Genomic DNA, 72,089 nt, shown 5'->3' on the forward strand with positions numbered 1-72,089 from the left:
TCTGGCATCAGGGTGAGAGCTGTCAATCTCTCCCAGACAGAAAGGCAGGCAGAGAGCACTGTACCTTCTCTGAGCCCTCCTGGCACAGAGCAACAGAACTGGCAGGCAGGAACCATATCTGAGACGTCATCCACCTGGTTTACACTGTTTGCCCCACCCTGGGGTTTCCCTGAGGCTCTACCCCATCCAACTTACAGGCCTACTCCCAACCCCATACCTCTGGCTAAGTGGCCTCAGGCCCAGCACTAGCAATAGCCAGCTTTGGATTACAGTTTGGCTCCACCTGGGAATATCCAAACTCAGCACAAATAGCAACCATCTGTAGGTTGCTTTGTAGGTGGCTGATTCTTTCTGCACTACCTGGGAAACTCCAGAACCTGTGCTCCCTATAGTGGATAGCTACAGACCACATTGGAGTACCACCACCATACCCTGGCATAGCTGATCCTCTGTGGAGGGCAGAGGTTGGTGGTGGTAAGGTGTCACAGCCAGTCCTTGTAGATGGTTGGCCTGGATAAATCCCTCCCATAGACCTGCCAACAGCAAATAAGGCTCAACTACAAGAGGAAGGTGTACTCAGCACAGATGGATGACACAGCCTGTTTGGGTGATAGAGAAGGTTATGCCACTGGACCCTGCAGGTCATGCTCCCAAGACAGGTAGTCATAGCAGCTCTACCTAATACAAAGAAACAAACACAGGGAGGCTGCCAAAATGAGGAGACAAAGAGACATGGCTCAAATGAAAGATCAGACTAAGAATCCAGAAAAAATCTAAACAAAATGGAAATAAGCAATCTATCAGATGCAGAATTCAAAATACTGGTTGTAAGAATACTCAAGGAACTTAGTGAGTAGTTCAACAGGATAAAAAAGAGCCAGGCAGAAATGAAGAATGTACTCATGGCAATGAGCAACTTACAGAGGATCAACAGTGTAGTGGATGAAGCTGAGAATCAAATCAATGATATGGAAGGTAAGGAAACAAAAAAACAACCAAGCACAGCAACGAGAAAAAAAAGAATCTGGAAAAGTCAAGGCCAGTGTAAGAAACTTCTGGGTCAACTTCAAACTTTCCAATATTCACATCATAGGGGTGTCAGAAGAAGAGGGAAAAGAACAAGATACTGAATACCTATTGAAAGAGAAAATAAAAGAAAACTCCCCTAATTTAGTAAAGAAAGTAGACATGCAAGTCCAGGAAGCAGAGAGAGTCCCAAACAAGATGGATACAAAGAGGCCCACACCAAGATACATCATAATTAAAACACCAAAGGTTAAAGATAAAGAGAATCTTAAAAGCAGCAAGAGAAAACCAGATAATTACCTACAGGGGAGTTCCCATAAGACTGTCAGCTGATTTCTCAAAAGAAACTTTGCGGGCTAGAGGGGATAGGCAAGAAATATTCAAAGTCATGAAAAGCAGGGACCTACAGTCAAGATTGCTCTACCCAGCAAAGCTATTATTTAGAAAGGAAGGGCAGATAAAGTGCTCCCCAGACAAGGTAAAACTAAAGGAGTTTGTCATCACCAAACCATTATTGTATGAAATGTTAAAGGGACTTATTGAAGAAAAAGAAGATCAAAACTATGAATAATAAAATGGCAATAAGCACATACCTATCAGCAATTAAATATAAAAAACAAACTAAGCAAACAAGAAGAACAGAGACAAAATCATGGATATACAGAGTGTTTTGATGGTTACCAGATGGGAGGGGTCTCTGGGGGAATGGGTGAAGAGGTGAGGGGATTAAGAAGTACAAATAGGTTGTTACTGAATAGCAGTGGGGATGTAAAGTACAGTATAGGAAATGGAGTAGCCAAAGAACTTATGTGCATGACCCATGGACATGAACAAAGGAGGGTAGATCACCAGAGGGAGTGTGGGATACTGGGCAGCTGGGGGCAAAGGTGGGAAAATTGGGACAACCGTAACAGAACGATCAATAAAATATTAAAAATAAATTAGTAAATAGATGTGCTAAGTCTGTATGGCAAATCAGTCATTAACACCAAATTCAGTGCAGTGTTCAACTCTGGAGGGAAAGGTGTAGAGCAGGGGCAGAGCAAAGGACACGGGAGGATGCAACACCAAGAATAAAGCTTTAGCATTAAGTTCATTAGTGTGTTCATAACGTTCATTTTATTATTTTATTCATAATTCATATATTTGTACAGACAGTAATTAGTATATATCAAGTATTACATAATTTTCAAAATTAGTGAAAAAGGAAAAAAGTGAAGAAAAAGACTGTGGATACTGACTCCTGCTTGCTTCCTTCCACCTCCAATTCCCCCTCGGAGGCTGGGCCCTTTGAAACTGTAAGTGGGAAACACCTGCGTGTGCCATATTTACTTGAGGGTGCCAGGTAAAGCACAGCCCAATTCTCCTGGCCTCTGGTGAAGTCTCCTTGTGCAGGCTCCTCACTCTGGCCTCTATTCTGTATGTGATATAAGTTAACTCATTGTTTATTTGAATGAAGTAAAGAATAGTAAATGAGTTGTTGCTGCAAAATATACATCAGATAGAACATGGTCTTGTATTGTGCCCAGCACCACATGCAGATAAATGTTAATAAATGTTTTTGAGGATAACAATGTTAAAGAAAGAATCCTTTTGATAGAAAGAGTTGGCTTTTGCTGTCAGGGTGACGGAACCTATAAATGAGAACAACTCTTTGGCCTTCAGATGGTCATAAGGCCTTGGCTGTGGCTCTCTTGATTTTTCAGATTTGAGGTCGGCCCTGGAAGCTGAGCAAGCAGTTTTGCCGTAAAGACCAGGCCTTTGAGTGCAGTTCTCCTCTGGACACAGGGATGTGGAGGAGCATCTGTGTGAGTGCCAAGTGCTTTTTCCCCTCACCTCCAGGTCCAGAGTCCAGTTGGGAAACAGAATGAGATAGAGGAAGTGAGGCAGTCAACACTGTTTTGCTGATTGCTTGGCCTCACAGTATTCTCGGCAGTGCTTTAAGAAGAAAGGAGAGCCTAAGGAAAATTGTGCATTCTCAGGCTAGCTTATGGAAGGAATAGGACTTTCTTGAAATTTATCTCTGCAGGTAAAACCATCAGGATGACGTGTCTGAACGCTGCTGCAGTTCCTTTGCCTGGGGAATGGCAAGACCAGCTGGTGCTTCTTTAGGATCAGTTGCTGCTGGGAGGGCTGGCTTTTTCTTCAAAGGAAGAAAAAGAAAATGTTCCCTGTCAAAGTGGGTATCGATTTGAATTTAACAAATATGAAATAGTGATCCTAAGCCTTATTTTTAAAGCGAAAACAAAATGAAACTTTAACAATGACTTTGAAGAGAATGCAGAAAGCTTGAATTGTTTTTAATTGCTCATGATTCATTTCTCTCTCTTTCCTGATCCTCATGGAAATTATAATTTTCCTATGAGATTATAATTTTAATTTTTCTTTCCTACTTTTACTAACTAAGTGGGAAGCACACCCTGCTCCTATTCTGCTTCTCTCAGGCTTCATTGGCCCCCTTGGCAGCCCACCGCTGTGTCCCTGAATCCATCAGAGCAAGAGTGAAAGGTCCCTTCTTTTGTGACTGTTTATGGCTTTTTGTTTTTGGTCTGAACAGTGTATTTGGCAGCAAATCTTGTTCTGCCTTTTAATTTCAATCATTGTTGAAACCAGTGATTTTATTGCAGGGCATGATACAACAGACAGAATATGAGCTTTGGAGTGAATTTAATTCAATTGGTCTATCCAGATCCTACTTCTTCCCAAAAAAGAATAATAAAAACATTAAAAAGGCAGTTGCAATTAAATGAACTACATACCAGAAATATGCCAATCATAAGCAATAAATAGAGCTTAACACCTGGCACTGAGCCGCCTGTCAGCTCTGTGAAGAGAAAGGACACCATTCAACTCTGTAAAAGCATTTTCTGACTTCAGATCCCAGATCCACCATGTACCAGCCATGTATACCCAATTCATTCTTTAAACATATCCAAGATTTGGTTTTTGTGAGTATGCAAAGTGGGTATAAACATCTAATTGAATTATTGTGAGGATTAATATTAAATAAATATAATAAAACTATCCATCAAAGTACAAGTCACATAATAGCTAGTATCTATCCATCCTTCTATCTGTCCATTTATCAACCAAGTTTCTTATATTAATTTATCTACCTACCTATCTACCTATAATCTACTCTCTTCTTTTATTATTGATATCGGCCTCTATCTCTGTCTATCTACCTATCTTCCTACCCATCCGTCTCTTACTTTTGCTCTCCCTATCATCATTCCTCCTGCTTCATAAGCCATCTACTGTTATTTCGTTTTCTATGGTTTTAGAAATTTTGTTATATGAGATTATAATTTTCAGTATAATATTTTTGAAGGCAGAGATGGCATCCTCTACTTTTTATTCCCTTTTTTCCCCCTATAGAATGCTGGTTATAAAGCTGGCATTCAGTAAGCAGTTATTGGTTTGGTTCTTCTAGCAAGAATGTCTTAGGTTCTCACTTGCTTTCATTTTCCCAGAATTTCTCATATCTGGTAGTCTTTCCTTTCTTCTTGGCTACAGTGATGCAGAAAATGTTCCATTTGTTTGGACTGGGCCCCTGGGCTAGCTCCTCTCATGGTAATGATTCTCTAGGATTTTTAGTTGTTTCTGAGAATGGAAGACACTGGCTACTGCTCTGCTGTATACTGCTCTGCTTCACTGATGGACAGTTCAACAGAAATGGGGAAATGGCAAGTGAGTTAATATAATTCAAATTCCAGGCAATCAGTGCTTCCGTCTGAGGGTGACCCCTCAGCAGGTGTGTGGGAAGACACCTCCCTGCAAGGAACTTAAAAACTTTTTGAATCTACTGGAGTGCCAGACTGTTACTGTACATAAAGGTGACCTTTTGTTGTCCTTATGAACTGTGAAAGCCTGTGCCTCTACTCCCTATTGTACCTCTGTATTCAGAGAAGGCACCACGCGCGATTATTTCAGTCTGGGTGTGTTGACATTCAGATCTTCCCACAAATCCAGGCAAGCTGTAATGAGATGATTCTCTCTAAGCTATGAAGGTCAACTCTCCTTTAAAAGCGTGATGCCATGGCCTCTCTCATCTTCTATGCCTTTGTTCCCAGAAGAGCTGTCATGGGAGCCATAGCCAACTGGCTCCCATGAGAGAAATAGAGACCCTCTTAAATTGTCCTAAACTGTGCTATTAAAGAAGGCTCACTTCACACACTTCTCTGTGGCATTCTAATGTAAGCTTTCAGAGCTGTGCTAACAGTTTACATTCCCTATTATCATTTAACATTCACGACAACTCCTTCAAGCAGGCATGACCACCCTGATTTTATAGAAAAGAGATTCAAGGCGAGCAAATACTGGTGCCAACACCATCTTTCTCACTTCAGAGCCAATGGTTTTTTCCAGTGGGCTGGGTTGCCTTTTCTTCAGAATGTAGAAATTAAATGTTTATTAAAAATCATTTAATATTGTAACTCCTACACTTAATTAGCACCCCATTTTGGGTTTGCATTTTGTATTTGGGGTGCCATATGACAACTAAATCCAAAGATTTTTTGGAAAGCCAGAAGTTGGAAGCATATTTAAAGAAGAAGTTGTATATTTAGAAATACAGTAACTTAGCAGTGAAAACTCAAAGGAGGGTGGCAGAAGGTTTGCGCATCGATGCCAGCTGTTGGGACCTACTGACTCATGCACACTCTTTCTTCCAGATGGCCCTCTCAGCTCCTTAGTAGATGAAAATTCATTACATGGGGAGCTTTTGTAAATAGGTCTAAGGTCTTAATGTGTAAAGCATACATTGTATTAATGAAAGGAAATAAGGAATAAAAGAGAATTAGAGCTTTTGTGTAAAGTATATCTAAGCATGTGTGTGTGTGTGCGTGTGTGCGGGTGTGTGTATTTTAATCTTTGTATTTAGTGAGTCAGGGATGGGGCCACCATTTGAGTTCCAGTAATTTCCAGGCCAGATCTCTGTCTTTTTCCCCTCTTAATTAGTTGTGTTTCTTGAGAAAGCAACTATTTTATCAGGGGAACTTTTTGAAGTATGGATGTTGTTATTCTCAAGTTCAAATAAAGTTGAACAAATAACTTGAATTATTGGGTGGTACATTACACTCTGTGGATGAACACAGTTCTTGCTAATTTGCTCAGCAAAAGCTGCCATGCTCAGACATAGTCTTAAAGATAAGCACAGTAAACCAAGGGCGAAATATTAAAAACATGATCACTAATGAACATGAAAGTATAAGTTTAAATAATTCTTACTAGAAATGCCATAAGTGAGATTTATTAATAAAATTTAAAAAATTAGTCATATATTGGAATAGCTAAAAGCTATGTCATCATTTTGATTATTAAATATTATTACAGTTAACTGTACTGGATTTCAGGGTGTGATTTTTTTCTTGCTCTCTTAGTGACATGCCTATTAAGTTGGTCTAGTTCACTGGTTAGTTAAGATAGCTTTTGAACAGTGAAGCCAGCCTTTTATTTAGGATCCTGTTTTTCCTTACAGACAGTCCTTGGAATAACACACCAACTGGTATTATTTTTCTAACTCTACCTGGTCATGAAGATGCAACTTTAGTCTTCATTTGAATTTAGTCTGCCGTAGAGTTTGAGGCTCAATATAAAGTCATTCAAATTGGTAGCTCCAACCAAAGAGTTGGGACTATATTACACTGAACAAGTATACTCAGGGCAAATTAATCAGGCAGAATTGTTGAAATTGCTACAGTTTTCAGACATACTCTCACCTCCCTGAAAATTTAAAAACTGTTGCTTAAGAAACTCATTATTTACGGTTAGTCTTCTTGAGTCTTAATTTATTTTTCTTATATTTTTATATACCCATTCATTCTTAGGGCCATTGAAAAAAACCCCACACACCTATTCTCAGCCATTACATGGATTCAACTCACAATCACATCTACTATTCTCTTTGCTCTCCACGTTCTTATAAAAAGAAAGCACCCACTTCATCAACTTCTTTTCATGACAGAGCTGTTTTCTAAAAAAAGTAAATAAAGCAACAAGGAGACTCATTGTGTTGACATTGGAATGAGTGTGTGATAGTGGATTTAGTGCATGTTATTCAACTCTGCAGGTGTACTGAAGTCAGCCGTACAAATCAGACTGTTTGTGTAGCCAGTACTAATCAGGGAACAGAGCTGAGCAAAAGCAAATATAGCAGCTTTTTTTTTCAGCTATTGTAACTTTTTATAAGATCTTTATAGGAATGTTATTCTGTTTGAGTGCTTTCAGCAGACCCATAGCTGATACCTACATACACGCACACATACACACTTCCCCTGTAGACAGCTGCTGAGATATTTTCAGATGCATGTAACTTCAGATCTGACTTCAGGCAATAGGGTCCAACCAGATCCCAGTCCATGGCAGTCTGGTCAGTCTGCCATGGGATTATGGGGCCATTTTGATGCAGAACTGGAATGAAGACTGACAGAGGCCTGATGTTTTGATTTGGGCTGCAGAGAGCCTCTCTCTCTTGTTGTCACAGCCAACACACCACCACAGATTGTGTCACATCAGAATAAGAAGCTTGGAGAGCCCTCATTAGATCCAGTAACATCACACACACATGTGTTTTAACTAGAACTCCATGGAATATTATGGGAGAGGGTAGAGTTTGACATGTGTAGGGGTACATGGGACACATAGGCTTTGAAAGGCTTTTGGGCTCCCTCTCTCTGCAGTACTGGTTTGTCCTGTAACTTACAGAATAACTTATTACTACCCTGATTATTAATATTTAATTTTTCACTTTGGATTGTGGATATATGTAGTCAAAATGTACCTATGTAAGCATTAAATCAATTGGTACCAAATATCAAATACACAATTGCATTAAGAAAAATCACCAGAATTAAATGATAGTTGTACACAGTTGACTATTTCCATTGACTGTTTTATGGCCATGTGGACCTAGGCTGAAATCAGTAGGCTGAAATCAGTAATCTCAGTTGCTTAAGGGGTTAAGCTTGTAAGTATATGAAGTAGGTTGAGGTCATTCCCCATCCAAAGGGACACCTTTCAGCGATTATGGCCATTTGCAGGAAGTTGGGCCTTGGTGTGGCCAAATCTTCTGATTTTCAAAGGGAATGCCTATGACTTACCTTACCCATTCATGTGTATGGCTTGTAGTCATCCTCTAGAGCAGGGTTGTCAACCTGTGGCCTGAGGGCCACAGGCTGCCCAGGACAGCTTTGAATGCAGCCTAACACAAAATCATGAACTTGCTAAAAACCTTTTCTTTGCTTATCAGTTTTTGTTAGTGTTTGTGCATTTAATGAGTGGCCCAAGACAACTCTTCTTCTTCCATGGTGGCCCAGAGACACCAAAATGTTGGACACCCCTGAAACGCCACACAACACCCCCTACTCCCTCTGATGATACCCTCTTTGTTCATGTCCATGGGTCATGCATATAACTTCTTTGGCAACTCCATTTCCAATACTTAGTTTTAACGTCTCCCTGCCTATTCTAAAACTTTCAATTTATACTTCTTGAACCCCTCACATTTTCTCCCATTCTTCCAGATGCCCCTCCCAAATGGCCACCATCCCATTGTTCTCCATAGATATGATTCTGTTTCTGTTCTGTTTGTTTGCTTAGTTTATTTTTTAGATTTGATTGTTGATAGTTATGTATTTATTGCCATTTTATTGTTAATAGTTTTGATATTTTTCTTTCTCTTAAATACGTTCCTTTAGCACTTCATGTAATAATTGTTTGGTGATGCTGAATGCCTTTAGCTTTACCTTGTCTGGCAAGCACTTTATCTACCCTTTGTTTCTAAATGATAGCTTTCCTGGGTAGAGCAATCTTAGCTGTAGGGTCCCCCTACTTTTCATGACTTTGAATATTTCTATCCAGTCCCTTCTAGCCTACAAAGTTTCTTTTGAGAAATCATCTGACAGTCTTATGGGAACTCCCCTGTAGGTAACTATCTACTTTTCTCTTGCTGCTTTTAATTATGGTGTGTCTTGGTGTGGTCCTCTTTACATCCATCTTCTTTGGGATTCTCTGTGCTTCCTGAACTTGCATGTCTATTTCCTTCACCAAATCAGGGAAGTTTTATTTTTTCTTCCAACAGGTATCCGATATCTTGCTCTTTCTCTTCTTCTTCTGACACCCCTGTGATGTGAACATTGAAATGTTTGAAGTCGTCCTAGAAGCTCCTTACAATAGCCTCAAATTTTTTGGATTCTTTTTTCTTCCTGCTGTACTGATTGGATGTCTTTTTTCCCCTTATGTCTTAAATCATTGATTTGATTCTTAGCTTCATTTATTCCACTGTTTATTCCCTGTAAATTGTTCTTTACTTCAGTTAGTATATCCTTCATTTCTGCCTGGGTCATTTTTATGCTGTTGAAATACTATAGTCCTTGAGCATCCTTATAACCAGTGTTTTGAACTCTGCATCTGATAGATTACTTATCTCCATTTTGTGTAGTTATTTTTCTAGAGTTTTGGTCTGTTCTTTCATTTGGGCCCTATTTTTTTGTTTCCTCATTTTGGCAGGCTCCCTGTGTTTGTTTCTATGTATCAGGTAGAGCTTCTTTGACTCTGTGTCTTGGTTGCATGGCCTAATGTAGTAGGTGTCCTGTAGTGTCAAGTGCACAGCCTTCTCTATCTCCCAAACTGTGTACTCAGGTGACCCTCATATGGGCTAAGTACTCTTTCCTCTTGTAGTTGAGTTTCGATTGCTGTCAGCAGGTCACTGGGAGGGATTTACCCAGTCCAGACAGCTGGTAGGACTGGCTGTCACTGCTGACCAGCAGCCATTTCCATTCCATGGCTTGTGGAGGTGGCTGGGTGGTGCTACAACGTGGTCTGTAACTGTCCACTGGATGTGCAGGCTCTGGGGTTTCCCAGGTTTTGCATGCAGGCCAAGGTCAGCTTCTACCTGTGTTCTATCTGGGACCCCTTGGTGTAAGCAATAAAGTGATCTACAGATGGCTGCTGCTACTGTCAGGCCTGGGGCTACTCAGCGAGAGATACAGGGGCTGGGCTCAGCTACGGAGTATTTGAGCAGATTTAGGAAGGTCTGAAACCTGTTCCTAGCCCAGTCCTTCCTATAGAAAAGTCATTTTTACCAGAGTGGAAGGGTTGCTTGTGTTGGTTCTTAAGTCAGATGAGGCGGGCCCTTAGATAATTGTCAGGGTGGGGCTTACTTTGTGAGCCACGATGATGGAGATTCAGATTTGGTGTGCACTGTGGCTCTTTGTGGGGGAGGGCTCAGAAAAGGTACAATGGCTGCTGTCTGCCGTTCTGTCTGGGAAGAAGCTGTTTCCCAGCTCTCACCCTGATGCCAGACAGTTTATTTCTTCCCCTTATGCCACTTGTGCCCTTCAAGCTGCTGCCTTGGTGCTGGAGCTCGAAGGGAGTGAGTCTGAGTAAGTCCATGTGTAGTGCAAGGCCCTGTAAGTGGGGAGGCTTGAGAATCCCACAGTTTCTTCCACCGACCCAACTCCCACTGGTTTTTACAGAAGAAGTTATAGGGACTTATCTTTCTGGCACTGTATCCCTGGGCTGGGTGGTCGCATGTGGGAGTGGGATCCCTCCCTCCTCAGATATCTCTCCATTTTATGTACACCACATGTGGGTTGGAATCAGCCAGTTCCATGCCTCCACGTCTTTGCCTCTGTGTCCCTCCTACCCATCTGTATGAATGTGGTTTCTTTAATTCCTTAGTTTTGGACTTCCATACAACTAGATTTTCTGACAATTCTGAGGGCCATTATTCTATATTTTAGTTGTAATTTTGCTGTGGTTGTGTGAGGAGGTGAGCTGTGTTTACCTATGCCTCCATCTTGACAGGAAGTAGTAACATTTCTTAACTCCCAACGATTCCTCTGCGCTCACTCTTATACTCATAGCATGTTTTGCAAACCACCAATATTAATTGTAGTTCAGTAATGATAGAGTAATACATGCTTAGTGACTATCTCCCCAGCTATGCAGCGAACTGCTTGAGGGCAGGCTCAATGTAGCATTCTGTAAGTACCTGACCCTAAGTAGGTGCCACATAATGCTGAATTGTCAAAAGCAGGTTATGGAGGCAGGATCTGAGTGCAAAGCTCTTAGGTTCTTAGTGTTGATTTGGTGGTTTGGCAAATAATGGAAGCCATGAACAAGTAGTGGGCAGGTCTTGACAAAATTTTTCATTAGTATTCTTTACCACCTTCTTAAATGCTCTTTGTATTTTTTTGTGTCACGACTACATTACTTTTCTCAGGTGGCTCTTCAATCTAACCCTTGTCCCCTGCTATAACTTATTAAATACAACATTAGACTATGAATTTTAAATGGCAGGATATTGATGTAATAATTCTTGAACCTTAAGAGTCTAGTGCAGTGCTTAGAACTTAGCTCAACAAATGCTTTTATGAATGAAAAAATATGAGCGAACAGTTAACACATTCATCAGATTGCTTTCTATCTGGGGAAACCATCTGAGAACCAGCTTGTAAGGCAATTAGAAAAACAGGCCATGGAATAGGGGGAAAGTGGAAGATCCCTAGATAAGGAAATTGTTCACTTTATAATTTACTTGGGGCTGGGCTTAACTGGGAGGATAACCTTCCCCCCAAATGGGACCACAGATAATGTTCTTGTTAGCTGCAAAATTTGACAGTTAAGCTTTAAGCTTCTAGACTCCTGCAACTTTATTGTGTAAGTTGCAGGTATTTGACCAACATACAAGCAACCCTGCATTGCTCTTTTTCAGTCACCCCATCTGTGAGACAGAGTCAGTGATACCTCTCACACAGCCGTTTGGGAGCTCATTTCAAGGTCTCTGGTGAGGAAGAGATATCAGGACCAGCTGGTGATTGTGCTGCCTCCTTGAGCTCTAATTTGATGATGTGGCTGGGATATCTTCCTTCCCAGCTGAATTAATGCAACATAGAGCATGTTTTCCTCTGAGGCAAAGCAGCTTGCTATTTGCTCACTCCATAGCATGAACCATAAACATATTTCTTGAGCCACATCACCCCCATTATGAAAGACATTATTGGATTTTCAGCATTGGGTAGGGGAAGAAAAACAGCCCGCAGCCAGAGAGCATAATAAAGTGTTGTTGTCATTTTGTGGTACTTGCATTATGGGTTGGTGTTCCTCACTCCTACTAAGAGTAGTAATTGCATTATAATATTGTCCCTTTTGTGCCCTAAAACAGAATCCTATGAGTAAAGGGCAGATGACTTAATGGTCTGTTATATACAGTCAGTTTGGGTTTTCATGGTTTTTAAGTTCCAGTAAGAGGAATTTAATTAGAATACAGTAAAGAAGTAATAATATTGCAGCAATAATTGTAACAATAGAAAGTCCAATTTTCCCCCAGTTTGCTGTATTTACAAATACATTTCTGTGAGCCTGCTTGTGGGAAATATATATCAATATCTATAGATCACCATGAAGCTCCAGTTTGGGCCACCTTTGCCAGGCATAGTCTTTTAAACTTGAATTTACATGTTTTCAACATAGGATAAAACTAGGAACTCAATAACTGTCATAGGAAGAGAGTTAAGTAGTCAAGAAATACTTGCATATTTGAATAGAGGTCCATGTTTATTGGTCGCTATTAACTTTATTACATCATTTTCTTATCTGAGATCTCCTTTATTTTTCTTCTCTCACCAGCTGAGTGTGCAGGGTAAGGCGAATATCAGTATTCTCTTACACATAGAAGAATCAAGCCATACACCAGTCAGTGATTTTGTTTCAGGTTACCCTGATTGCCACTAGCATAATCATGAGGACAACCCTGGATGGTATCCAGACTCCCAAGTGATGAAGGATGTGGTGAAGAGTTAGAAGAATAGAGTATAGAAATTTTTAAGCAGCACATTTACATGTGGAGTGGTCCAGGAATGCTACTACCTGGAAGCCAAAGGGTAGAAGTACGACCTAGATGCCCCTTGTGTATAAAAATCAAAGTCCTAGGTTATTCCATGTGGTAACAACTGTGCCCACATATTAACAATTAAAGGATGCTGATAGCCTTAGGTTTCCCGTGATACCAATTTCCAGGTGATTGAGAATAAGTATCGATACAAAGAGACAAAGACAAAGGTAACAGGGCTTTTACACCATTTCTGTTCCAGTGTGCATGCCTGCCCAGGTTAACTCACCTGTGTGGAGAAAGCCATGAATGCTCTCACTGAGCCCCCATTATTTTGAGTTACAGTCCAACTGGCTTCCCTGTGTTCTTCAAGAGAATCATAGGCCACTGTTGAGTAAATAGACCACCTTGTCTTTAGAGCTGGGACTATACTTCAGGGTGTGACCTGTTAGAAAAGTGCCTGGGGCAAATCACCACCTGTTATATAGAGTAACTGCTCTTTTAACTTTTGCTTTAAGGCTCATTTGAAACTGCTGTATGTTTTCTTGATCCATGGCATCTCTCTTCAGGTTGATAGTCATGTGACCTCTATGTGCACAGGGGGTGAGGGTGGTGGGGGGCTTCTCTGTACAGACTGTGGTCTCTTTAATGTGCCTCCCAGAACTTCCCAAAGAAGTAGATTTCATCAATGCCATGTAGCCTATAGTTCAAGTTAGAGGTGATAAGATCAAGGCCAGGTCTTTATTTACATATATTATTTACATTAATCATCTACACAATTTATTTACATAAATTATTTACATAAGCAAATCCACTTATCTAAATAGCAATAATGCCTTCCTTCTATGGGATCCTAGGTGTGCTTAGGTATTTAGTTGGTCAGACTCCATCTGCTTATCTGAATCTGCTTTCTTGAACTTTTAAGGTCAAGTTTGAGTTTCTTTTCATCCCTTTCTTATCCTATGGCCCCTTAAGTGAGTGTACCTCAGACAGGAGCCTGAAAAATGCTGGGGTATCTAAGGGCCACTTTTGCTGTGTCTGAGGATTCTTTACAATAATTTTAAAATTTTGTGTTTATATTTCCATAGTAATCTGAAACCTTAATACAAGTATGTTCTAGATTCTAGTGGATATTTATTATTGATTGTGTAGCACGCCTTTCTTGATAACAGTACCATTGATTTCCTTTAGAAACCACTTCTCTCTCAGGCACACAGCTTCGGAGAGTTATTCCATCTATGGCTCTTGACGTTAGCTCTGATTGTGATCAGTGCATCCCATTCCATTGGCCTCAGGATGAGATCGTAACCTGGTGGAGCTGATGGGAGTATTTGGCAAGGGTTCTCTCAGCTATGACCTAGTGTGAGTCAGATTCTTTAAATTTACAACTAAAAATTCCTGACAGGTACATAGATTGTTTTGGGTGAATTTAATACCCATGTTTGTGCTTATATTTCCAGTATCTTTTGTGCCAAGTAGTACTACTTTAATTATCTCAAGCTAATAAGCAAATAATAGAAGTCGATTTAATATATAAATGATTCAAGTACACATTTTGTAAACGAAGGCTTTGCAGTAATCTAATAGAAGGAAGTGGGTCACCAAATAGCATCTAGTCTTTTAAGCCTGCCAAGCCATAGGTATGGATTCTGGGTTCAGACTGCAAGTAGTGATGAACTCTCAGCAACCTACCATCATTTATCACATCAAATTAAGATTGCTAATTAAAAATTTATTGGCTCAAAGTTTTATCTGTGTTTAATTAAAAACTTTTTTAGTTGTCTATGAACTATGAGCACAAAGGCTTTTATAGCTATACGTTTCAGGTTGTATAGATTTGAGTAACTTTAAATAAAATTAACACCAGGGACTTAAGGGGAAATGTGTTTTTCCTTTACAGGGAATCTGTTCATTTCTTGAGGTTCCGAAGTGTTGCCATAAATGGTAAAAGGTGCCTTTATGTTAAAAAAGACAGGCTCTGGGATTGGATAAACATCCTCCTGTCTGGAACATTACTGAATTGTACCAAACTATATAAAAATCTATCTCTAAAATTCCAACCCTTAAAAAGTAGCTTCTCTCTTCTGAGGAGGATTAAATATTTTGCAAGTATAATTGCTCATTTTCAACTCACCAGTGTGTGAGTTCACTCAGCTAACTCCAGGAACAGATATGAAAACAAGCCAGAGCTCAGCAAGTTCGGTTTCCTTGGTTGCAGAAGTAGCTTTTGTCCCAAACTCTCTGCAAAATTTATTTCTAGAGAAAAGCCAAGCAGTGGCAGGCATTGGCAAGGATGTGGTGGGTTTGGGTTGTGGAGTGGAATCTGAGGAGCAGCTACTCCTTTTTCTGTAAGAGGGCTCTAAGTGCTTGACCCCTACTGGCTGGATCCCCAGAACCTGGAAGTCAAAAGTGGTCTCATGGAACAGGCTAAGCTATGATTTTGTGTCAGTTGCATTCTGTTTCACACAGGCAGCAACCTCTTTCTGGAAGGAGCCTCTGGGTGCATATAGTACTGGCCTGCGTTTACCTGTTTCAAGAACAAGTGCAGGTCAATTCAGGTCAAATCAACAAGTATTTACTTTCCAAGTTTCTATTACTTGCCCGGCATTGTTCTGTGTACTTGAGGGACACAAGGAGACACTAAGGCATGATTCTTTCTCTTAAGAAGTTTGTAGTGTGTGGAAAACACAGATTTTAATACAATGTGGTAATCAAATTAACAGGAGTTATCTCTGAATGCTATGGAAACTCACTACCCACCATCTGTCAATTCATAGAAAAAAGTCAGGTAAAACATTCTCTCTCTCTCCCTCCCTCCCTCTCTCTCTTTCTCTCCCTCCCTCTCTCTCTCTCTCTCTCTCTCTCTCTCACACACACACACACACACACACACACACACACACTCCACCAGTTGTTTGACTATGTTGGCTTTATAAGTGGTTGCGCTGGCATCACCTTAGGCAGGAGCAGATGAGGGATGGAGAGCCAGCTGTGCTACATAATGAATGAAGACTGCTGCTGATTTGTGATTCACATACACTGAACTTGTCAGCAATGTTTTTGGCTGGTTTCACTTTGCTGTTGAAGAAAAACATATTTGGCGAGACAGTTACAGCTTTTATTTCCACACCTGAAGGCAATGAAAAGTACTCTTTCTTGCCAATGAAGCTATAGTGCCATTATGCTGATGGTGCCCTGGCAGCCAAAGCCAGACTGAGCTTTGAGTGTTCATTAGACTCCAGCCTTCCTTGCTCACTAATTTTCAGTAGATTTTGTTGTTATACTTTCAAGTACTGAAAGCCTCAGACCAAGGTATAATGGAAATAACATGGAGAGGGGATGTTGTCTTTGCTGGAACATTGTGGAAGGGAGAAGGGCTGTGGTGGGGGCACGAATATGTGGTGGCCAATGAAGAATGCAGAGACTACAGCATTTAGGCCATTGTATTTATTTTTTGAGCATCATAAAGAGACTGTTGTAGTTTCAGGCCTGAATTCTTCTCTGTTTTGCTTGGCTTCATATATGGGCCAATATGTCTGGGTTGTCAAAAACCACATCCTCCTATTTAAAGTCTTTCCATTTTTACCTTTCACTTTCTTTCCAGCCAAAAGCCTTCTTGTGCTAATTCTATTGATTCCTTCCTTTTCTTATTTGGAATAAAACACCTTGAAAGTCATGCCATGTTAATGTGGGTAGCATATGTCTGAGGGGAGGGACTTTTCTGTAAAATTGAGAATTTTGAATTCATTGGTAAGGGATAGTCTTTAAATTTCTTTTCTGGGTCTTATCTAATGGTACATTAAAAGTTGGCTGGGTATTAAATTTATTGAGAAGTCTAGAAAAAGTGCCATTTAATCTAATAAAGATTAATTATGCTGAGAAATAATGAGGTCTAAAGATCCCAGTGGAGTGCTCTCTGAGTTAACTTACTCTTGTGATACATTTCTCAGCACGGACATAAAAAATTGTGGGGCAGTGGGGGACAATCTCCGTGTGTGCATTTCTCTTTGGAAGAAAATGAGAGTGTACATGGTGTGCATGTGTGTTTGCATAAGTATTGCTTAAAGCTGCTTATGGAACAATAGATCTACGTTTGTAGAGTCCTTTGAAAGGGGCCTTGAAGATTATACTCTTTAAGAGAGCAGTCGTGGAAGAGCAGCTAATTCTGGCTGTCTAAATTATTCATCTATTCCTCCACCGTTTATTGATTCAACTGTGGGGAATTCAGATCAGTATAGCCCAAGGCAGTCCCTGCCTGCATTGCTCAATATACTTAGTTCAAAGTTTCAAAAATATAGTTGTTAATAGACATTACATAAAAGAATAAGGGAGAAGGGGGTGGAGGAGTTGAGTAGAGTAGGTCAGGTGTTAGGAAAACACTGCTTCCTTATAGCCCTTTAGGAACTAGGTAAAGCATTAAGGACTCTGAGGTACTTTTCCATAAAATACGTGTTGACTTTTATTTAGCCTAGAAATTCTAGTTCTCATTTGACCATGGATATCCTCTTTCTTCCCCATGAAAACCTATACATCTCATGGACCACAACACAAGAAAAAGATAGCCATACTGTTTGTTTTCATCATCTGTGATGGTTGACTCATATGCTGTGGTGTCATATAGACACAGCTTCTTACAGAACAAAGGTTCTCAAAGGTGGTTATATTTGTGATAAAAGGACACATCATCTAAGTCAGGGGTTCTCTCCTGCTGTATGAAAGGCTTGACGAGGAGGAGCCCATTATCCTCCATCAGGTTGGAAAGGCAGCCTGGGCTCCATTTCTGTTTGGCTAAAGCACTCACTGCCTCCTTTTCTTCCCTTTCAGGTTTAAGGGCATTCTTGTGTCATGTCACACAAATTACCAAAACAGTCCTCATTCTTGCTTACTAGTATTTCCTGCCCCTACTTTCTTTTGCTTCTTCTGGGATATGTAATGTGTCACTCACTTCATTTTGTAAGTGGGTTCATTGTGTGATTTGGACAACTTTTTCTCATCTCTGACTTTTCCCTCTTTATTCTTAGCCTACTCCTAGAAATACTTATTATATTTGAAATACAAATAAGTATTTCGAGATACAAGAGATAGAAATGTTTTTTCATAGAAACTATTAGAACTATTTACTATATGACATTTTAGAGATAATTCTTTTTACCTGTATGTTCTTTTCTAAGTATTTTTTTATGTCTTATCTCACCCGATCCCCTTCAATCCTTGAAAGGTAGAAAATGAGAAGGATCTCAATCTGGATGAGAAGAATTAACATTAGAGAGAGAGTAATTAGAATTAGAAAATGGTGAGTACTCAAGATTCAAAACTATAATTCCTAAGGTGATGCCTTCTCTGTAATACCAGAGAGGGTAAGATTTTAAGGCATGAACATGGCATTAAATATCATTGAGTCATAAGGTCAGAATGTCATAAATGTTTCCATTTCTTTTTTTTTATTGTTGTTCAGGTACAGTTGTCTCCACTGTTCCCCCACTATTACCCCCGACCCCAGCCATCCCCACTTCCCACCCTCCATTCTACCCCCCTTTGGCTTTGTCCATGTGTTCTTTACCCATGTTCCTTGACAACTCTTCCACCTATTCCACCCATTATCCCCTCTCATCTGCCCTCTGGTTACTGTCAGTTTGTTCTTCATTTCAATGTCTCTGGTTATATTTTGCTTGCTTGCTTGTTTTGTTGATTAGATTCCACTTATAGGTGAGAACATATGGTATTTGCCTTTCACTGCCTGGCTTATTTCACTTAGCATAATGTTGTCCAGATCCATCCAAGCTGTCACAAAGAAGGAGCTCCTTCTTTCTGCTGTATGGAATTCCATTGTGTAAATGTACCATAGTTTTTTGATCCACTCATTTACTGATGGTTACTGGTTGCTTCCAGCACTTGGCTATTGTAAGTAGTGCTGCTATGAACATTGGGGTTCATAGGATCTTTTGGATTGGTGTTTCAGGGTTCTTAGGGTATAGTCCCAGCAGTGGAATTGCCGGGTCAAAAGGCAGTTCCATTTTTAGTTTTTTGAGGAAATTCCATACTGTTTTCCACAGTGGCTGCACCAGTCTGCATGTCCACCAACAGTATACTAGGGTTCCCTTTTCTCCACAACCTCATCAGCACTTCTTGTTTGTTGCTTTGTTTATGATGGCCATTCTGACTGGTGTGAAGTGGTATCTCATTGTGATTTTCATTTGCCTTTCTCTCATAGCTAGTGATGCTGAGCATCCTTTCATATGTCTCTAGGCCCTCTGTGTGTCCTCCTTGGAGAAGTGTCTGTTCAGGTCCTTTGCCCATTTTTTAATTGGATTCTTTGTCTTCCTGGAGTAGAGTTGCAGGGGTTCTTTCTATATCTTGGAGCTCAAACCCTTGTCTGAGGTATTGGACAAACCAAGTGTTTGTCTGGTTTATGTTTTCTTTAGCCATGCAGAAGCTTTTCATTTTGATGAGGTCCCATTTGTTTATTCTTTCCTTTATGTCCCTTGATCTAGGGGACATATCAGTGAAAATATTGCTGTGTGGAATATCTGAGATTTTCCTGCCCATGTTCTCCTCTAGGACTTTTATGGTGCCGTAACTTATATTTAAATCTTTTATCCATCTTGAATTTATTTTTGTGTATGGTGTAAGTTGATGGTCGAGTTTATTTATTTTTTTTTATTTTAATTGTAGTTCAAGTATAGTTTTCTGCCTTTTACTCACATCCCAGCCCATCCCCCACAGCCCTCCCCACCTCCCTCCCATTTCCATCCCTCCATTTCCATCCATGTGTCCCCCACATGAGGTTTTTTTTTGTTTTTGCATGTAGCTGTCCTGATCTCCCAACACCATTTGTTGAAGAGGCTATTTTTACTCCATTTTATGTTTCTGCCCCCTTTGTCAAATTTTAATTGATCATAGAGACTTGGGTTTGTTTCTGGGCTCTCTATTCTGTTCCATTGATTTATGTGACTGTTCTAATGCCAGTACCCGAGTGCTTTGATTACTGCGGCCTTGTAATATAGTTTGATATCAGGTATTGTGATCCCTCCTACTTTGTTTTTCTATCTCAAAATTGCTCTGACTATTCGGTGTCATTTATGGTTCCACATAAACTTTTGAAATGTCCATTCTATATCTGTGAAATATGTCAATGATATTTTAATAGGGAATATGTTGAATCTGTAAATTGCTTTGAGTAGTAGGGACATTTTGATGATGTTGATTCTTCCAATCCATGAACACGGTACATGTTTCCATTTGTTTGTGTCTTCCTTAATTTTTTTCTTCAGCATTGTGTAGTTTTTAAGTACAGGTCTTTTACTCCCTTGGTTAGGTTTATTCCTAGGTACTTTATTTTTCTTGTTGCTATAGCAAATGGGATTTTTCCCGATTTCTGTTTTTGATATTTCATTGTTGGTATACAAAAAGGCCTTTAATTTCTGAGTATTGACTTTGTAGCCTGCTGTTTTGCCAAATTCATTTATTAGGGAGAGTAGTTTTTTGGTGGAGTCTATACAGTTTTCTATGTATACTATCATGTCATCTGCTAATAGTGACAATTTTAACTCCTCTTCTTCAGTTTGGATGCCTTTTATTTCTGTTTCTTGTCTGATTGCTGTGGCTATGCTTTCCAATGCTATGTTGAATAGAAGTGATGAAATCAGGCATCCTTGTCTTGTTCCTGATCTTAGTGGGAAAGCTTTTAGTTTTTGCCCATTGAGTATGATGTTGGCTGTAGGTTTCTCATATATAGCTTTTATTATGTGGAGGTATGCTCCCTCTACTTTTACTTTGCTAAGTGTTTTTATTATAAATGGGTGCTGTATCTTATCAAATGGTTTTTTTGCATCTATTGATATGATCATGTGATTTTTGTCTTTCCTCTTGTTTACTTGATGTATTATGTTTATTGATTTGTGAATATCATACCAACCTTGCCTCCCTGGGATGAATCCCACTCAATAATGGTATATGATCTTTTTAATGTATTGCTGGATAAGGTTTGCCAATATTTTGTTGAGGATCCATTTCTTTTTTAATTAATAAACTTAGTTTTCAGAACAGTTTTATGTTCACATAAAATTGAGTGGAAAGTACAGAGAGTTCTCACATACTTTTTACTGACATAGACAACCTCCCCTACTATCAACATCCCACATTGGAGTGGTACCTTTGTTACAACTGATGAAGTTATCTTTGACATATCATCAGCATCCAGAGTCCACAGTTTACATTCTAGGTTTGGACAAATGTATAACATATATCTACCATTACAATTTCAGATAGATATACTTTCATATATATGTGTGTGTATATATATATATTTATAGTTATGGAATAGTTTCACTATCCTCAAAATTCTCTATGTGCTGCTTATTTATTGCTTTCTCCCTGCTAACCCCTGGCAACCACTAATCTTTTAGTGTCTCCATAGGTTTGCCTTTTCTACAATGTCATCTAGCTGAAATAATACAGTATGTGGCCTTTTAATTTTATTTTTATCATTATTATTTTTAATTATAACCTGAGGATATATTTATTAATTTTAGAGAGAGACAAAAAGAGAGAGAAACATTGCCATGATAGGGAAACATCGATTGGTTGCATCCCATACATGCCCTAACCAGGGATTGAACCTGCAACCTCGGTGTGTACTCTGACCTGGGATCAAACCCACAAGCTTTTGGTGTACAGGATGATACTCCAGCCATCTGACCCCCCATTCAAGGTGTATGCAGCCTTTTTAGGTTGGCTTCTTTCACTTAATAATATGCATTTAAGTTCTCTCCATGTCTTCTCATGGCTTGATAATGCATTTCTTTTTAATGATGAATAATAATTCTCTTATTTATTTATCCATTTACCTCTTGAAGGACATCTTGGTTGTTTCCAAGTTCTGGAAGTTATTTTAAAAAGCTGCTATAAAAATCCACATGTAGGTTTTGTGTAGCTAATAAGTATTCAGTTCACTTGGATAAATATCAAGGATGATATCAAGAATGATATCAAGTATCCTTGATAAATATCAAGGATGATATTTATCCAAATATCAAGGATGATATCCAATGATTGCTGGATTATATGGTAAAAGTATGTATAGTTTTGTTTTATAAAAAACTGCCAAAGTGTTTTCCAAAGTGATGGTACTATTTTTCATTCCCACCAGCAATGAATGAGAGTTTTGTTGCTCCATATCCTTGCCAACATTTGGTATTCTTAGTGTTCCAGATTTTGGCCATTCTAATAAATGTATAGTGGTGTGTCATTATTGTTTTAATTTGTATTTCCTTGATGAGATATGATGAAGAGCACCTTTTAACATGCCTATTTGCCATCTGTATATCTTTTTTGGTGAGGTGTCTGGGCCTTTTGCCCATTTTTAAATTGGGTTGTTTATTTTCTTATTGAGTTTTATGAGTTCTTTGTATATTTTGGATAATACTCCTTCATCAGATGTGTTTTTTGAAAATATTTTCTCCCAGTGTTTGGCTGGTTTTCTCATTCTCATGATCAATTTCTTTTTTTCAACACTTCCAAATACATGTGGGAGAAAGTCTCTGGTTCTGCTCTGTGACACCTCTCCAACATGGGCACATCGCCCCTTTCAACAAGTAAGAGCAGGACACAGATAACAGTGTGCAAATTCCATTTAACAGTTACCTTCTATTTGTGATGATATAAAGTTTTCTTTTTATTAAAAACACTTTTTAAAAACAATGGAACAGAACAGAGAGCCCAGAAACAAACCCACACATTTATGGTCAATTAACTTACAACAAAGGAGCCAAGAATATACAATGAAGAAAGGAGAGTTTCTTCAGTAAATGGTGTTGGGAAAATTGGACAGCCATATGGAAAAGAATGAAACTGGTCCACTATCTTACACCATACACAAAACTCAGCTCAAATAGATTAATGACTTGATCATAAGATCTGAAGCCATAAAACTCCTAGAAGAAAGCACAGGCAATAGGCTCCTTGACATTGGTCTTGGCGATAAATTTTTGGATTTGGTACCAAAAGGAAAGGCAACAAAAGCTAAAATAAACAAGTGGACTATGTCAAACTAAAAAGCTTCTGCACAGCAAAAAAAAAAAAAAAAAAAAAAAAAGAGCCATAAACAAACCTAAAAGGCAACCTACCGAATGAGAGAATATTCATAAATCATACATCTGATAAGGGATTAATATTGAAAATAAAGAATTCATGCAACTCAATAGCAACAAATAATCCAATTAAAAATGAACAGAGGATCTGAATAGACATTTTTCAAAAAAAAAAAAAAGACATACAAATGACCAACAGGTACATGAAAAGGAACTCAACCTCACTAATCATCAGGGAAATGCAAATAAAATTACAATGAAAAATCACCTCACACTCGTTAGAATGGCTATTATCAAAAAGACAAGAAATAACATTTTGGTGAAGATGTGGGGAAAAGTGAACCCTTGTGCACTGTTGGTGAGAATATAAATTGGTGCAGCCACTGTGGAAAATGGTATGAAGATTTCTCAAAAAAATTAGAAAAGGAACTACTATATAATCCAGCAATTCTGTTTCTGGGCATTTATTTGAAAGAAGTGAAAACACTAACTCAAAAGTCTCCACCCCAAGTTCATTGCAGTATTATTTGCAATAGTTAAGACATGAAAACAACCAAAGTGTTTATCAATAGATGAATGAGTAAAGGTGTGAGATGTACATATAAACATATATAAACATACATATTTATACATTATATATGTTATATACAAAATATTTACATATATAATATCTATATGTTATATGGAAATTAAATATAAGTTATAAGTAGAGATATATTATATATAAAGTATATAAAAGTATATATAATATATAAGTAAATATAAAAGTATGTTTATATTTATATATAAAATAAATTTAAAAATATATATATATAAATTCAGCCATAAAAAGAAGGGAATCTTGCCATTTGTGACAATGTTGATGGACCTCTAGGGCATTATGTTAAGTGAAGTAAGTCAGAGAGAACTGTTAGGTACAGAGAACAGATTAGTGTTTGCCAGAGGGTGGGTTGGGGTAGGTGAAGGTGGTTGAAAGGTACAAACTTCTAAGTATAAAACAAATAAGTCCCAGGATGGAATGCACAGAGTGGTGACTCTAGTCACTAACCCTGTGTTGCACATTTGAAAATTGTTGAGGGAGTGGACCGTAACTGTGTGGTGATGCATGTTAACTAAACCTATCGTGGTGATTATTTCTCAATATTTATACGTGTCAAATTGTGTTGGACACTTGAGACTAATATAATAGTGTTATATGTCAATTATATCTTAATAAAACATGTTATTTATATTGACAAGATAGCATATACAACTGGTACAATATTACAAAGTTACAATACATTGTGTCTTTATCTTTTAGCCACCTAAATTTTCTGCAAAGAGAGCTACAGTCAAGTCTCTTGTTGGTGTTTTCAGGGATACAGCATGTTCATAATAGTATGTGTGTGTGTAATTTTTTAAACCTAAATGTTGGTATATTATTCAAGCTGTTCTGAACATTGCTTTTTTTCTATTAAACATTTATCTGGAAGTTCTAGGTATGACAAAAATTTTGAAGCTGTTTCATGGGTGAGTGAGGCTTGGTCAACATTCTACACCATGTTGTCTATTCCTTATTGCCCCGAAGAGAAAACAACATATGTTGCTGAAATTTTTTTTTGAAGTGAAACTTGAATAATTAAACAAGATATAATTATATGGCTTTTGCTACCATATGATTATTTTTTTCTTTTGCTCTTTGTGCTATCTTTTTCTTTTTTTTTTTGCGTGCTGTGTCCTCTTTTTTCTTAGGTTCTTTTTTCTTTTGCTTTTTGTGTTGTCTTTTTTCTTAAGTTATCTTTGGAGCAGGGAGAGGAATGGACCCTCACCCACCAGAGAGGAAATCTGCAGAGGGGAACCAGTGTTAATGAATATTTTCATCTCCTAATGGTTTAGAGGAGCTGGGAGCATGAATCAAACTAACAAAAGGGGAAATGGTTTTTCCTAATGGCTTTCTCTCCGGAAAGCTAAGGTAGATTTAACAAAAAGATGCCAATAGTCTGATTTGCTGAGGTCCAGGCGAACCAGTCCACAGACTGCAGCAACTTGGGAAAACTTCTGTTCAAGTCAGAGACAGTCAGCCTGAAACAACCTTTGGACTTACCACCTTTCCTTACCTATGAAGCAGTTTCTTTTTCTGTTGCTAAATTTTCACCAAAAATGTATTTGGCAAGATTATAAATATTTCCAAATTCAAGTCAAATGCCAGTTTCTACAAATTTTAGCATATTTAGCTTCAAATGGATACATTTTCAGAGGGTCAAAAATGTGAGCTGAATTGTGGTCTGGGCTGATTGGCTCAATTCTTTATTATATGTGCCCAAAGGCTGGATCTAAAGCTCTGAGTTGGGCAGGGGAAAAGCTGCTTATTTGCTCCAAATGATGCATGCATCTTCGTTAGTCTCCTATCAAGCACCAGGGGTTTTCCCCAGGCATTAGAGGCAAGTTGCAGGTGGTCTAGGATAGACCCTTTCCCACTGTTTGAAAACACATATGATTAATTAATTTGTTAAACATCTCCCCAAAAGTTACAAAATGCTCTGTTAATTTTGACAACCATTACAAGAGCATAAGATAATAATAATAATGTTGAGTATTATTATTATCACCTCCTTTTTGTCTAGGTCAGGAAGCTAGGCATCAGAGAAATTTAGAAATTTGACAACATTCAGATTGTTGAAGGGCAAATCCTAACTTAAACCTGTTGTTTTTTAAGCTCCAAATCATGATTCAGTAGCCTCACCTTTGTGCAGATGGAAAACTCATGTTTTTAAAATCACCTAGCTGCTACCCCAAACTTCAGCTAGCATCTGTTTCTTTATTACAATCCCATGTGAAAAACTAAGGTGGAGTGCAATTGCATGTAAATCATGATATATGTTTTAATTGTTATTAAAAAACTCAAATGATAGCACATTATCACACTGTTCTGCTCACTACTTTTGACAGTTAAACATTTATCTGGTAGGCTGGGTATGGCAAATGTGTGAAGGTCATATAAGTTATGTCTGCTGAAGTGTTCAAAAGAAGTTGCTTCTTAATTTTCTCTGCACCATAGTTTTGAAGGAAAGACTAGGAGCATTATAAGAGACACTTTGTCCCAAGAAAACTTCCAGGGCTGTTAAGGATTTGATCCTATGATTTTGTGTTCAAAAATGAAACTTATGAAAGGGTAAGCAGGGGTTTCATTTGTGTTCAGGCTGTTTGAGCTGAGCCAGCTGTTTCTAAAGCAAAGATTCTAATGCATTAAGCTCACGTGCTGTAAGAAAATGCCAGAGCACAACAGTGAAAAATGATAATTATGTTCCCTCTAGATAATGCTTCTTAAACTGGGTGCATAAAGATGTCTGCAGTGTGAACAAAACCAGGGCCAGTTTCTGCATAGCAGGTAACTCATTCCAGCTGTTTGGCCATGTCCTCCTCCACCAAAGGCTTTCTCTGAATGTAGTATTAACTCCAGGAGCTCTACATTCAATCCTGCAGAAGATGGCTACTTCGTAGCTTGTCTGGTAGTTTCTTTGGAGATGAATGTGGTCCCATCAGCAAGTCTCTTTTACAGTGAGTACAAATTCACCTTAATGGATACATTTTATGGATAAGAACCCTTGACTTTGGATACCCAAGTGTGTTGCATTTTTGGCCACTCCAGCACTGACCACACTTTCTTTAAGACATTTGATTGCACCAAAGTGGAAAGGCATTTGTCCAAATTTCTTGAGACCCGCCCAAGGGCCAGATAAATGGCGTCATGTTTATTTCCTGGAATCAGGGCTAGGGGACAGGGTTAAGGGAAAGATTTCGTGTTTCAAATCAAGTTTACTGGAAATGAAGCAATGAAGCAATCACACTTTGCACAAAATCCTGGTGGGTTTTTTTTTTTTTTTTTTTTTGTCTCTATGGGACGTAACCATCTGGCATGCTGTGGTGACTCTTTGATTGTCTCACCTTTGAATATCATATGCCTGTTGTATTTGTATTCTTGGGTGCATTATTGCAGAGGACAAAATGACCAATTTGGGCAAGGCAGGTCAGCTTAGATATCTCTGATTGTGGGAGGTAAACATTACCAAGCCTACGCTTTTTAATCCAGACTAAGTGCATACCCAGAAGTCTGCAGTTTGCCTCCTCGTGGATGTTTGAGTCATTTTAGTAATTCTCTGGAGATGAGAACTTACTTAGAGCAGTAAGTGCTTTAGAAAACAAACTACCAACACACCACGAGCATCTCAACTGGTGCAAATTATATCTAAACAATGATTAAGCAGACTAGAAAAGTAATATAAGTCTTGGTATCATGGACTCTTCACCCACACACCATAAGTTAAAGATGCATTTCATGCTAAATCTAAAGCTTAACGTGGCTGAATCAGGCAGACCCCCCCTGGTAGATGATATTCACTATTTCCTGGACACATGTTGCTCTTTACCCCTCTTTGACTGCACAAAGTGTTCCCTCTTCTGGACAGTCTCTCCCTCTTACTTCATTTGTTGAAACTGCCCTTTGGAATAAACTGTTAATTATCCCCCTGGTATCATTTTCTCCATCTTCTGTAGTAATAGAATGTTGAGCTGGCTACCCAGAATAAATGTATTCCCCAGCTTCTCTTGCATCTAGGTGTGAGCTTGGGACTAAGTTCTGGCCAATGGGCTAGAAGCAGAAGTGTCAGGGAGCAGCATCTGGAAGTCCCCTTTACCATCTGTTGCCCTTTTCCTCTTCCATTGCTGACCAGCATGGAGACAAGATGGCTGGAGCTGAGGGAGCTATCCTCGAACTTGAGGTGGCATCGAGAATGGAGTTAATGCATGACGAAGCAAAAAAAGTAGAGGGAGCCTGAATCCCTGATACTTTGCACAGGCTACCCAGCACTGCCTCCCCCTTCACTTATATTATGGAGAAAAACAAACTTCTAAATTATTTAAATCTTTGTTCTTTGGGAGTTTCTGTCACTCACAGCGAACTTAATTCTAACAAGTCTACTGTTTTGTGCTTTAAAGCTCATTTTAATGTTCAGGAATACAGAATCTGAGTGAAGGCCATTGATTGCCCCGTTTCCAGCACATGGAGGTCTTTGTGGTCCTCTCTCTCTTCTCTCATAGGCTCCTCCAAGTCCCCTCTTCTCCAGTCTCCTTTCCAGTCAGTATTCTTATTTTCACATCTGCACATCATCACTTTTAAGGGATTGTTTCTGGAATACTGTGTTTTCACTTTGAAATAGGCTTTAGCATGGTGGCCCTGGGGGCCTCATCTCTAGTTTATTTGACTTCTCACCTCCAATAATCTAGAAACTCTGGGATGTTATAAGTTTATATATTTCCTAAGTCTACTGGCCCACAACCTATATCCCATCTGTGGTTCTAGGTGTCCTGATTCTAGGGCCCTTGTGGTCCCTCTGATGCTCCCCAGTGCTCTGTTTCCACTCTGTGGTTTCCAGGCCTTACACTAGGGCCTCAGGTACGTCCCCTAAATCCTCTCGAGCATTTCTGAGCCTTCACCGTGCCAACAATCAGTGTAAGACATCCTCCAGCCACCTTGCTAGGCCCCAGGATTCCTTTAACTTTATATCTTTGTCAGTGAAAAGTTAATACTTGGCCCCATCAATCTGGATGTTTTCTGTTTGGTCAGCTTGGCTTTATCAGAATCTATCACAGTTAACTTTTACTTGTTCTTTTGCTGTGTTTTAAAAGTAATACTCACTGTAGAAAATGTGGAATATATAAACATATAAGAAGAAAATGACAGTCTCAATCTCAATCCAGAGGAAAGCATATCTAACATTTATTTCTTATAACCTGTGTATTTGTGTATACTTAATTTTATAATGGTAACCTCATACTTTCTATGCAATTTTGCATTTTTCTACCTACCTACATACCTACCTATTTATCTGCTTATGGCTTCAAAACACTATAGCTTATGGATATGCTAGAATTTATTTAACCAGTTTCTTATTGTCTAATACTTATTTTTTCCTGTTTTGCATGGTTATAATTATGTGGACAAAATTTTTCCCCTTTGGATTATTTCTTTAGGCTTGATTCTTTGAAGGTCAAATAATTCTAGGTTTTTAGAAGGCTTAAGGACTCCTGATGTATATTGTGGATTTCTTCAGAGAAAGTTGAATCGATTTCTCACTTCCCCAATCATGTCTCACCACTCCCTTGTATTCTTAGAATTTTTACATTAAAAATATTTAATGTGAAGGTTTTAAAAAGTTGCATTTTTAAAATTTGTATTTCTTTGTTTACAAATAAATTGACTTTTTATCATTATTAATTTGTATTTCTTCTTTAGTGTTTCTTTATGTCCTTGGTGATTTATCTGGGGTTATCATGCTTTCTTAAAATTTGAGGAAAATGTATTTAACCTTTTGCTTCTCATTTTTAATGAACATATACCCCCTGCCAGTTTTCAATTTGCTCTTTAAGTTGGCTTATGATGTTTGTGATTAACAGCCATATAATTGATTATGAAATCAAGTACATTTTTGGTGGCATTTTTTCATAAATTTTAACCAGAAAATCTTTCTACATTCCTTACCTCAAAAGCTAACCTGTAGTAATTCAGGAAATCTCATTTTCCTCCACATGTCTACAGTGATACTTTCATTAAATTCTATTAAATTCTGTGTCTCTTAAGGATCTGTTTTGGGCTTTTTTTCTCTGTTTCATTGATCTGTCCATTTTTATACCACTATTACTACATTCATTCTTATAAGTCTATTAATAATAAATTGTTTCATCACATAATCATTGAGCACCTACTGTGTGTCAGAAACTGCTCGACATGAGAATACAGCAATGTACCAGATGGGAATAGTTCCTGCCCTCATATTCATAGTTTCTAGTGCAGGAAGCAGGAGAAAAATTGACATGTACAAACCAGTGGAATGTGAGTAATTAGAGGAGAGGCACAAGGTATTAGGGTAATGTATGGTAAAGGTCTGTGCTAGGCTTTAAGTCAGTGAGGCTTCCTGGATGAGTTTAGTCCTCGGGTTTACGAGGCAGAGTGTAGAGGGTTGGTTTTGGACAGGAGCCTGGTCAGGAGGGGCCAACCATGTTAAGGAGCATAGCCTTTTATGCTGGGGAATCGTTGAAAGGGTTTAAGTAAGAGAGTGACTTGAACAGACTCACATTCAAGAAAGATCTGTCTGGTTGCAATATGGAGGATCAACTGGAGTGCAGGCAAAAACATGTGGCCAGAAAATCAGATGCTCTAATAAATCAGAAGAAAAGAAAAATGATGCTAGTCTGAGCTAGGGTAGTGCTACCAGGAATGGAGACAGATGGGCGGATTTGACAAAGGTGGTAGATTTGGAAGACATTACGAGATGAAATGAACAGAAATTGGTGATTGATTAGACATGTAAAATAAGGGAGAGGGAGAAATTAGGGCTGAAAATAAGATACATGTCAGTTTTACTTTCTGAGAGGGAATGCAGGAAAGGTGAGTGAGTATAAGGTGGTGAGATGCAAATTTTTGTATATGTTGTTTGAGATATGCATGGTACATCCAAAACAACATGTATAATAGGCTATTGAAGTTTGGATGAGAGTGAGATGATCTTGAAGACAAATTTGGGTGTCTTCAGTATTACAAGAGTGGGTTAAGCTTCAAGAGTGTATGTGATTTCCCAGGTAGAGTCCTCAGAGTGAAACTAGTGGGACACCGATATATAAGCTGCAGGTACAGGATGAGAAGCCACAAAACAAAACAGAACAAGCAGCCAGAGGGAGGGCAGGAGAACAGGAGAGCACTGTCTTGGAAGTACAGGGAAGATGATTTCTTAGAAAAAAAGACTGGTGACATTGTCAAATACTCCTGTGATATCAGGAAAAATAATGGCTGCAAAGTTGTCTCTGGCTTTAGTAGCAAGGATGTTGTTAGTGACTTTGAAGAGAACAGTTTCGGTGGCCTAGAGAGAGGGCACAACACAGAATGTAGTCAACTGAAGAGTAAGTGGGAAAGAAGGAAGTGGAGGTGGGCAGTGTTGACAATGTTGAAAACTGGGACTACAAAGGTAAGAACAGAGGAGATTCCTAGCTAAAGGAGATGTGAGATCAGCATAATTCACACTTCCCATCCAGGAATATTTTATGACTCTCCTTTATTGGTTCAAATCATGTACAGCTCTCTGTATGGATTTTGTGAATTTCTTATTATGATTGTTCCTGCCTGACAGATGCTCTTTTCTCTATTTTACATGTTATCTTTTAACTCTTACTAACTTATAGTAACTACCCAGCTACTATTGCCGGTTCACAGGAATCATATCGATTTCATGGATAGAGAGGTGAGATAGATAAATATAATTATCTTGTTTCCATCCATTTTACTGAAACATTATTTAATATATTATTAGTCATTAATGTTATCAATAATTATATGTTATTATGATAGTTATAATTGATTATCTTAAGTTTTTATGTAATTACTGATGTTTCACTTATTTTTTATTATTATACGTATGCATGTCATTCCTTTCCATGGTCTGTAAAAGAAGGGACTATGCCATAAAATATAAAATTAAAAGAGACCTTGGAAATCAACTAGACTAATGTTTTCATTTTTAGAAAAGAAGAACTGAGGTTAAGAGCAGTTAAGCCTCTACAGTCTTATTCATGGTTTCTCCAGGTCATGTTATACCATCATAAAATAGATGTACATTTCACTTTCCCTGGAACACATCAGCTTCAGGTTGGGGGAGAGAATATTAGAGGTTTCTATCGTATTAATTATGGTAATAAAACATAACTAATTCAGTGGAGCCTCCAGCAATATCTTTTGAAGCTAATTAAATTTTACTCTTGCTGCTGGTGCAGAAACGCACTGCTAGAGGCCTTGGCTGGCTGGCGCTGCTCCTCCCAACTCAGAATGACCTCTGAGGCAGGTTTTATGCCATCACCACCCTCAGGTTGCCACCTCTCACAGGAGGAAGGTGTTCTCTCCCTTTCTATCGACACCACACCTTTTCCATTGGATTTCCAAAAGTAGCCTGGCTCTGTCAAGACACAGTTCCCACTGCCAATAAATATGGTACAGGTTCCCAGGCCCTAGGCTAGGAATCCTATGAAAAACTCAGTATTTCTATGGACTGAATGTTTGTGTCCCCCCGCCGACACTTTCATATGTTGAAGCCCTAATCTTTAATGTGATGGCATTTGGAAGGAGAGCCCCTGAGATGTAATTAGGTTTAGATGAAGCCATGAAGGGTGGAGCCCTCATAGTGGAGTTAGTACCTTTATAAGAAGCAACCAGAGAGCTTTCTCTCTCTCTTCCACTCTCACTCCCCATTTACCAGCAAGAAGATGGCTGGCAGCTATCTACAAACCAGGGCAATGGCCATCATGAGATACCAAATCCACCAGCACCTTGATCTTGGACTTCTCAGCCATCAGAACTTGGAGAAATAAATGTCTGTTGTTTAAACCATCCAGTGTGTAGTATTCTGTTATAGCAGCCTGAAGAGCTATTTGTATTTCCCTTCCTTTAAAAGTTTAAAGCCACATTTATCGAACTATAATTACATACAATAAGGCCTTTAGGGGTATGAATGAATCCAAACAAGTGTGTACACCTGTGTAACCATCCCAGCTGAGCCACAGAGCACTCATGTCACCCCCAGATTTCCATGCGCTCCTTTGCTGCGAACGCTCCTCCCACAACTCCAGCAAACCACACATCTCTCTGCATTCTGTCACTGTAGATTGATTTTGTTAATTTTCTTCTCTCAAACAAATTATTTCTTAATAAATTAAAAAATAAAAAAGTATGTGGACTTCTGTGGTTGGCTTTTTACTCAGAGTGAAGTTTTTGATTTATTCATGTAAAGGGGTCAGTGGTTATCTCCTTTTTAATTCTTGGTAGCTTTCCATTTATGAATATACCACAGTTTGTTTATCTACTCACCTGTTGATGGATGAACTCTGACTTTTTTCCAGTTTGGGGCTAATATGGATAAGTATGTTATGAATAAACACGTGCAAAACATTTCTCATGGGTAAAATACTCAACTGACACTGCTGGTTCGTAATCTAAATGTTCACATTTGTCTTCCCTTTTCCTCTTCTCAATTGTTTGTGGATTTTTATTTTCTCCTGTAATTCTGTCAGATATCCCTGTCTATATTCTGAATCAGTGTTGTTAGAGGCATAAATTCCTGGGGAGTTATTCTTTTATTATTAAATAAAATTTTTACTTTTCTGATAATACTTTTGCCAAAAATCTATTTTGCCTGTACTAATATGCTTTCTTTGGTTAATATTTTAGCAGTGTGTTTTACCATTAGAATAATTTTAAATATTTATATATATTTTTCTTAAAATAATTTATAACCATACCTTAAGTCAAAATGTGTTACAATGTTTAATGAAGTCCTAAAGTCTTCTTTCTTACTATTCCCCAACCGCAATCCTCCAGAGCCAATATTTAAAATCATGTTTAGTTTCCTGTTTCATATTAATTTTTATATTTTAAAATACCATATTTAATACATGATGTTAAACTTTCTTCTATTTGAGGCATTATGTTTTGATTTCTAAGAATAATAAATGAGGACCTATTCACTTATCCTCCTCTTCTATCTTGCTCAAATGGACAGATACAATTCTTGGCTAAATCATTACTTGGAGTTTTTATGTTATGGCATTTATACTGTTTACATCTGAGACATAACACTGTTACACGATTGCATTTACTTTTTGCATAATGTTCTTCTCTGTGTCAATAACTACTTTATTTTGCTGTTTTCCCAAAAAATTCTATTACTGTTTCTTCCTCAAACTTTTCAACATGGTCATATGTATTGGGTAATCCATCTATTCTGTTTCATTTCCTTGTGATGTGCTTCCTGGAGCTGTCTATTCCCCTACATTAATCTGGACTTTTGGGTCCAGGCTGAATGCATTTTTATGCTGCCTTAACCTACTCCTTCTGAACAGGATTCCTTTCTCTCATGGCCTGTTCCATATACTGCACCAATTTATAGTCACTCAGTTAACCCCCAGTTCCTGAAATAAGTACACATCCTCCCCCTTCCATCACTGTAAGTGACAACAGAGAAAGAATAAAAAGGCTGTTGAAGGATTTTAAGCATAGGAGAAGCATGTCAGGATTTATGTTTTAAGCCATCACTGGTTGCAGAGTGGAAAATGAGGGGGCAGCTGTGGATGCAGCTATCACTGTAGTCCTGTCACAGATGATGGTGCCCACTCAGGCTTAGGTAGTAATAATGAGGATGGAGAAACTGTACTTATTCAAAGGATATAAAAGAAGCAGTACACATAGGGATTGGTGATTGTGTGGTGTTGGGGCAGGGCAGGAGATTCTGGCTGGATGGATGATGGTGCCATTTTTATTGAGATGTGGAATACTGGAGGCACGAGGGAGGGGAAGGAAAAGCAGGAAGAGAGAAAGATGAACATTTAATTTGCAAGTGATAGTGATGTGATCTACTGTGTGCCAGTTATTTGTGTACATTTTCTAAATGTACTAAACTTTTTAAAGTAGTGGGTGACAGCTAAATGCAGACCACTTCTGATAGGAGTAAGATGGAAAAGCATGATATTCTGCTTCTTGGGCCACTGGTGGCGATTCTGAGTTAAACCTCATTATTTTACAAGGATCAAAATACTAGTATAATCAATTCTTTTAATTGGTTGCTTCTGTTTATTTGCTGGGATAACATTTCACATTGAATTTTTTCCCTCATACTCTTTTCTTCCAAGTAGAAAAGACAGGCCTATTTAGTAAGCAGATAAGGTTGGGAACTGAGTGGAACTGTTCCGAAAATAAGATGGAAAACAAAATGTGAAAGAGTGCAAAGCTTGAATTGAAAAAACCCTGGAGAGAAAAATGCAATAAGCCAACTTAATGAGCCAACCAATTTCAATAGGAAATTATTGGGAAAAGAGTTTTTCTGAAGGACGTGTAGGGCTATTTTACCTACACAGAGCACAGTGCCAGCAAGGCTGCTGGGGGAAAACAGTGCCGGCCCGCTCAATAATGAGGAAGGAGAAGGTTATGAAAAATAGGACTGTCAGGGGTCTTTAAATCTCTCATGGAGAGAAGTAGGATCAATGATTCTTAGGGCTCATGTGCTAAGTCACATAATCTTAATAGCATTACAGATAGGTAGGTAGATTGATATATTCTGAGTTATAGAATGTGCATTTCACCACAGAGACACAGAAGACCAGGAAAGAATTTAGCATTGATCATAGACACGTGACTCATGTCATTGTAGAAATAGATTTGTGTAACAAAATGAGCCAATTCCTCTGCTGAATCCTCACCAATGACAAAAGATTGCAAAATAATGTTTTCTTCATTTTAAATCATGTGCAAACTAAATCATACACTTACTAATAAATTTAGACTGCTTTAGTGTTTGATAAATTTATAAAGAGTAAGAAGTAATCTTGAAAGATAAATGTACCTCTACTGAATTTATGCTTTGCACGCACATTTCTTTTTATTATCTGTTTTCTTATTATATTATTACTGAAATATATACCCCCTTCCCAATCCATTATATCTTAATGAAGATGATAGCTTTTTAAAATAGAGAGAAAAAGAATAAATCACTGTTGTTTGCTTCCCCAGATATAAGGCAAAATGGTATGTTGACCAAGCAAGAAAACCAATGAACTATTTGGATTCATTTCCAACTAAGGACCTGCTTTGTGGCAAGCGCTGTGCAGGTGTCTGAGCAAACCCGGAAGTTTCTCCAGGATTCTTGGTTGGGGTTTGTAAGGGTTGGAAGTTCCAACTATGCTCAAAAAATTGAATACAAACATCATGAAGTGAAATAGTACAACTGCATTAAAACTGAACTTCTCTCTTACTAAGTCATTCTGTGACCAAGATGAAGCATAAAAAGAGCTCCACCGTACCATTCAAATGCCACATGGCATTAATAATCATGGGTGCCTACTTCTCAAGAACCAGAGTGTTCAGTGTGATAGAGGCAAAACATTCAGACACTATAAAGGATTTTTATTTTGTTTTGGTGATATTATATAAACAGGTCTAAATGATGAAGACCCAAATTTGCTGAAATAATTGTTTACTTATGAATCAGCTTCAGTGGCACTGCTGCCCTAAGGAGATGCTGTGTTAGTATGATTGTCATTCTAATTCCACAACAAGCAGCCTACAACAAAAGAAAGAGCATGACATTCATAGTCCCACACCTGGGCTTCACATCAGGCACTGACACTCAGAAACTGTGACATGGACAAGTGTCAATTAATCTTGCTTTAAAATAGAAACAATAATAGCACCTGCTGCTATCCCATATTATCACTGTGAAGAGCAAAGAATCCAATGTGCATATTTTGTGAATCATTGTCAGGCCTGCGTTTCTTTGCCTGTTTCTCTCTCTCTCCCTCTCTGTCTCTCATTCTGAGTAGAGTGTTTTATCTGAATTATGACCACAGTGGTGAACTGACTTTGTTGAGTTATTCATAAGGCTCATTTGGAAATGAATATTCTGATATTTTGACGCTTAGTGTGAAGTCAGATGAGAAGGCTGCTGGGAGGGAGGGAAACAAGGCTGACTTCTAGATTCTTACAGAGTGAAGCAAATACTGGTGGTCGAGGTGAGTTGTTCTATAGTTTGGTGCTACGTGTGCTAGCTTTGTCATAACAATTGAAATGCTTCCCCTGAGACAGGAAAATTTATGTTGGACACACTTGTGGCTTCAGTTTCATATTCCAAAAAGGCACTCTGGAGTCCATTTAAGGAGACATCGAGACTCATAAGGCAGCCCATCTGTACTCCCTGATTTGTAATCTGGTTGGTTCTCTTTTGGGAATTTTCAGAAACCCTGAACAAAGAGGCCATAATTCTGTCAACACGTCACACCACAGAAGCAGGGGTTAGGACTTGATCCTAGAAGCTGTGCAGTTAAACTGTGATAAAATGCTGGGATAAAACGTGTGGGCTTGGTAGGATCTGGCCCTGATACCACAGAAGCCGTTGTCCAGAATAGTTGTCAGAAGCAGGTAGCTGCCCAGTGCCCTGGCTGCTGATGCTGCATGAATGATGCTCAGTGGACAGCCCAGATCTCCAGGCAAAGTGGGAGCCAAACAGCTCTTGCTAAATCACTAGATTGAATCAGGGAGTTTTCTCAGTTCTCTGCTAGCACGTGTACAATACTAAGTTATGTGAGATTCTGAGTTTCCTGTAAACGTCTTACAGCATGGTTGGGGTGATTGGAATGACTGAGAATTAAAGTGTTGATGTCACCCAGTCACAGGGCCTTATGTATATGGGGACCATTCCCTGGTGTGCTGGGTCCACTATCCACCCTTCTCTACCCTGCTTTGGGACCCTGGAGGCTGACCTGTAAGGATTTCATCAACTGCCTCCCTTGCCCACTGGCTTCAGGTTGGATGGTCCAATGGGAGCCTGAGTAGGAGATCCGTGGAGGGAAGAGAATGAGCGGCAAAGTGGTTCCCTGCTTGTTTTCCTGCAGGGTTGTCATAGCTCTGTTAGGTGCACCTCCCACATTGACTTCTGTGACTTTGGTTCCAATAGTCACACATTTCCCTCACCTCTGTGACCTACCTACGGAAGGGATGGTGCACCTTGTCACCAGTGCTGGGTGCCTGCAATCTTTCTTGCTCATAAATAGGAGATAGTGCCATTTATTAAATTTTCATTACATACTCCAATTTGAGAGTGCCATCTAGTTCCTGCGAGGACTCTGATACACCAGGCAAGCTGGGATTGCCGCTGACCTGCATAGGACAGCCTAAAACTTTAGGTGACAAATAGCTGTTGGGGAGAATGTCATTTGGTTACACTGACAACAAGGGCTCCTCTGTTTCCATTATTTTCATCACACGGGTGGGTTTCTTTCAGTTCTGTCTTAAAATGTCATGTCACAAGTGCCTGATTTTGTGGTAAGGTCCAAGTCATTTACTGAAAGGAGGTTATGGGTACTTTTGCTTAATCTGTAGAATGGTTTATTTGATGTATTCATTTTGGGTGGGATAAAAATGAGCTACTATTTCTGTTATTATGAAAAAAATAAAATCCCTTTTACTTCTTTTTTCCTTGTTTGTACATTCCTTATTGATTTTTTTTTTTTGCTTGCTCTAACCTATCATAGGTATCTATCATTCAGAATATCAGATTTAGGTCAATATTCTTACTCTGAAAAAATAAGGAAAAGAAAGTCTAGCCACTTTTCAATGTTCATTGGTGTGAAAACATTGGAATATTTTATATTTTTTGGTGGTAGGACTATGTGGATCAACCTGGACATAGGCTTATTGTTTTAGTCAGATGATCTGTTTAAGTTATTTGATTTATTTGTATGATAATATATTTAAGAACTTTCAGCACATATTTTTATTTCTTTGAAAACTATTTATACTGTGTGCCTCCATCTTCCCCCAGGTGCCTCAGTCCTGGACCTTTACTGCCCTCCACAACTACAAATGCTGCATGTGCACAGATATTAAAATAGAATATATTAGAATTAACTTGTTTTTTCTTTTGAGAACATTGTGGCACCCTGTTATCATCATTTAGGCCACACTTAGGTGGTCTCCTCTGTCCTGTGTCCTCCACTCATCCAGTAACAGTGTACCCCTCTTCTGGGAACTGTTTCTTCCCCAGCTCCAACCATGTATTACTCAAGAGTCGCCTTGTTCTTCTGTGACTCTACCTCACTCTGACCACAAGTAATTGGTCAAGAAGTGGGCACATTGCTGAAGTTCCCTTGGGATTTTTGTGGAAGGGAGAGTGGAAGAAATTCAGTTCCTCTCCAGAGATGGGCTCCATTGGTGGCCACTTTACCTGCATGTAAAGGAAATCAGTTTTTGGTGGTTGAAACTAGAGTGAACACTCAGAGAGAGGGAGAAAGGTGGTAAGAACAAGTCTTTGGTTCCAACTCTCCCTGAAACTTAGGTGCATTTTTGACTTTCTCAAGTTCTGATTGTTCGGATATCCTTTAATTCTATGAAATATATTTAGTATTGTTCTTATAAACTTCCAATTTACTTTAGTCAGTTTGATTATGGTTTCCATCATTTACAATCAAAAGCATCTTTACTAAAACAAATGACTGTAAATATTCAGTGTGATTTTGCTCAACAAACACTTTCTGAATAGTTGTTTTGAGCCAAATACTCCAAGGGAAGTAATGTAGTATGAAACTTTGTCCTTATTCTGTGTGAGCTTATGTTATTATAGTAGGAAAGGTAACAGTGGTAATGATAATTATAACAACCACCTTGATAATACAATAGGTCTGCTAAATGTTTTACATACCTGATTTTATTTAATGCTCATAGTAACTCTATGTGTGTGATACCACCTTTCACATTTTGGAAATGATGCAATCTTGAACACACATTTAGTAATGAAAAAGGAAGAATTTGAACTAAAGACTATTGGAGTGCTAGGTCCTTTCTCTTGTGCACTATACCTTACCTCTTATATGTAAAAAAAATTATGGGAGACTTAAAGGAATGCTCAGGGAAGGCAGAAGTGGCATTTATTTGGAAGGATCTACAGAAATTTAATGGGAAAGGTGATGTTTATATGTGTTTCAATAGGATGCAATGGGCAGAAAACATAATCCTGTATGATCTTACATCCATGCCTTAAATATACTTGTAACCAAAACTGGACCAAGGATAAAAACAGGAGATAGCATCCACTGAAATCCCTCTTGGGCTGCATTTTATACTCTCAATGATAGCTCTTTCCCCATCTTCAAGCTTGCTTTCCTAATGGTTCTGCCAAGTGTAAGGTATTAACCTGCAATTCCGAAGATTCACAGCTGGAAGGATGTCATTTTGCAGGAACTGAAGCAGGAAAGTTGAGCAGCCTTGATTGAGCAGCTCCAGAAGTTCATGAGCTTGGACCAAACATGTGCTTCCTAGACTGATGAAGTTTACTTGACTGATAATGGCTGTTTTATGTTGCTATTAGGCACTCTGTGTGCTGGGAGCCTCCTTCCCCCTTTCCAGGCTCTTTGAAAGTAAGCCTCCCATCTAAGCACAGTCCCTCTCCCACGCATCTGACAGAGACACATGCAGCCATTCTAATGCACAGCAAAGTTGATCGCTGGAAAAGCCCCAGGGGTTGTAAAATGAGGGATAAAAGTCTTTTCTGTACACTCTGTTTCTCTCTCCCTAGGGTAGAACCGATGTGGTCATTACTAACCCCAGCTCTTTTTATGAACTTTTTGGATAAAAGTGTTCTACTGAGAACAATCAGCGATTCTTCTTTGTAGTTACATGGTATTCCTGGGCCAGCGAGTTCCCAGTGCTCTATGGAAAACTAGTACTTGCTGAGTGTCTGCAATGTGCCCATGACCTCATAGATCACCGAAGTCTGAAACTGCCCAGTTACTCTGTAAAGCCCAAGATTCAGAGAAGTTAAGTGGCTTGCACAGGGCCACACAAGCTACAGATGGCAGGACTGAAATATGAAGTTACTTTCATAGGACACAAAGCCAGTGTCTTCACTTCAATAAGCTGCCAGTAGGCATTGTTAACCATTCTTTGGCTGGGGATACTAACACCTGGAAGTTAAGTCATTTGTAAGGTCACCTTGCATCAGGAGTAGATATTGTCCATATCCAATCATAGTAGTGTGTTTGTACCAAAGGAGACTTCTACATGATGTGGAATGTTAGATATAAAACATGAAGAGGTGAAAAAATATACTGTTTGGAGAAAACAAAGTCAAACGTTTAGAAAAATGCCTGTGAGTTTTAATTTAAAATGACCATAGGTTTATTATTATTATTCACAGGTGGTTATCTAACTGCTTCCAAATTGGTCATTTCTTTTTGAAAGCATTAATGTCAAGCTTAAAATAAGTGGACACTGGGGACCTTCACAAACAAAGGACTGGGCAGATGATCTGTGGGCTTGCTGCACACATATTCTTTGTAAACAGAGAATGTCCTACTAGGAATTGGCAGAAAAGCAGCCTCCAGTGCTTTTTCTGAAACTGGCCTGATGAGCTGAAGGGCAAGTATCCTGTATTGGTGCACCACCTGGAAGTGATGGTCTCGTTATGGCTTGTGATTTTACTTTATGTTATTTTATGACCAAACTTAAAATAACTGCATTTTTGCATGCATTGGGTAGGGTGCCCAAGGCAAGCAATTAATGCTGCTTCTGTTTTATATCTAATGGTAAAAGAAGAGTTCTTTTGAAAAAGTAATGAAGAAGTTAGAAAAACTCATCTAAGAAATAACGAGGGCTTATCACTTTGGACTGAGATGCAGTTGAAGATTCATGTAGTAAAAATTGTAAACATCTGAATATCATATGCTAAGCCCTGTAGTTTCCTATGAATTTCTGACTTTAGTCATGTGGAGAAATAATTTATTTGACCTCACATTTTCCTCCTTGCGAAGGAAACTTTATCTCTTTAGACTTAATAATCAAGAAATCAGTGTCAAATGTTATCAGATATGCTGTGTGCCTCCTAGGTTAAAACAACTTTTAAAATGATGACAGCAATATTGATTCTTTCCTGAAATGTACGCTATAGAAGTTTCTTGGGGAACCCTAATGAACCTGGGGCTTCACTAAGGTAATTAGGTCCTGGTAAAGCTATGTGGATTTAAAAAACCATAGGATGCCACACTGTTACTTAGGAAAAATATGTAGCAATGGTTAGAGAGTACATAGCATTATTGTCTTTCTTTTCTTTATTAGTAAGTGTGGGGTAATCAAAGTTGCAGAAACAAATCAACCCTCAAATTTCTGTGGCTTCGCACAGCAAAAGTTTCTTACTCAAGTCCTCATTGGCATCAGGTTGCATGGCTTTTCTGGGCAGCTCCTTCTCCATGTGGTAACTCAAGTACTTGGGCTGCTTCCATCATATGTCTGTGTCATCTGGGAATGCTTTGATTCTGTTATAAGGGTGGGGGAAAGAGAGTGCTTACAGTCATGTGGGAAAATTTCAATATCAGGCCTGGAAATGTTATATCTTATTTTTACCCATATTCCAGAGGCTGGAACTTAGTCACATACACAACCTAACTGCAAGAGAATCTGGGAAATGTGCAACATACCAATTGGGAAAGCAATTTTACACGTCAGTGACTTTATTTTTGAGGGTTGGGCTAAAGAGTGGGGATAAAAGTATAGATAGGGGAGACCTTTTGCTTAGATTGGTGAAAGATTATTACAGGAAGAGAGAAGGACAATGTGAAACCCAGTGACACTACCAATATCACCACTCAGATAAAAGAAATTCAGATCACTGCTTTGGTCATTGGTACATAACAATACTATGATTGACCAACTAGATTCCAAAACTTAAAAATAGATTTTCTATTTTGTCTTGTCAAGATGGTTAAAGTAGGATAAAGTAGGATATATATCCTTAAAGTAGGATATATATGGATAGTGTAACCATTGGGTGTGTTTTTGAGACTCTTGGCCACAGCATATCATTCTGTTTGTGTATATCTATTTATCTCTCTATCTATCTGTCATCTATCTACCTATCTCTATATCTCTATCCTATATAATCAGAAAATCTGAGAAAATAAAATCTTGACAAAACCAAGATTCAGTGTCCTAGGGAATGTATTAGCAATTGTACGCACCTGCTATTAACTATCCAGAATCCATTTTCCCTTCAGTATAGTAACAGCACTTGTAATTTCTTCTGGAGAAATGTTCCTCTACCTGCTTTAGCCATGCTCTTTGTGTTTCACTACTCCTTAACTCTAGGAGCAGGCCAGAGTTAGATTAAACCAGGTGTGGAGCTCATCACCTTTACAACAGTGATTGGTTTAGCAATGTACTGTCACTTAATTTGATCAATAAAAATGCTTGGAAAGACCCATTTTTACAGTCATTCCCATTTCTTCCTTGAAGATAAGAATATGTTGACAACTGGTTTATTGTTACTCTTTCCAATCTTTTGTTGAGTTGTTGACAGACTCAGTAACTATGTGGATGATCCATCTAACACCCTGAATTCTTTTTTAAAAAATTTTATTTAAATTGTTGTTGCAGTACAATTTTCTATCTTTTACTCCCATCCCAACCCACCCAGCCAGCCTTCCCCTCCTCCCTCCGATTTCCACCTGCCCCTAGTTTTTATCCATGTGTCCTTTATACTCGTTCCCCTAAACCCTTCCCTTTTTCCCCTGAAATTCCCCTGAAATTGCCTCTCCTCTCCCCTCTGAACTCTGTCAGTCTGTTCTTTATTTCAGTGTCTTTGGTTATATTTTCTTGCTTCTTTGTTTTGTTGTTTAGGTTCCTGTTAAAGGTGAGATCATATAGTATTTGACTTTCACTGCCTGGCTTATTTCGCTTAGCATAATACTTTCCAGTTCCATCTATGCTGTTGTAAAGGGTAGGAGCTCCTTCTTTCTTTCTGCTATATAGAATTCCATTGTGTAAATGTACCATAGTTTTTTGATCCATTCATTTACTGATGGGCATCTAGGTTGCTTTCAGCACTTGGCTATTGTAAATTGTGCTGCTATGAACATTGGGGTGCATAGGTTCTTTTGGATTGGTGTTTTAGGGTTCTTAGGATATAGTCCCAGCAGTGGAATTGCAGGGTCAAAAGGCAGATCCATTTTTAGCTTTCTGAGGAAGTTCCATACTGCTTTCCATAGTGGTTGTACCAGTCTGCAGTCCCACCAGCAGTGCACTAGGGTCCCCTTTTCACCACAACCTCTCCAACACTTGTTGTTTGTTGCTTTGTTTATGATGGCCATTCTGACTGGTGTAAAGTGGTATCTCATTGTGGTTTTAATTTGCATCTCTCTGATAGCTAGTGATATTGAGCATCTTTTCATGTGTTTCTGTATCCTCTGTATGTCCTCCTTGGAGAAGTGTTTGTTCAAATCCTTTGCCCATTTTTTAATTGGGTTGCTTGTCTTCTTAGAGTGGAGTCATGTAAGTTCTTTATATATTTTATATACTACCCAAAGCAATTTACAGATTCAGTGCAATAACTATTAAAGTACCAATGGCATATTTCACAGACATAGAACAAACACTTCAAAAATTTATATGGAACCATAAATGACCTGAATAGCTGCTGCAATTTTGAGAAAGAAGAGTAAAGTAGGAGGGATCACAATACCTGATACCAAACTGTATTACAAGGCCACTATAATCAAAACAGCCTGGTACTGGCATAAAAACAGGCACATGGACCAATGGAACAGAACAGAGAGCCCAGAAATAAGTCCAAGTCTCTATGGTCAATTAATATTTGACAAAGTGGGCAGCAACATAAAATGGAGTAAAAACAGTTTCTTCAACAAATGGTGTTGGGAAAACTGGACAGCTACGTGCAAAAAAAAATGAAACTCGAGCACCAACTTACACCATACACAAAAATAAATTCAAGGTGGATAAAAGACTTAAACATAAGCCATGTAACCATTAAAGTCCTAGAGGAAAACATAGGCAGGAAAATCTCAGATATTTCACGCAGCAACAGTTTTACTGACATGTCCCGCAGAGGAAGGGACATAAAGTAAAGAATAAACAAATGGGATCTCATCAAAATAAAAAGCTTCTGCACAGCTAAAGAAAACAGTATTAAAATCAAAAGAGAACCAACTGTATAAGAAAACATATTTGCCAATGATAACTCCCTGAACTCTTGATTCTTTCATCACTTTTCCTTCACTCTAAATGAGATACCTACTTCCATGGTTAGACAGTAGACTTTGTCATTACCAACAAGGTTAGCCCTTTTATAATCTCTTTCAATCCTCCCATTATATTATAACTCTTGCTGTTATTCCAGTTTAACCCAACCAATCAACTCATTTCCAAAACTCACTAATTAAGTCAACCCTCCCATTCTGTTATAAATCTTGCTGTTTTTATAAATATATTTTATTGATTATACTATTACAGTTGTCTCATTTTTTCTCCCCATATGCCCCTGCACCCTGTACAACCCTCTCCCCATCATTCCCCAACACCCTTAGTCCAGGTCCATGGGCCATACATATAAGTTCTTTGGCTTTTGCATTTCCCATACTATTCTTAACCTCCCCATATCTATTTTGTACCTACCATTTATACTTCTTATTCCCTGTACCTTTTCCCCATTCTTCCCCCTCTCTCTCCCCACTGATAACCCTTCATGTGATCTCCATTTCTGTGATTCTGTTCCTGTTCTACTTGTTTGCTTAGTTTGTTTTAAGGTTCAGTTGATAGTTGTGAGTTTGTTGTCATTTTACTGATCATATTTTTTATCTTCCTTTTCTTTGATAAGTCCCTTTAACATTTCATATAATAAGGCCTTGGTGATGATGAACTCCTTTAACTTGACTTTATCTGGGAAGCACTTTATCTGCCCTTCCATTTGAAATGATAGCTTTGGTGGATAGAGTCATCTTGGATGTAGATCCTTGCCTTTCATAACTTGGAATACTTCTTTCAGCTCTTTCTTGCCTGTAAGGTTTCTTTTGAGAAATTGGCTGATAGTTTTATGGGAACTCTTTGTAGGTAACTGTCTCCTTTTCTCTTGCTGCTTTTCAGATTTTCTCCTTATCTTTAATTTTGGGTAATGTAATTATGATGTGCCTTGGTGTATGCTTCCTTGGGTACAACTTATTTGTGCCTCTCTGAGCTTCCTGGACTTCCTGGAAGTCTATTTCCTTTGCCAGCTTGGGAAAGTTCTCCTTCATTATTTTTTCAAATAAAATTTCAATTTCTTGCTCTTCCTCTTCTCCTACTGGCACCCTTATGCTTCAGATGTTGGAATGTTTAAAGTTGTCCCAGAAGTTCCTAAGCCTCTCCTCATTTTTTTTTGAATTCTTGTTTCTTCATTCTGTTCTGGTTGAATGTTTATTTCTTACTTCTGCTCCAAATCATGGATTTGAGTCTCAGTTTCCTTCTTTTCACTGTTGGTTTCCCATATATTTTTATTTATTTCACTTTGTATAACCTTCATTTTTCCTCTGTTTTGCAACTATACTCAACCATTTCTGTGAGCATCCTGATTACCAGTGTTTTGAACTCTGCATCTGATATGTTGGCTGTCTCTTCATTGCTTAGTTGTAGTTTTGGAACTTTGATCTTTTCTTTCATTTGGGCCATATTTTTTTTTGTCTCAGCATACCTGTTACATTGTAAGGGGTGGAGCCTTAGGTATTCACCAGGGAAGGTCAACCCACATTGTTGTGTTGTGGTGCTGTATGAGGGAAAGGGGTCCAAGAGGGGACAATTCCACTTGCTCAGCTCTTTGCTGGCTTTAAGTCACTTCCCCCACTACCCACAAGCGAATTGGGCCCTTCTGGTGCTGACTCCTGGGTGGATGGGCTTGTGTATGTTCTAGAGCTCTGTGGGTCTCGCCAATGAATTCTCCTGTGAGGGTGAGAGTTTCTCCTGCCACCACAACCCCCACAGGATTTTATGGTCAGAGGTTTTGCGGTTTTATTTCCCTATGCTGGAACCCTGGGTTGTGTGGTCTGTCTTGCTGCCCAGTTGTTCTTTCCTGTCTATCCGCATGCAAACATGGGACTGCCTGGTCCACCAGCCACTGCCTTGACCGCTGGGTCCTCTAGCCACTTCTTGCTGCACATCCTCTCCACCCTGGCTGCTCATCTCTGCCCCTCCTACCGGTCTGAATGAATGTTTCTTCTTTAACTCTCTGGTTGTCATACTTCTATACAGTTCAATTTTCTGGCCCTTCTGGTTATTTTTTGTTTTTAAATTTGTTGTTGCCCTTCTTTTGGTTGTACATGGAGGCAAAGTGTATCTACCTATGCCTCCATCTTGGCTGGCAGTCTCCCTTTTATAACTCTTGCTGTTATTCCAGCTTAACCCAACCAATAAACTTCATCATTTCCAAAATTCACTGATTGAATCAGACCTAAAATTGAACACATTATCTTATTATTGCCCCTCACTGAACCACCCTTGTGCACTCATGTCATAACTTTTTTCATGTCCATTTAAATTTCATGAAATTGCATTAAAATTACTTCCTCACATATGTTCTCATATACTACCTTGCCCCTTTCTCTCTCTCTTGCACTTGCCAGGCAAAACCCCTTTGTGGATGAAACCTAGGTTTGCCTAACTGAACTAAGGAGGTGAACATAACTAGAGAAAAACACAAATTGCTGCCCTGGCCAGGTGGCTCAGTTGGTTGGAGCATCATCCCATACACCGAAGTAACAATAACAATAATACTAATAACAACCAACAACAACAAAAAAAACATTGCAGGTTTGATTCCCAGTCAGGGCACATACCTAAGTTGTGGGGTCAATCTGGGCCAGGATGCTTGTGAGAGAGGCAACTGAGGGATGTGTATCTCTCTCTATCCGCCTTCCCTCTCTCTCCAAAATCAGTAAATAGGTCCTTGGGTGAGGATTTTAAAAAACAAAATTAAAAACAAATTGCATGATTTACTTTTAAATCATGACCATAAGCCCACACTGACCCTCTGCTATTTGATAATTCCACTGTGTTTTCCTGGCTATTAACTCTTCTACTCTTCTTGAGGACTATTTTGTACATCCTCTTTTCTCAAATTGCCAGAACTTTCTTGTCCTTATCTCTGTCTTCTCCGTCATCACATCTACCACCTCCTGTGCCTGTGTGCATGCAGTCTTCTTTTCCTCTTGTTACTATGGATCAACTATTTGTGGAACTCTAGCTCCTTCACTAGATTATTGCCTTTCTCACCTACTCACAGATTTCGTTCCAGCAATTGCCCCATCACTCCCTCATCATATTTTCCCTCTTTCCTGAATAATTCACATCAGCTGAGAAACATGCTTTTAACAACTTCTATCTTAAAAACAAACGTTCCTGACCCACATTTCTTTCTAGGAACTGTCCCATTTCTCTGCTTCTTTTTAACCAAGACTCCTAGAAGGGTTCTCTTTGCAATATCTGCTTGCCCTTCTCTCCATGCTAATTAGACTTTTCTCTCTGCACATTGAAAAATCCAATGGCCAAGTCTCTGTCATCTTATTTGACCTGATTTATCACTCCTTATACTTTGAAGAACTTATTTTTTTTCCTAGGAAACCACTAAGTTTGGATTTTCCTCCTACCTCACTGGATCTCTGAACACATTATCTTATTATTGCCCCTCACTGAACCACCCTTGTGCACTCATGTCATAACTTTTTTCATGACATGAAATTTAAAAAGTCCTTTTTAAATTTCTGTGCTGGTTTTTCCTCATTTACCTGTCCTCTAACTATTAGTGTGCCCCTGAATTCAGCACCTAGCCTTTTCCATTTATACCATCCTCCTGGGTGATGCTATTCAGTTTTATGGCTTTAAATGATATCTACTTAGGATTCTTAAATTTGTTTTAAGCCTAGACATCTCTCCTGAGTACTACACTTGATATCCTTAATTGGATATTTATAAACATCTCAAACATTTATAAGACCAGTCTATTGGCTAACATGTTCAGGGGACCCCTCCACTATAAACCTGCTCTTGCTGAACTCATTCTCATTTCTGAAACTCTAAATGCAATTCTTCCACTTGCTCAAGCCCAGAAACCTTGGTGCAACCTTGACTGTTCTTTTTCTCTTCTGTCCTATGTTGCCTCCATTACCAAATTCTATTACCTATATATATGCACAATCTGACCACTTCTCATCATACCTAGTTGATCATGTTGGTCCAAAGCACCTCCATCTTTCACATGCAGTCTCTTAACTGGTTTCCTTGTTTCCCCACATGAAAACGAGAAAGAGACTTTTAGTACTGTTGTCAGGCACTTCACCCTTCTGTTTAAAACCTTCAAATGCCTTCTCACTTCACTCAAATAAGTTAATTGAAAATAGTCTTTAAAGCCTAATATAATGGTTGCCCCACTCCTCAATAGTTTTCTTACCATAGAAAACTTACCACTTGCTGCTCCAAATCTATCTATCTATTTATCTGTCTATCCATTCATCCACCTCCCCTCCACCAACCCATGCACCCATCCATTGTCTGGCACTCTTACTTCTCTTAGGTCTATTTTTAAATGTCACATTATCAGAGAGGACTTTTATGACAACTTATTTGAAATAACAAATTGAACTTTGTACCTGAATTTTATTTCCTTTCTTCTTTCCCTGCCTTATTTTTCTTCATAGCACTTACCACTGCCTATTATATTTATTTTAAATTTTCTCCTTTTTCATACAAGAGTGTAAGCTACTTGAGGGAAGGGATTGTTTTCTTTTTTCTCTGTTTTTTCAAGCGCTAGAAGAGCACCTAGTTGCTCAATACATATTTGTTGAATGAATGGTTGAATTCTTCTAAAAGAGCTATAGAGAGAGAGATTCTTTCCTATCACTGGACATGAATGAGGAATATTTGAGCTGTAGGAGATCTGGCCCTTGCTTGGGAATAGGGAAAGCCTTGGAAAAGAAACCTATACCTTGAAAAGCAGAGAAGAAAGAAACTGGTAGCATGGACAGCCCATTAAAAACCAACTGATTCCTTCCTTTGTGTTAAACTAACCCCATTTTACTTAGGTATGCACTCCTCTAAGGAAATAAATTTATATCTCAGGAATAAATCCTGAATATTCAGTGCCTATCTTGGTATGAAATTTATCTTGCCAAATTATTGATTTATGATGAGAATGTTACCCAGTGTTGGCCATGGGAAAGGTGGGAAGGTTTACTGGGGAATTCTGGGAAGGGTTTCTTCATTCTTCCAAAGACACACAAGGTAGGCACAAATCCCCTTCATTGACCTGACCTTGCATTTAACTGTAACTGCTGGATATGGCAGTTGCCAATTTGAGTCTGTGAAAGGAGTTAGCTGAGAAGTATGCTGACATGATGAGAACACTTGGTGGAAAGACAAAAGGAGCCACTATTTTTGATGGTAGAATTGACCTACTGAATTAAATAACCCTGGAGATATCCTATCTTGAGGTTTCTGGTTATGCAAGGTGATACATTTTCTTTGTTTAGTCAATTGAATTTGAGTTTTTATTACAGGTAGCCAAAAGTTCCCTAACTGATACACTCACCTATCTCTCAAATTATCAGTTAGGGCATCAGATTAATTCTCTTTACCATAAGCCAGTTTAAATTGGGGTTTCTTTTACTTGTGACCAACAGAGCAGCTGAGATTCTTACCCAAGTAAAACCACTAAAAGGAATGAAACAGATTTTTATTAGTTAACCTGAAGGGATTTTTAGGATGTATCATTAAGTAAGAAAAATAAGGCAAAAGAACTATATATATACATATATGTGTACACATGCATATATATAATATGACCTCATTTTCATGAAATGAACAAAAAGTGTAGTTTGTGGGGAGAAACATGGAGAATATATACAGATTGCTGATCTTGTTTGTAGGGAAGTGGGACTTAATCAACAGGTAACATTACAGGAATTTTCACTTTCTGTACTATTTGATGTTTTCAAATTAAATTAAAACATTTTATTATCAGTGTACATATATAATCTAAAAAGCAGAAAAGTCATTTTAATTAAGGAAATAAAAAGTAATTTGAGCAATAGACTAATTGACTCCAACAGAATTAAGTGAATCATTTTTTTAAATCATTGAGATCTATATAGCTTCTTAAATATCATTATTTTTCTCAAATACAACCAATCCCCAAAGTGGATCTGTTAAAACATGAAATAGCAGCTAACATTGGGAAAAACTGGTTGTTCCACATGACTGTTGTGTAGACAATGCTGTGACTGAGCAGCTTCCAGGGCTGCCCAGTGCATAGTCCACACATCGTCCACAGTAGCCCTGGCTGTGGGAAACCTCCTGTCCCCAGAAGTTTGTAAGTAATCTGATACTAAAACAGCTCACATAGAAATCTGTGTCCGCATTACAAGTAAAAAAATGAAAGGAAAAATTTGAGCAAGTTTTTCTAAATGAAGGGAGGAAAAATTCATATCAACATGAAATTATAAATATTGGGCTAATGAATGTGCATCCTAATCCAAAAACCTCTGCCACATATGAAGCCTTCCTGTATAAGTTTGCTTGCTAAACAGGTGATTCCAAAGCAGCCAAACAATTCATCTTTGGCTGGAAGGAAGAGAAGGCTCAGGTGTGCATACTGTCACAAAGACCATCTCATTAAGTTTGACTGACTGATAGACTGACCCACTCATTTCACAAAGTTTAACTGAGGGACTACTGGGCTTTGGGAGGATGGGGTAAAGATAAATATGACATGACCCCACAGCATAGAACAAGTATATGAAGTTATAAACAAGACTGTTACAATAATAATAATTATTGTAACCTGAATTGATAGTATTTTTTTTCTCTGAGAAGATAAGTTCTTACATATTTCTACAGGATAATATGAACACATCTTAAGCACACACACTTGACCAATAATTAAGTCAGTTTTATTTCTAGACTGGGGCTTAACTGAATCCATCAATTTGTCAGGTCTTGTTACCTCCCAGTAGGTGTTCAGTGATTTAAAGAAATGAATTGACAATCTTCAGGCCATTCCTAAGAGCATCAACTTCCACGCCTTCCATACTGCAGTAGGAGTTTCAGCAGAGGAAAGGGAGAGTGAAAGGAGAATGGTCTCCACTGGAACATTCTGTCTTTGCAGCTCCGGCTATGTTTGGAAGTAGGAAGTTACCTGCTTTTTCCATTATAGGCACAGGGAAAGGAGAGTCTTCTGTTTCCTGGGCTTTCTGGTGAATCTTTATACGAAGCCCAGTAATTCTGAGAAGGGTCAAAATGGATCTTCAATTTATTTATCTATTCCTGTTTATTATAGCACATTTAATTATTTTTAAAAGTACACTATATTTTTTTCTGCCCTTGTTCAGTTCATCATTTCTTGCCACCTGTACTAGTCTGCTAGGGCTGCCATAACAAATACCACAGACTGGTTTAGACAACAGGAATTTATTTTCTGACAGTTGTGGAGACTGGAAAGTCCAAGACCAAGGTGCTGGCATGGGTGGTTTTTTCTGCGGTTTCTCCCCTTGGCTTGTGGATGGCCAACTTCTGGGGCCCACAGAGCCTTTCCTCTATGCCAGCACATCACTGGTGTGTCTCTCATTTTATAAAAACACAGGTTATATTGGATTAGGGCCCCACTCTTATGACCTCAGTTAACCTTAATTACCTCCTTTAAGGTCTTGCCTCAAATACAGTGCCATGTGGGGTTAAAACTTCCGCACATGAATTTGAAGATGGGGTGTAGGGACAGTGGAGTCAGTCAGGTCCTTCATCCGGATGTCCCAGTGACTATGTCTCAGCCGTGTTCATATAACCATGGGTAAGGGCCCGCATGAATTGAACTTTGTTATGTAACCAGAAGTTTAGGTATTGGCACCCCACCAGCTCTGTGTTCACTTAGTGTATAAGGGAGTTGCCAGGGCGTGCGGATTGCCCACCCCTCGGAAAAAAGGCTTGTCAGGCGTCCCTATGACTCTGTTATTTCCTTCCAGCTGCCCAGGTCCCGCCCGCGTTAACCTACTCGACCGTGAACACTTGCAGGACATGAGAGGAGGCACAGTTTAATCCAAAACACCATCTGTCTCTGTTTTCCTTTAAAGTCTTGTCCCACGTTATCTTTTAATTGTTGCTTCTGTTAACCTACAGTTTGGGGAGATAGATTGACAAATTTCCTCATAGCCAAAAATGGTTATGTTATTGCTCCCAGTTAAGGGCTTTCTTCAGGTTAATGCTATGCATTAGGAAGGAAAGCTGTGGATCAAGGAGGTATTTAAATGGTGCCTTTTTTTAACCCTTCCTTTTACTGAGAGAGGGGAAATTATATTTTGACCCAAAGAGCTGTTGTGGATCATGGGATTTACAAACAAAAATTGCTAATGAAATCTCTCTTATTTGGGTAAAGGTATCACCTCTGGCAACTACCAATTTGTTTTCCTGTACCTATGTTGTTGTTTTTTTTTTTTTTAAGATTCTACACATAAGTAAGAGTTTTATTTTTAATATAGTGAAGTATATTAATGTTTCTTAAGAATTGGTGCTTTTGGCTTTTGTTTAGGACATTCTTCTTTAGCCTGAAATCATAAGTATATTTGCTCATATTTTCTTCTTAGTTTCATAAATTTGCTTTGGTTTTAACCTACCTAAAATGTATTTTTGTGTTTGGTATAAGGTAGAAATCTGTTTTTCCTCACAAATGGGTATCTAAGTAGCCATTTATTAAATAGCTTTTCCTTTCCTTATATTTTTAAAATGCCACTTCCATAATACATGAGATTCATCAAAAAAAAAAAAGAGAAATGCTTCTTATTTGGCTTTCAGTAAATGTTAAATCCTTTTGCTTTGCTTTAATAAAATTGAAGATATTGTTATTGAAAATAGATTTCTGAGAAAGGGTGCAAGTACATTAGCAAAAAAATCATAATGTCTCCTGAAGCAGAAATAGGCATCATAATAGCACAGCACCCTTTTAAACATTCTTGGTTTTGTCATGGATGCCACTGTCCTAACGATTTCTGAGACACACACAGAGCAAATGGATCTCTTAGTGTCGCAGAACAGCTAGTGCTCCCTTCCACCGGCATTGTCCAAACCCATGGTGATTCTGTATGCTTTCTTTCTTCTTTTGCACATTCTCTCAAGGTTCAAATAAATACACACTCAATGATATCTTTTTCAAGTCATTGACATCTTTCTTTTTTCCTTTGGAGCTGCAGGTGTGTAGTTGTATAGCAACTCAGTATTTCTCTGTTGTTCCTCTTTGTTCTTCCTCTACCATCACCAACAGGAATTCAGAGATATAAAAAAACTGAATGTATACAGCTTTGTACCAACAAACAGCTCATTTCTGCAAAGGCCATCAGCTCAGCTGCCCATAATTTCCTAGGAGGTTTTTTTTTTTTACTTTTCCCTATAAATCAGCTTGTTTGTATGTTTTCTTTTGTTTTAAACAAAGAGATCTGCTTTAAACAGCTAGCTGGTTTTGCTAGATTGGAGAAATTACCCTCAGAAAGACTGGAGGGAACATAGGAAATTTATCTATTGACTGAAAATTTTAAGTAGCAGTCCTGGAGGTAATTTACATTACAGAAAAAGAAGCATGGGGCTGCCTTGGGATTTTTGTGAGAAAGGAAAATATCATACATTCGCCCAAAATGGATTGAATGGTTCAATGCACCTAGCATTCTTTTCATTGGTAAACAGTTTGAAAAATCCAGCAAGTGAGAAATGAAACACTGATATGGTTTAAAATTGAAACCTCTCCAATAAATTTAATACTTATCTCAAGTATCAAAGATTTTTGTGTTCAAAATATAGAGCTTTGGTCTACATTACACAGTGTACCGGAGGGAGCACACTGTGTTACAGACCTGGTTAGTGACAAATCTGTGCTCATGAACTTTGTGATTCAGTGGAAATGGGCAAAGATATATTTGGAAAGCAGTAACTTAGAATTTATAAAGAAGACATATATCCACATACATTTCAGAAAAAACACGTTAAGAGTCACAGAGCAAGCAAAAACTGTGTTTCCTAGTACCTGAAACCCACAAAATTCTGGAAATAGGCTGTCTACTGAGCTGTTGAAACTAAAAGTAAACATTAGGAGGTTAAGTTAAGTGGAACTGAGTGGGTAGGAGGTTGGTAATTGGTAGGTGGTGTTTAAAAGTTGCTTTAAAAAACATTTGTTTGGAGGGTAATTAGCAAGATTTATGACTCCAGCATTCTTTGTAGACTATCATGATTTACAAATAACTAGTTAGCAATCTCCTGACTCTAAGTAGGCTATTAATACATGGTAATTTCCTCCTCTACTTCCTTTCGAAGTCTTGATTTTAGAGAATTCGGCAAGGAAGTACCATAAATTAACTGAGTTAACTTGCATTTTGACTAATAGGTCTTTTCTATTCACATATATTTTTAATAGAAATGTGTAATCACTTATTTTATACACATGGACACTTGTATGTATGTGTATATATGTGTATGTATGTGATATAATGTGGAATCTGGGTCATTATGTTTTAATGAACATATAATGAACATGACAGGTTTTTAACCTGTCTGTGTCAATGTCCTTAGTGGGGCAAATCTTTATTGGGAACAATAAAGTCATTTGGAGCTAGCTCTGATGAACCTAGCTACCTATTTACCATTGATCACGTTCGATAATAGTCTCAAAGAAAGAAGTTTCCATGATGCTCATACCAGCCACTGGGACGATGCCCTGTCTCATCTTCTCTCTGTGCTGCAATCACCTTGAATAAGAGAGTAGCAGAAGCCTTTAAAATAATAACTATAACTAGAAGAAAACATTGAACTTTCTAGGTTAACTTCAAATGATGTTTCTCATTTGTATGTGTAAGTTCCGGTGTGACTGCATGTTTATTTTTAATTTGCTTTAATTAGGAACGTTAGTTGAGTTTTGTCTCATGTAGGAGTGTGGCACTGGACGTTAGGCAAATATTACTATCATCAGTGACTTTGTGGTATGTCAGTTGTACAACCAATAACTCACAGATTAAAAGTAAACAAAACCCCTTCCTTTTTTTTGGTAAAATAGTGAACAAGCAAAATGTTGTTCTCTTTGGTGATTTTAAACTAGTTTAATAATATTCTTAGTAAGCAATTCTGGGTTAGAGATCCAAAACATGTTCAAACAATTTTCTTGGCTTATTTACAGTAATTAGCTTTGAGAGTCTTCTTTAGTATGCAATTTTCTAGTTTGTCTGCAAATCAAAACCTATTTATATGTAACTCAGAGAATGTATAATACCTTACTTCAATTTCATCTGGTAAATCGGTAACATTTCTCTTTCTACCTATAAAAATCAATTCCTTGAGTCCGTCATAGTAAATGTATTTTTTCATTTATTCAGCTAGATTTACCATTTCTAACTGAGTAGAGATAGCAAATTGCTTACCCAGAATCCATTTTCTCCTTTTTCCTGGGCAATGAGCCCAGTGGGGGTGAACAGGAACAACAACGATATTTCTTCACTTAGGCCAATGAAATATAAGCTGAAGGTTTCTGGAAAATGTCTTCAAAGGCTTCTGTCCTTTTGCCCTGACCCTTTTCTTCTTACCAGCTGCTTGGAATGTAGTCATGATAACTGCAATTCCAGCATTTATTTTAAAACATGAAGTAACCTTAGGATAGATACCAGTGCTAAGCATGTTAGATTAGAAAGAGAGATGGAACTTAGGTCCCTGCTGATAGCCTGGAGTACCTACCTTCCAGTTCCTTTCACGTGAGAGAAAAATAAACCCATATATTTCTGAGCCACTGTTACCTTGGACTTTCTGTTCTATGCAAATGAATGTAATTTCTTATATGCTAAACTCAATTTCATTAGCTTTTATTTATTTTATTATTTATTTACTTATTTATTTGCCAATTTAAGAAAGTCTTATGGCTACCTATTGCTTCTTCTAGAACTGTAATTGCTGAAGCAACTATATAGCCTGATCTCTTCTATTGTATCTTGGCCTGTTGCTGCAACCATGCTAATCTGCTTAATCCTACTCCCCCAGGATTGCAAAAGTAAATTGCAATCTGTTTGCAATTTACTCTTACAAAAGTTGTTTTAATTTTCTGTATTGGTCATGTTCAAATTTAGGTATAAAGATTGCAAGAAAATGATTTCAAAAGACAGGAAATACAATTTAGTTCACAAATATAATATGTTTCTTTAGTATTCCAGAATTTGCTCATGGTAGAGTATGTTGAAACTAGTGCAGCTGTGCCTATGTTTTTTGAATGTTTGTAGTTTGTTGTTTGCATATGTAACAATATAGTTTAAAATTTAAAAATAAGTAAAACTAAAGTAGAAGTAAGAATGGGGAAGACAAAGTTTAGGAAGATCATGAAAATCCCACTTTTTAGGAGGACTGTATCTTTTTAAAAAATTAAATTGATTATTGTGACATTGGTTAATAAAATTGTATAGGTGTACAATTATATAATAATGTATACAATATATATCATGTGTATATTGTATTGTGTTCACCACCCCAAGTCAAGTCTCCTTCCATCATCATTTATCCCCCATTTATTCTCTTCTGCTCCCCCCACCTCCTTTCCCTCTGGTAATCACCATACTGTTGTCTGTGTCTATGAGATTTTTTTATTTCTTAAAAAGAAGCCACCTTTTTTTATGCAGCCACCAACTCCCTGACAGCTGTCAGTGTGTTCTCTGTATCTCTGAGTCTGTTTCTGTTTTGTTTGCTAGTTTATTTTGTTCATTATATTGCACATGTAAGTGAAATTATATGGTACTTGTTTTTCTCTGACTGGCTTATTTCACTAAGCATAATACTCTCCAGGTCCATTAATGCCATTGCAAAAAGTAAGATTTCCTTCTTTTTCACAGCAGAGTAGTATTCCATTGTATAATTTTACCACAATTTTTTTTATCCACTCACCTGCTGATGGGTATTTGAGCTGCTTCCAAATTTTGTCTTTTCATAAATAATGCTGCAGTGAATATAGGGGTGTATACATTCTTTAAAAATTAGTGTTTGGGGTTTCTTTGGATAAATTCCCAAAAACAGAATCAAGGCAGTTCCATTTTTAATTTTTTGAGGTAATTCCACACTGTTTTCCATAGTGACGGCACCAGTCTGCATTCCCACCAACTGTGTGCAAGGGTTCCCTTTTCTCCACATCCTTGGCAACAATTGTTTGATTTATTGATGATAGCCATTTTGACAGGTATGAGGTCATATCTCATTACTGTTTTTAATTTTCATTTCTCTGATGATTAGTGATGTTGAACATCTTTTCATATGTCTATTGGCCATCTGTATGTCCTCTTTGAAGAAGTGTCTGTTCAGGTCCTTTGCCCACTTTTTAAATTAGATTGTTTGGGGGTTTTTTGGTGTTGAGTTACATAAGTTCTCTAAATTTTTGCATATTAACTCCTTTTCAGAGATATAATTGGCAAATATTTTCCTCCATTCAGTGGGTTCTCTTTTATTTTTGTTGATGGTTTCCTTTGCTGTGCAAAAACTTTTAGTTTGATGTTCTATTTGTTTATTTTTTTTATTTTGTTTCTCTTGCCTGAGGAGATACATCAGAGAAATTGTTGCTGCCAGAACCAAGGGGAGGTGGAAGCAAAGGAGGGAGAAGGGTTTGGCTGGGGTTGTGGGGGGTGGTGATAGTAAACACAGACAACTGTAATTGAACAACAATAAAATAGTCTAAAAAAAGAAAAAAAATGTCTGAGATTTTACTGCCTATATTTTTTCTAAGATTTCTATGGTTTTGAGTCATGCATTTAGGTCTTTAATCCATTTTGGGTTTATTCTTGTTTACAGTGTAAGAAAGTGGTCTGGTCTTCCTTCCTTCCTTCCTTCCTTCCTTCCTTCCTTCCTTCCTTCCTTCCTTCCTTCCTTCCTTCCTTCCTTCCTTCCTTCCTTCCTTCCTTCCTTTCTTTCTTTCTTTCTTTCTTTCTTTCTTTCTTTCTTTCTTTCTTTCTTTCTTTCTTTCTTCTTCACAATAGCTATTCAATTTTCCTAACCACTTATTGGTATTAAGTGGTATTTTCAATACCACTTATTGTATTGAATAGACTGTTTTTACCACATTGTATATTCTTGCCTTCTTTGTCAAATATTAACTGACTGTAAATATGTGGGTGTATTTATGGGCTCTCTATTCTGTTCCATTGACCTATCTGTCTATTTTTATACCAGTACCATGCTCTTTTGATTACTGTGGCCTTGTAATATAGTTTATCAAGTAGGATGATTCCTCCAATTTTGTTCTTCTTTCTCAAGACTGCTGTGGCTCTTTTGTGGTTCTATTTACATTTTTGGAAATACATCATTGGTATCTTGATAGGCATTGTGTTGACCCTATAGACTGTTGGGTAGTATGCATAATTTAATGATGTTAATTTCTCCTATCCATGAACATGGTATATGCTTCATTTATTTGTATTTTCATCAATTTCTTTCTTCAGTGTCTTATAATTGTCTGAGTACATGTCTTTTACATCCTTGGTTAAATTCACTCCTAGTAATTTTTTGATCCAATTATAAATGGAATTGTTTCATTAATTCCTCTTTTTGATAGTTTATTATTGGCGCATAAAAATGCAACTGATTTCTGAATATTAATTTTGTATCCTGCTACTTTACTGAATTCATTAGTCAGTTCTAGTAGTTTTTTGGTACATTCTTCAGAGTTCTCTATATGCAGTACCATGTCATCTGTAAATAATGAGTTTTACTTCCTTCTTTCTAATTTGTATGCCTTTTTTATTTCTTCTTTTTCTTGTCTAATTGCTGTGGCTGGGACTTCTAGTACTATGTTTAATAACATTGTAAAAGCATACATACCTTATTCCTGAATTTAAGAGAAATACTTTTAGTTTTTGCCCATTCAGTATCATGTTGGCTATGGGTTTGTCATACACGGCTTTTATTATGTTAAATTATTTTCCCTCTGCTTCCACTTTGCTGAGGGTTTTTATGATAAATGTGTTCTGAATATTACCAAGTGATTTCTCTGCATCTCAATATAATAATGTGATTTTTATCTTTTATTGTGTTTATGTGGTATATCAAATGTATTGATTTGTGAATATTGCATCAACCTTGCATTCCCAGAATAAATTCCACCCAATCATGTTGTATGAACTTTTCAGTGTATTGCTGGATCCAGTTTGCTAATATTTTGTTGAAGATTTTAGCCCCTATGTTCAGGGATATTGGCCTATAATTTTCTCTCATTGTAGTATCTTTATCTGGTTTTCGAATTAGAATAATGCTGGCCTCATAAAATAAGCTTGAGAGTATTCCCTCCTCTTGAATTTTTTGTAATAGTTTGAAAAGGATAGGTGTTACTTCTTTGAATGTTTGGTAAAATTCACCTTTGAAGCAATCCAGTCCAAGACTTTTCTTTGTTGGGAATTTTTCTTATTACTGTTTCAATTTCATTAGTTATAATCAGTCTATTCAGATGTTCTGATTCTTCCTGATTTAGGTTTGGAAGATCGTATGTTTCTAGGAATTTATCCATTTCATCTAGACTGTGTAACTTGTTGGCATATAGTTGTTCATAATATTTTCTTACAATTCTTTGCTTTTCTGTGGTATCAGTTGTTACTTATCTTTCACTTCTGATTTTATTTATTTGTGTCTTCTCTTTTTTCTTAGTGAGTCTGGTTAAAAGTATGTCAGTCTTGTTTTATCTTTTCAAAGAACCAGCTCTTGGTTTCATTGATCTTTTGTATTGTATTTTAGAGTCTATTTTGTTTATTTCTGCTCTGATCTTTATTATTTCCTTTCTTCTACTTACTTTGGGCTGTTAGTTTTCTTTTTTTCCATTTCTTCTATGTGTAAAGTTAGATTGTTTATTTGAGATTTTTATTGTTTCTTCAGGTTTTCCTGTAATGCTATGAATTTTCCTCTAAGAACTGCTTTTGCTGTGTCTTATAGATTTGGGGTTGTTGTGTTTTAATTTTAATTTTTTCAGGGTATCTTTTAATTTCTTCCTTGATTTCATTGTTAGCCTATTAATTGTTTAGTAACATGCTAAGGAAGATTAAATTTATCTTGATAAGGGATGAAATAATGGGCATTTCAAAAATAATTCATGACAGTGACAATTCAGTTTCCTGAGTTCTTTATCCACTACAAATCTCTGGGGTTTCAAATCATAAAATCACACTGTAAGGCTCTTGAGAATTTGGAATTGAGGGTTTAAATAAAGAAAGATAAATTACAGGAGGGATAGAAGGAAAAATGGGCTTCTCTCCAGGAAATGTTTCTGCTACTTAAAATATTTCTGCTATTTAAAAACCAGTTAAGTGTTACATTTCTCATTTGTTGTATTTTTAGTATAGACAACTAATTTCAGAAATGTAATTCATGCTTTCAATAAGAGTTACCTCTACTATGTCCTTGTTTTTTTATCAAGAATGTTCTCTTTTTTACTAAGTATAAGGGAAATTTCCAAACCTTGGTCTCCCAGTCTATGACATAAAAGAAGGCAACATCTCATTTAATACCTACATTATAATGATTCAAAAATCTGCCAATGTAGCTAGGAGTTTGGTATCTTTTTCTTAGGTTTATTTTCCATTTTCTTCAGCCCCTAGAATGATTTGTTTATCAGTACTTGTTGCATATCAATGATTCTGGTAACCAATTTCCATATGGTGGGTGGTTGGGGTTCCCATACCAAGCAATTCTCCACCACCAGCCTCCAGTCCTACCTGGATATAGCATCAGATCCCACAGGCTAAGGGCTCAGTCCTATAGGACTTCCCACCAGGTCACCCCTTCAGACACTCACATACTGTGCTTCTGAACAACTGGCTATAAGGCAAAGGATCCAAAGACTCCTTCCCTGGGTTTGATTAATTTGCTAGATTGGCTCACAAAACTCAGAGAAACATTTTACTTACTATCAATAGGTCATTGCTTTATTATAAGAATATATAGTTCAGGAACAGCCAGATAGAGATGTATAGGGAAAGGTATGGGGATAGAGCATGGACCTTCCATGCCCTCTAAACTGTCTTCTGCCCAAATTTCCAGGTGTTCACCAACCCTGAAACTCTTCAAACCCTATCCTTTTTGAGTTTTTAGGGAGGCTTCATTAGATAGTTGTGATTGACTAAATCATTGCCCATTAGCATTGGAATATGCTTGGAGTGTCTGGACAGCAAGGGCGGTGTGATTAGATTATCATGAAGGAAGGAAGGAGTTTTAGGAGGAGTTAGAGAGGCAGGCAGGGGCTAGGGTTTCTAGGCTTTGTAGAAAGACCACAGTTGGGGTTTTATTCATAGAAGCCAGTGGAGAGTTTGATGCAGGAAAGTGATTTATATTTTGAAATGATCACCCTGGCTGCTCTTTGAGACATGGAATATGGGGTATGGAGGGGGAGGGGAAGTATGGAAGCAAAGAGGTCAGCTTGGAGGCTGTTACATTATTCCAAGTAAGAGAACAAGGTGGTCTGGAGTAGTGCTGCATCAGTAGAGATGTAGATCCTACTTGAAAATAAAGCTATACAAAAATGATGTTTAACCTGCTAAGTGTGGTTCTTAGGTAGTGTTTACTATTGACACAGATTATGCAAAATATGAGGGTATTGGAATTGAACTCCAGGGCTGTAGCTTTCACAGAGACACCAGACTTAGCAATAGACATGGATGTGACAGTCAAGTCTCAGAGCGTAGCTTTTGTCACCCAATTAATGTTTATTCCAGAAAACAAGGTTTTGTGTGTTTTATTCAACCATCACAACACCTCGGTTAGAGCTGAGGAGGATTTCCCATTAATTAGCATAGGATAAAAAAGAAAAACAGCAAATAATTAAGTTTTTACTTAAAAATTTCTGGAAGAGTAATTTGGTGTGGAGGGATTATTAGCAACTCACACATTCAGAACATACGATTTGTGACTACCTGGTTGTGTACATTTGTCTCAGCTGAGGTATTTTCTGGCCGATTTTGCCTCACAAATATTCCACCTGTCAGATGGAAGTGGGTTTGTGTTGTTATCTCCTAATCTGAGTTCAAATAAACTGGTGTACTTACAAGGAATAATAACATTGTACAACTCCCCCAGGTTTATGTAGGAAAAGAAAAGTTCCCTATCACATTTAGCAGCAGTCTTTTCCTGGTATTTCTTGGTGTATAGTGGGAAGCTGAGCTCTAATGCAGATTATGTGTTAGAAATACAGATTAAATATTCCTTCGGATGAAAGTCATAGGTTGGTCTAAAATAGCAATTAGTTCCACTGATGCATCAATTTGCATTTTTTGAGGAATCCATTTATTCAGTCCATTTATTTAAGAAACTGCAAGCTTCTTTCCAAAAGTTATTGAGCTGGTAGCAACCAAGGAAAAGAAGCCAATATATGCATGGTTTATGCTCCAAATCCTTAAATATTTATATTCCTTTCTTGGTGGGAAACTGAGATATCAAGTGTTTTGTTTTCTTTACCTTCTAAATGTAGAAAAATTTGACAGTTATTTTCTGTCCAGTAGAGTCACACTTTACAATGAATTTCAGTTAATGAAATTAATTAAGCAGGAAACAAAGTAATTAGCATGTGTTGAATTCCTCCTTTGTTCTAGGTGTCTTTCATACGTATTTTTTAAAAATACATTGTTTAACTTTCCACTTTAAAGCCATTTCAAATTTAAAGAAAAGTTACTAGAATAGGACAGAGAACTCCCAAATATGCTTCACCCAGATTCACACTTGCTTTACAATTCTTTCACTCTAATATTATTTTTTTCTGAACCAATGAAAAGTGTGTTGCATACCTAATATTCCTTTAGCCTTCCACTTTCAATAGTTAACCTATTTTTACCTATGTTTTTCTCTTTGTTTTTTCTCTATGTTTTTCTCTCACCTAGGTTTTTTACCTATGTATTTCTCAAATACAAGGATATTCTCTTGTATATCTATAGTATACTTATCATGTATGGGAAATTTGACATTGATCATTTGTCAAATATTTGACAATATTTAATCAAATCAATAGTCCACATTCCTACTTTTTATCAGTGGTCCAATCATGTCTTTTGTAGCATCTTTATTCCTTCAACCCAGGGTGTAGTATTGATTTCAGTGGCTCGGTTTCTTCCATCTCCTTTATCAGAACAGTTCTTTAGTCTTGTTCATATAGTCTTTCATGACTGACATATTTTAAGAATATAGACCAGTTATTTTACAGACTGTTTCTCAGTCTGGATTTTTTTCATAGTTCCTCCTCATTAGATTTAGGTCTGTATTCCTGCTCAAAATACCACAAAAGTCCTTGTGTTCTTATCAGGCTATTATACCTGAATGCACAGCATGTCGTCTGTTCCTCTTTAGAGATGCTCATTTTGATCTACCAGACAAAATATTGCTTTTTTAAATTATAAAATGTATATTTTTCCCTCTTGAAAATAATAAGCAATCTCAGGGATTTTAGTCAATGCTTAAGACCATATATATATATAATGATTTTCATCAAGCTCCACCCTCCCAATAGATTTAGCATCTATTGATGATTCTGACCTGAAGTGATCTTAACTTTTATGGTGGAAAAATAGTTATTTTCTATTTTGGGCACTTCCTCTACACTTGTTCATTGGCATTCTACTGCAAAGAAGAACCCTATTTTTGCCATTAGGTATATTTATATATTATCAGTATGGACTCATGGATTTCTATTTTATTCAATGGGTTATAATCCATTACTATCATTAATTTTTAAAAAAGATTTTGTGCATTTATTTTCAGAGAGGGGAAGGGAGGAAGAAAGAAAGGGATAGAAACATCAGTGTGGTTGCCTCTTGAGCACCCCATATTGGACACCTGTCCCACAACCCAGGCATGTACCCTGACTGGGAATCGAACCAGCGACCCTTTGGTTCTCAGTCCAGCACTCAATCCACTGAGCCACATCAGCCAGGGCACTATCATTAATTTTTATGTGCAGATTTTTCTAGATTTGGTCTGTGGGAGCCTTTCAAGCTAGCGCTGAGGTAGGAGGTTTAGCTTGTATGTTTATATTTTCTTGAGGTACCTTTAAAAATTTGTAATTCTAGAATAATTTAATTGAAAGAGTGTAAAGAAAACAGAGAATTCATTCCTACCACCACTACCATCACCATGTCTGTACTAATTTTCTAGGGCGGCCATAGTAGAGTACAGTAGTCCCCCCTTGTCTGGGAGGGATACTGTTGTTCCAAGAACCCCAGTGGATGCCTGAAACTATGGGTAGTACTGAACTCTATAGATACTCATTTTCCTGTACATATATACCTTTTCACTTAAGGAAGACTTTATGGCTTCTTCTTAGCATATGCAAATTATCAGCATCACTACTCCTGTGCTTTGGGGCCATTATTAAGTAAAATAAGGGTTACTCCAACACAAGCATTATGATACCTTGACAGTCAATCTGACAACTGAGATGGCTACCTAGTAGCAGGTACAGCATGGATATACTAGACAAAGGGATGATTGGTTGCCAGGGCAGGATGGAGTGGGACAGTAGGAGATTTCATCACTATACTCAGAACTGCAAGCAACTTAAAACTTAACGAATGTTTATTTCTCAAAAATTTTTTTGTTTAATAATTTTGGACAGTGGTTGGCCAGGGGTCACTGAAACTTCGGAAAGCAAAACTGTGGGTAAAAGGGGTTCACTGTACCTCAGACTGGGTAGGCTAAACAATAAATTTATCTCACAATTCTGGAGGCGAGAGATCCAGACTCAAGGTGTTGGCAGGGTTGGTCCCTTCTGGGGACCGCGACAGAAGGATCTGTTCTGGGCTCCCTCCTTGGCTTATAGACAGCAATCTTCTCTCCAGGTCTCACCACATTGTCTTCCCTCTAATCACTTTCTGTGTCTAAATTTCTCCTTTTTATAAGGATACCTAGCATATTGGGTTAGGGCCCATCCTAATGATCTCATTTTAACTTCATTAAAATCTGTAGAGATCCCACCTCCAAATGAAGTCATTTTCTTAGGTACTAGGGGTTGAACTTCAACATAAGACTTTTCAGGAAACACAATTCAACTCATAACAACCATCTCTGTAAGAAACCAATTTCCCTTATTTCTGTTTAATCTTCCTGTGTTACTTTCTGAAAAAACTAAGCAGATTTATTAACTTGTCCTGTTTTTCCTCCAAAGTTTTTTCTACTTTGCTCTTTATGCTTAACAATATCATCTAGAAAACACTTCATAACAATGTGTAAACATTTCCCTCTTCTGGTTTTTTTTTACAGCTGCATAGATATCAATGTGTAAATGTGTCATCATTTATTTAACCTATCTCCTATTTGGTTATTTAGGTACTTTCCAATATTTTGCAGTTACAAATCATATTGCCATGAATGATCGCATGCACATGTATTTTCATACTGTTCAAAGTGTATCATCAATGTAAATTCCAAGAAGTAGTAGGATTTGCTGGGTCAAAAGGCAAGTGCATATGTAGTTGTACAGATATTGACAAATTCCCTCTGTAAGATTTTTACTATTTTTCACATCTGCAAACAGTGCTTGAAAGTTATCCACATTGTCAATATTTTTAATTTTTCCTAGTCTGGTGGGTGAGAAATTGTACATAATTTTAGTTTAAATTTGAATTTCTCTTATGAGTAAAACCAAATATCTTTACATATGTTTAAAAAACATTTTAATGTCTATATATGCCTTTTGTTCATATTTATGTCATTTTTGGTCTTTTCCCACTTAATTTTATATATTTTGGGTATCATTTTTTATTGTATGTATTTCAAACATTTCCCTAAACTTGTTATTTTTCTTTTTACTTTGCTGTGTATTAAATCTTATATAGTTAAACCTGTCAATGCTTTATTACATTTCCATTTTGAGATATGATTAGAAAGCCTTTTCCTACACAAAAATTGTAGATGAATCCACTTATGTTTTTTTTACATGTAGATCTTCAGTCAATTTGGATCCTATTATTGTATTTTTGCATATTATGTGATGAGTAGATCTAATTTTAAATTTTACCTTTTTCAAGTGCATATCCCTTTGTCACAATGTCATTTTTCTAAAGCCTAAGTTTACCCCAAAGCAATCTATTATCATTATCATATGAGCTGTCTGTCACCTTTATCACGTACTAGTTTCCACATGATGTTGAATCTACTTCTAGACTTTCTATTCAGTTAGTCTGGTCATCTCTCCACATACCATTTCATTGTTTTACTTATGGTGAATTTATGATATTTAGTGTCTGGTAGGCCTAGTTACCTTTCATAACTATTCTTTTTCAATGTTATCCTAGTTATATGCTTGCATGTTAGTATTCATTAAGAATACTAGATTTTACTATACTATATAATACTATAAAATTCATTAAGAATTTATAAAGTTATTCAATAGCAAACAACATCTTGGTATTTTAACTCAGAGAAAGGGAACTGATATCTTGATGATGTTGAGATGCTCCAAAGAGAACAAGGTGGGGGGGAGGATGTTTTAGTTTCTTTACATGGACTTTGGGTATTATTTTTTAGGTTATTTGTAAGTTTTTTGTTGTTCATTTTTAAGTTCTTTTTTTTCTATGCTACCGTGGATTGAGTTTTTCTTCCATTAGTTATTAGATATTATTTGTGTATGTGCAAGCTGTCAATTTTTTATGTTAATTATATTTATCTTGCTTTTATTGTTTGAATTAGTTTAATCTTTGATTCTCTAAAGTGTTCTGGGTATATTGTCATGATATCTGCAAATATAAATAATTTATTTTCTGTCATAGCTCTAATTGTTTTCTCCTATCTAATTGCATTAACTAATTATAATATCATATGACCTTGGTGGGAATGCTTCTATTGTTTTCCTATTAAGTAACATTCTTGATTTATGATATATATGCAAGTATGTATGTGGATGAATACATTGATAGATGTGAGGTTTTCTTCAGTTGCTTCTTAGAACACTGCCTTCTCTCTCTGGCCTCAGCACCCACATTTACTGCTTTAGCCTGTTGTTACATGTGACTGCTGTTTAATGTGTAATATAAGTTGGCAAAACTGTGAAGGGGGAAAATGGCTAAGCTTTTTTGAGTGTATATCACAAGTATTTAACGTATTTATTGCCCTTGAATTTTCTCTAATTTCTTGTCTCCATTTATTTTGAATTATAGTTACCCCCAAACTTCATATGTTTTTTCCCTTTAATCTATTTTAAAGCATTGTAAGCCAGTGAATTTCAACTGGTATGCCACAGCACACTGGTGCACCACAAGAATTTTTAAAATATGTAACATCTGACTGTTCAGTCAGAGTCACTGACCTCTTTTCCCTTAGATTGTCAAATAAAAAAAAATGACAACAGCCAACACAATGATAGCCATCTGGTGTGAATGAATCAAGATTACACCTATTTTTTTTTGTCAGATTGGCAAAAAATACATTTTTTGATGTGCTGCAGAATTTTAGTAATTAGTTTATATGTGCCATGAGACGAAAAAGGTTGAAAGTTGCCCTTCTAAGCTCTTTCTGTTTATGTCTTATCTTGTTATCTTTTAGGAATTTCTTGTCCTTTTCATTTTCCTGAATAGTTGTGAATTTATTGTCATTTTAAAAATACTCTTTTTGCCATTTCATGGAATTTAGGTGAGGAAGAAGGATCCACCTGCTACCTTGATTTAATGCCCCATTTAAACATGTGATGTGGGCTGACTAATTCATTCCTATTTTCCCAGGACTTTTCTGTGATAGCACTGAAAGTCCCAGGTCCCAGAAAACCCCGTAGTCTCTGGAAAATAGGAACAATTGCTTATCCTATTTCCATGAGACTGAAGGAAAATTACTTTGACTTACTTTCTATATCTGACTGATAGCTTCAGTAGTGTCTTCCCCCACCTACTCATGAAAAGCAGTTCAGATAACCAAAGTGGTAAGAGTGGTAAAGGGTGTTGGGTTTTGGTGGGGTCAGATGAATGGGAAAATTTAGAAAGAGTATAGGTATCTAAGAAGGATAGTATATTATGAGCTTCAAGGTAGCTGTGATAGAATTATTATCATTGGGCTATACAGGAAGATGTACTTTTTCTTAAAGTACTGAGGAATGAAAGATAAGGTTCACTGCTGCACCCACCCCAACTCCACACCTATCATACCTTCTACTTGAGTGTTTTACAAGTTGGTTCTATGTTCACAGCATTAACTTGTTATGTATCATGGTGTACATTTCGATACCTGCGTCAAGTCAGGAGTCTTAAAACCTTTTTGCACAAAGCACAGGGAGAGACCAACTGCACGCATGCAGGAAGGGGAAAGCCTCACAAGAGAAATGACATCCAAGAGGACAGTGAATAAAGAGGGGGCTTTGTGAGTCCTCTTGAATTATGTATAATAAATAAGGAAGTAGAATCTCTTGAGGGTGTTCCTTTGAAATACAGCTATTTCAAAACCAATTTCCCTTCAGCCACACATCCAAATCAAATGCTGTTCTCCATTATTGGCACAGGACACGCTGACTGGTATCAATGCAATGCTGAGGGTTCATGTCTACTTGGTTCACCTCTGGGAGCATGGGTACTTCCATTCCTGCCAGTTAAATCACGTGCTTGTCAAAGTCACTTCACTTTGTTCTTAACTTCGCATAGCAGTTGTACTTAGCAAATGACTTAATTTGATTAAATATTTATGCCAGTTGTACTTATGTAATTAGGGCTTTAATTAAATATTTTTAAAAAATCAATGAATTGTAAGTTTTAAAAAGTTATTATTCCATTTAAAACACAATTGAATGCTTTGGAAAGACTCTATCAAAGCTAGTCAGAAAATAAGAATATTCTGATGAATTATGTGTGGACAACTATATAAATTTGGGGGGATTATAAATCTAGATGCATTCTGAACTCAGTTTATGTCAAAATCATAAGTATCCCCAAGTATTTTCATTAAAGTGTCTCACTTTGCTTCAAATAAATTGAAATAAAAGAATAAATCATAGACTGGAAATAGTAGATTATGTCTCAAGGGTATAATTCATAGAAGAAAGATTTGGAACTCCAGTTTCCATACTCAAAGGAAAGATCATGACCCCCCCCCCACACACACACTTTGCAAACTGTTGCCAATGAATGTAGGTTAATATACTTCAAGTTCAGTGATGGGTATGCAAAGCGTCTCTCAGCCTCCCTCCATGAACCTGGCCATGCTTTAGAAATCAGACACGGTGCTCAGGTAAAGCAGAAGTTGGCCCTTCCTTCTCAAGGTCCAAGGTTGAGGGATAACCCAAACTTTAACCCAAATCAACACACTTCCTATTTGAAGACAAAAATGTAACTCAGAAGGATAAACATCATTGATTACAAAAAAGCAGAAACTATGCTCATCAGAGGATTCGCTCTTATGGAAATTAAAGGAGTTGGCTGAAACTGGATGAAAATATTTTTTTGAGTAAAATATTCTCCTCAAGAGGGGAAGGAGGAGAAGTTTCTAGTTAACAAGCACACGTCCCCAAAGATGGGATGGCATCCAGAGGTTCCCGGCAGGCCGCCTGGCAGGCCTCCTGGAGGCCAGTGCAGAACAGGCAGCAAGCCACAGCGGTGCTCTAGGCAGGGCCATCCCAGAAGGATATCCCCAGCCTCTTGCCACATGGACTCTTGGGTGTTATTCAGTTGCTTCTGGTCTGAGTTATACCTTTGCCCCTTGAGAATTTATTTCCTCAGTCTTTCCTTGAGTAACTCAGTCACTTGTCTCCTTCTTAGGAGCAGCTCAGACCCTTGACTAAATAATATTTACAGCCCTTTGTTATGTTATTTTTAAGGGAGGTCCTTCTCTAGGCCATGGTCCTTCTTATATGAGAATTTTCTGGGCCCCACCCAAGGAAGCTTCCTAAGTGACTTAAATTCAGTCTCCCTTAGATTCCTGTTGCTCTCTGGTCCTTAAACTCAGATGCTGTGAGGACCATGTCTGCACTGCAGCTGGATGTTCCTGGTAATTCACACTGAGGATGCTCTAGAGCTAGAGATGCTCAGATCTTACAGTCCAGGCCCCACCATTGTGGGATGAGCTGCTTTTGAAGGTGGTGCCTCCATTGGCTGCTTATGGCACCTCCCCTGGGAGAACCTTTAGTGAGTGGAGGAAAATGGTCTCCTGCAGGAGGGGCAGTGGGAGAAAGGGGTGGATGCCACCTCCAGGGGAAGACTGAGTGGCTTGTACCTGAGATTAGAGGGACAGAAGAGGCCAGACACTGGGACTAGCTACAGAGTGGTGCCTAGGACAGAGCTCAGTAGCATTGGAATCTAGTCTAGATTAAAGTGGAGCCTCTTCAAGGTATAATCAAGGGTCAGTGTGTAGATGACAGTCTGGTGAATTGGTGATGCATGGGGTGTGTCAAGTGAGGTGGGAGATGGACATCCTGACAGAGCCAGGTTAGGTATGGAGATGAAGTCAGGGACCAAGTGAGGTTTGGTTGGGTAGTAGGATCCAGCATCTGACTGTGTTTTGGGTCTAGAAAGGGAATGTCAGTTATTTCCTGGTCCATATTATGCACCAATTACAATGCAAGACAGGCAATTGGCAATATGAAGGTCCAGACAACCAGTGAAGGGATGAAATCTTGAACTCATAAAAATGATGTGGGGCAGAAATGAATAGTGGCTTAAGATGCTTTTTGGGGGGAACATTAGATAAGAATAAATTCAAGTTCCATATATACAAATATATGTTTTCTAAATAGTGCTATTAATTTTTTAAAGCACTAATCCATTTATATTGTTTTCCCTCCCACCCCTGTCCTATTATGCCCCCAGCCTTTGCCACCCCAAATAAGAATTTTTAAATTAGTTAAAAAAAAGAAAAACAAAGAATTTTTAAATTAAGTCCTTAACCTTTTGCCAGAGTTTTAAATGTAAAAATAAGGAAATTCAAATGCATTTTCTTATTTTCCCCTCCTTTTAAAGAAAGACTTCATATTTATTATTTTGCATGCTGCTTTTCTACTTGATAATACATTTTAGAAATCTTTCCTTATTATTTGTATCCTTATTCTTTTTTTTTTACAAAGCTTCATAGTATTGATGGACATTTGTTTTTTTCATCTTTTGTATTGTAAATAATGCCGCAATGAATAACTTTGCATACACATCATGTCACAAGGATGCAAGTTTACTTGTAGAATAAGTTCCCATAAATGGAATTGCCAACTGAAAGGGTACATACGCTTATAATTTTTTGTGGTTATTGCCAGAAGACCCCCATATGGGTTGTACAAATTTATATTCACACCAGAAATATATAAGTGCCCGCTTCCCCTATAACTTTGCCAACAGAGCATGTCATCAAACATTTAAAATTTTTGCCAGTCTAAGAGGAAAAATGGTACATGGCCATATGTAATTGTTTATATATCAGTGTCATCCTCTCCCTCACCTCCCTCTTCCCACCCATCTGTTCACGGATGATTTCTGTTAAGTGAATTAGTGAAAGAGGTTACTGACCTAAGCATGTACTATCATGCTCTTTCAGGGTAAAAGAAATGACTAATTGTGTGAAACCCACTCTTTGGAGACAGGGGGATGCATGGTGTGATCCGCCCAGACCTAAGCATTGTGTCCTACAAATCCTGGAAAAAATAAAACACCCGTCTGGTGGTGGGAACTACTGGAAAGCACCAGGTTATAAACTGCTGAGAAAGAACAATCTGCGGTATTCAATTCTGCAATACTGTCCAGTTGCTTTGACGATAAATGTCTGATGTGAATCTGTTCCTATCAACAAGAGCCCTACATTATAAAGT

Source organism: Phyllostomus hastatus, unplaced genomic scaffold, assembly GCF_019186645.2.
Source record: "Phyllostomus hastatus isolate PE091 unplaced genomic scaffold, TTU_PhHast_1.1 phas_contig_34, whole genome shotgun sequence".
Classification (NCBI taxonomy): Eukaryota; Metazoa; Chordata; class Mammalia; order Chiroptera; family Phyllostomidae; genus Phyllostomus; species Phyllostomus hastatus.